This window comes from Puma concolor, chromosome B1 (genome assembly GCF_028749965.1).
Source record: "Puma concolor isolate L17-30 chromosome B1, mPumCon1.1.hap2, whole genome shotgun sequence".
NCBI lineage: Eukaryota > Metazoa > Chordata > Mammalia > Carnivora > Felidae > Puma > Puma concolor.
In genome coordinates, this window is record NC_141670.1 from 94,789,252 (window position 1) to 94,861,340 (window position 72,089).

At 36.8% G+C, this 72,089-nt stretch overlaps 1 pseudogene; it reads right to left on the bottom strand.

Annotated features, from left to right (window-relative positions):
• Positions 1–19,595: 19,595 nt before the first annotated feature.
• Positions 19,596–20,300, bottom strand: LOC112859069 (large ribosomal subunit protein eL19 pseudogene; annotated as a pseudogene).
• Between the last annotated feature and the right edge of the window lie 51,789 nt (positions 20,301–72,089).

Genomic DNA, 72,089 nt, shown 5'->3' on the forward strand with positions numbered 1-72,089 from the left:
TATCTTGGTTTGGGAGACTCATGTTCAGAGAAACATTTTTTTAATTATTTATGTAAAATTAATTAGTTGGAAGTTTATATAAATAAGAAGTTGACAAATTCCTTAGGGGTGGAGGTCGGCAGAGGAGAGGAAGTGAAGAACTCAAAACTTCCCTCAATTGTGCACATACTAAGTTTTTATTAGTCATATATTCTGATAGCTATCCAGGAGGTTCAAATGCCTAACCACTGGAGACAATGTAAATATGCAATACAGCAAAAATTTTCACATAATGAGCATAAATATCCTTTCAAAGAGAAAATCATAATCTAGCCTGCTCTAATCAAGTCTACATTGTTGCATAAAGAATGCTAAGCAGCTGAGTATGAGGAAATGTCTTTGAAAGAAAACCAGAGAGAAATTATTGTGAAATGTTTTTTAAAAAACATGTTAATCCCTTGTTATTCAGCTAAAAGTAATTATAAGTTATAATTTATCATTAGGACAGAGTCTGTATTCTTCCTAATGAAGTTCTGAAATGAGTGAAAATAACTACAAATGTATCTTTTTTTATAAACAGTCAAATCTGAAAAAGACTTTTGTTTGTCATGAGTGAATTTATAACTCTGCACTTCCAAACGTATTAAGTCTGGGTATTTTTAAAATTTAGAATTTGTAATATTAAGTTCTCATTTACACAAAATTAAATATGGGTATTTAATCTGAAGTATACATTTTTTTCCAAAACAAAGTTGGCACTGTAATAATATTTCTTACAGTTGCATATATTTAAAGAAATAGTTTAAATGATCTGAATACCATTTAAAAAAGTGGAAAAACATTATGTGATTCCAGGAGACACTTGGTAAAACTTTATTTGTAAACCTGGCTATTAGATAGAAGAAAAACAGTCCTGCCTGTAGGAAAATCTTCTTCTACTTATTTTCTTTAATGTAAATCAAAATTTGAATTCTGCAGTAGTTGAAGATATATTAGCCTAAACCTTTTTTTCAAATAAGGTTGATACCCGTCTTTCCAAAAGAAATATAATAGAAAATCTCATGGTTTGTTTGTGCCTTGGTTACACTCATATCCTTGTTAAGCATTTTTCAAGGAAATAGATATTGCTAACATTTATTCTGCTTAGTTGATAAGTGAGACACAGGGATTTTTTTTTTTTACATAAAAATATGGAATCTCTGAATTTGGGTCTGCATCTATTTTCAACAAACTGAATAGAAACAGGGGCAGCTGTGTGGCTCAGTTGGTTAAGCATCCAACTTCAGTTCAGGTTATTATCTCATGATTTGTGAGTTTGAGCCCTGCATCTCAGAGCCCACTTTGACCCTGTCTCTCCCTCTCTCTGTCCCTAACCCCGCTCTCATGCATTCTCTCTCTCTCTCTCTCTCACACCCACAAATAAATAAAAAATAAACATTTTTAAATAAATAAATAAGAACAAATGTAAGGACAAAAGACAGAATCAAATGTTAGCAAAATCTACTGTTTTTCTGTTACCTTGGTAATGATCACTCAAATATTCAGTAATATAGCTTCTTTTTAGTGAAATGACTATAAGAATACTAAGTTTTGAAAGTCATGCTTTGTATAATATTGCATTGTCTTTCATAGTGTATTTTTCTAATTTGGCTAACAATATCATATTTCTTAAGATTATTTGCAGAAAAAAATTAAATTAAAGGTGAGATATGCTTGCTATCACTTTGTAAGACTCTATTGTACAATCAGGCACAAAGAAACTATTATTCATTCCTAGACATTATGGTCAGCTAAATAAAGTTGTGTGCCAAATGAAATGCATTCTTGAAGGTAGTGTGAAGGTTGAATAATATGCTGGGTTTTTTCTCCAGATATAAAGAAGTGAAAAAGTCAGTCAATCACTTTTTAAACATTTCCTGTAGAACCAAAGCCTGAAGTAAAATAATGTTATAATCAATTACAGCTATACACACTTTATTTGTATATAAAACAATCTATATAATAGAATAATGCTTAAAGAAGTATCAGTGTGTTGTCAGAAGTGAAGTGCCTGCCTCCTGCTGACTGTCTACTGGCTTTCCTTACACACATTTTGAGAAGACTTCCCTCTTGCTCTTCCTTCTCTCTTGGTCTTTCTAAGATGGAGGGGGCACGTGGGGATTGAGGAGGCTCTACAACTTTGTTCATCAATCCTGATTATGATTTATGTTGATTCTTCTCAAAATGTATCACAGAGTCATGACTACAAACTTTAGGAGATTTTCATAGTGACGGTGTTATTTAAACATGCTTTTATGTTCATCTACCTCTCAGTGCTTTTCTTGTAAAATGTTTTACCATTTTTATTCCAAGCTATATAAAGGTGTTTTTTTTTTTTTCCCCCCACGTAGTGTCCATGGCTTTGAGGAGCACATATAAAATTCATTTATGAGAATCTTTGTCATTTATATTTTGCATAAAGCTTGATTGTGTTCTTCAAGACCAAGAATGTGATTGTGAAAGTAATATGCAATGTCCTGAATAAAGCTGTAAGTGTTACTGAATAAATGAAAATATATTTATCTGCCTTAAGGCTCTTCAGTGTTCATTTAACAAATATGCATGTAGATATCATACAGTATATGTTAGAGGTATTACTGGGGACAAGGCAAACACAGACTGTTTTGAAGATGTCCATAAAACACTTTATTCTTCTACATAAAGATATATATACATTTACATATATGTCCTCAAAGGGGGTTGGTGTGCTTCTCCTAATAAGTCAGAAAGATTTTCCCTCTGGGTAACTGAGTTTGAAAGGTGACAATCAGCAGGTAATCATGCAGGTGGTGGAGGAGGAAGTGCATCCTGAGAACGAAAGGAAATAGGAAACAGAGCAGCGTTGCAGCCACAGGTCAGCTTTGGCAAAAGTAAAGGAATGTTAAGCCGTGGAGGAAATTCAAGAGAATAAGAACAGTTTGGAGTTAGTATCCAAGTATATTGTGGGAAGAAATAAAGTCATAAGATGTGACCAGATAGCCTACTGTGCTGTCCTGGAGTGTGTGAATTTTATTATGTAAACTCTACAAAAAAAATATTAAATTTTTCTCAAGAGTTCAGGACAACTGATTATTATATTTTAGGGAAAAATAGATATATAGTTTTACTGGAATGCAGATATATTTTAGTACCCATATAGGAGACAGAGTGGAAAGTTTAGGGAGACCTCTTTGGAGAATAATACCATTGTTTATGTGAGAAATTATAGCAGATTTAACTAAGACAGTAGTAGTGGAAATACAGAGGGAAGGATAGAATCAAATCATATTTAGTAACTAAAATTGAGAAGATATATTAGTTGATTACACACAAGGAATAAAGGAATGTAATAATTTATGGCATTTGGAATTGAGATATGAGCAATTGGTGTCATTACCAAGGGAAGAAATAGAGGGTGGAAAGCATTTTTTTTTCATGAATTCAAAGAGTGAGCGAAGACAGAGTGCTACATGTCTGTGTGGATGCTTCGATGAATTTTAGTGCTGTGGGAGCACTAGGGAACAAGATTATGCCCACATGTGGCATTGCCTTTGCACGAGTTAGCATCCATAGGGGTTAGGAATTGAAGGATTAGGAGTCTGAGGATGAATTAATTATGAAAATGTTGACTTTGGGATGTTAGTGGAACTTCTAGTTAAGGATCACCAGTTAGTATTTGCTTAAGGGAAGCAATTTACAGTACTGAGTTATGTCAAGAGAATAGGCTTTGTCGTCACCCAAACCTATCCTTGAAGGTAAATTGCTCTTGATGTGACCTAGTTATTTAACCTCTTTGAGCCTCAATTTGCTCATCGCTGAAGAGAAAACAAAGTAGTACCTAGCTCAAAAGGTAATGTAAGGGCCAAATAAGAAAATGAGTTGGAAGTGCTCAGGTGGTATATAGACTTCTAGATCATAGATTTAGACCACAGACGGTTACTAATTCATGAATGGTCATCATCATAACTGTGTTCTGAAGTCAGGAAAGGATATGAAATTATTCAAAGAGAATATGGGTTTACATACCTGCCAAAGGAAACTTAAAAGGACAAAATAAATAGAGTTAGAAGAAAAGTAGTTAAAACATAAGGAACAACAAAAAAGAGAGAGAGAGAGACAGAGAGAGAGAGCAAAGAAAGAAGGAACTAGTAAAGAAACTGCTTCACAGAAAGAAATTTTATAACTGTTCAAATTGCCTGATTCCACACAGCAGGCAAACAATAAGAGTACTGAAAAAAAGGAATTCAGTAAAAGGAATTAAGGGAACACTAGAGTCATTTGCCAGTGGATTGCTTTGAATGGAAATCAGTTTGCTGTGTATTAGAGAGAGAATGGATAAAACAGAATGGGTGATGAGTGGAGTCTCTTTTGTGAAAGGACTAGGTTATAAAAGAGAGAAAAGAGATAGGTGATGACTATAGAGAGGCACAGAAGTGAGATGTGTTTCCACAAGGATTACCTAAAGGAAAGGTTGAAAATACAAGAACGTAGGATGATGGTACTAAGGGAAAAAGAAGGATAGATTAGATAAAGATCACAAGTGGGAGCAATAAACATGAAACTAGCAGGAAGAAGAACTGCTAGGTTGACCTATGATATCTTTATAATTTTGGGAATTTCACTAACATTGACCTCACTTTTTTCCCTCTGAGGCAAATCACCTGCTGAGTTGTGGGTTAGAAGGACAAGAGGCTGAATAAAGTCATTGTTGCTCTGCCAGTCTCAGCTTATATAAATGTACTTTCATATATTCAAACTACCTTATTTTGCTCTTAAAAATCTACAGAATAACCAGGATATCTGAGAATTTCTTATTTTGCAGATTAGCTCTCTTTTCGGATCTTTTTGGATCTTATCCTGAGAAGAGGAAGCCAATGATATGAATCATTTACCATAATTTTGAATTATCCATTTAAGATTTTCCCCCCCAGTTTCATAGAGTAAAAGACTATATTTTTGTTTTCTTTTTTAATGTTTATTTATTTTTGAGAAAGATAGAGTGCAAGTGGGGAAGGAGAAGAGAGAGAGAGAGGGAGACACAGAATCTGAAGCAGGCTGCAAGCTCTGAGGTGTCAACACAGAGCCCGACACGGGGCTGGAACTCATGAACAGTGAGATCATGACCTGAGCTGAAGTCCAGCGCTTAACTGACTGAGCCACCCAGGTGCCCCTAAAAGACTATTTTTTTTTTATTTTCAGTTGGTATTAAATTATATGGTGAACTGAATACATTCAGGAAGCCTAAATTCAACTTTTAATAAAATAGTAATACTCATTTTACAAACATAAGATAATTGATTAATGAATGTCAATGTTTTCCTTGGTACGTATTCTGTAATTGTGAACATATTTTGTGTTTATTCACCTGGAATTTTAAATAACATTTTTCAATGCTTATTTATTTTTCGGAGAAAGAGATAGCGCAAGTAGGGGAGGGACAGAGAGAGAGGGAGACACAGACTCTGAAGCAGGATCCAGGCTCTGCGGTGTCAGCACAGAGCCCGACGCAGGGTTCAAACCCACAAACTGCGAGATCATGACCTGAGCCAAAGTCAGCCGCTTAACCTACTGTGCCACCCAAGTGCCTCAATAACATATTTTAATAAGATCATGTTGATTGAGTTAATAGCTGATCTTATAAACAAAAGTAGAAGAAAGGAGGTATCTTATGTTGAACATCATGTGTTCATTAATATTTCCAAATTTATGTAGGCTAAAGATGAGCATTGAATTATTGAGACATACAGATTGGAGACTTCTCCCCACTGCACTCTAAATAAGTAAAATTATAAAATATGTTGAGCTAAGTAAGCAAAAATGGAACATGGTATCCAGAAAGACTTAAGAGAGAGCATAAAATAAGTTAGAACGGTTACTAGTGTGAAAGGAAGCCTTTTGAACTTCTAATTATAACCTTTTATTTCTATGCAATCCGAATTCTGCCAACAAATCCATTAGATACTTCCCCGATTTATCCTAGGACATGCCCCCAGACTAGAGTATGGCTGTAATCTTCTCTAGCAATTGTAGTACATGTGTTTTTGGAAAGAGTTGTAAATGTCAGCCTAAACTCCTCCATTAAACCAACACTTTCAAAAGCAAATTTGAATTGAAATACTTATCGGACTTGTCAGTTTTTGGCTTTAAGAAAATAAAAAAACTCTGTTTATAGCTACTTGTCTGTAGTTCTCCAGGTATTTTCCATATATCATTTTTTGTATGTCACACCCAGAGATTTATTTTTGTTTGCTATACCTATATATGTTTTGGAAATACATTTCAATGTTCATTGATAATAATAAATAAGATAATTATTTAAAAAATCACTTGAAATGCATTCTTTCTTTGAGGAGTTTAGAATTTATTAAGGTATATAATTAACATCCTAGAAAGCCAATGATACAACATACACAAACACATACAACTACAATAATAGACATTTTTTCAAAAAATTAGTTTATTTTTGAGAGAGAGAGAGAACATGAGTGAGAGAGTGGCAGAGAGAGAGGGAGACACAGAATCCAAAGCAGGCTCCAGCACAGAGCTCTCAGCACAGAACCTCATGTGGGGCTCGAACTCATGGACCATGAGATCATGACCTGAGCCAAAGTCCATGCTTAACTGACTAAGCCACCTAGATGCGCCTACAATAATAGACCTTTTAAACAAATAAATAATAGCTTCCATAGCCTAAGTAAGTAGTAAAGTATAAATTTAAAACGACAAAACTTTACAGTAAATATTAACCCATTGTGCACAATGAAATAGTTTGTGATAAAGTTGGATACTTAATTCTCTTGATAAGGGCAATGAGATATGATTTGAAAATTCAGGAATTATCAGGTAGATTGTATTCGTGATGTCCTTGGCTTTGCTCATTCTAGCAATGACTAAGAAGACACATGGAATGGATATTTAGAACGTAGTAAATATATTTGATTTCCAGGAACAAAGTCGTGGTGGTTTTTCTTCTGCAGTGGTACTACAGCTCACTGTGGATAGATTCGTGTTAAATGGAGATGTAAACATATTTGCTTTCAGCTTTGTATTATTGCTCATTCATGCCCCAATTAAAAAAAATATATATAACATCAATCCATGTGGGTTGTTTTTATAGACTCTCTACCTCATAATATATTAAAAAGCAAATAATTTTTTAGGTCACAAGAAACAAACTTAGTAGTTATACCTTATTTGCTTTGAGCTGAAAGATTTGGGGGCTGGTGCAGGCCGAAAAGCTTTAACCACCAATGAAAATGTTCCTGGTCTGGAAATCCAAACTCCAAGTCATCAGGATGTGAGTTTGATCTGACTCACTTCACTGCACCCACCCACAATGCCATTAACTCACCGCCTAAATGACCGAATTAGAAATATATACCAGTAAAACCTTGGATTGCGAGTAACTTGTTCTGTGAGTGTTCTTCAAGATGAGCAAACATTTCTAATAAATTGTCTTGCTGTACAAGTAGTAAATGACGCTAAATGTCACATAATCACAACTGACCCAATGGTTCTTGAAATTCGCATTGATACTCAAGTGCTTTGGATTACAAACATGTTTCCAGAATGAATTGGGCTCTCAAAGCAAGGTTTTACACTATCTAAACTCTGTGTTTAAAAAGTCTCTTTCCAGACAATCATTTCAATAGATGATACTTGAATTCTCATTTAGAGCTTTAATTTCCCTAACATGTTATGTGACTTCATCAAATCAATAGTCTTTATAAAATTTTCATATGACAAATAGAAATAATTTGGTTTATTTATTTTTTGAATTATATTGAGGCCTATGAAACTTTAAAACTGTGCTTATATTCAATATAGCTGTCACTATATGGCTTTTCTGAAGCTCAGTTCCTGCTCTGCTAAGCTTTTTTTCGGTCCACAAGTGAAAAATATCTCCAAATTCTAGGTTCACATCTGAATTTTCTTCTTTGCAGAATTTTGACCCCTCAATTCCTCACTACATTGGAAATCCTCTGTATGCCTTCCAAAATATATTTCTAATCCATTTTCCAGCTCTTCTGGTTATGCTCTCATTGAGCTGTTTTTAATGTGACACTGATGAACAGTCAGCATACAACTAGCTTCCACTAATCCAGACATACAGTCAACTAAATGTAGGTTGTGGCTCTATTTTATACAATGTCGAAAATTTGGTGACAATAAAGCTACACCAATCAGTCAGAAAAATAATCATGGTATCTAGGGATATTAAATAAGTTATAAATATTTAAGATTGTAGTAGAAGCCATTATCATACACTCTAAAAAATATAATAATTAAAGTTAAGAATCATTGACTATTTTTACAATGAGGAAACTGATGTCTATAGGGGTCAATTGTTTACAAGAACTCACAGACTTAATGTCAATTACTGAACTGAAATCTAAGTTTTTATTTCATTTATTATTTTTATTATATAATAGCACGGCCAAACAAAAATCCACAATATCATGGAGCCTAAAAACCTTTTGGAATAACTCTTTAATTTTACAGATAAGGAAAACAAGACTCTGAGCAGTTCATTTGAGCAAACAAAACTAGAATTTACATTCCCAGTTTCCCATATCAGAGCTTGTTTTTCTGCATCCATAGTACTGAAGAGCAAATATAAATTGGGTTCTCAAGATTTTTTTTTCAATAATAACTTCATGAAAAAAATGTGTTAATCCTAATACAAGTGTCATTTAAAATAATTAAGGAAATTTTATGTGGACCAATTGTAATAAATAAATAACTTGAAAGAGTGAAAAAAAAAAAGAACAAAAAGACAACTTGATAATGAGATAATTGTACACACTGCATGAAAGCCAGTTAATTGAGGGTTTGTCATGACCAGTGAATGCTACTTGTAAATCCTCTTGAGAAAATAATAGCCTGCTAAAAGAAGAAAAATAATTAAGAGGAAGAGATCTCAGAGAAGTATAAATTAGCATATTTTTGATCTATGCATTGTCGAAATATAATGGTCACTCTTAGCTCATAACAGAAGAGAACATATATAAGTGGACTTATTAATTTAATCAAATTTACTACTCCAAAATGTTCTAGGTGTCTCAATCTACCTTTTCCTATGTATATTAGGTCATCTTTTTTTCTAGACAGCTCATCAAGAGTTTCTTTTCAAAATTATACCCCTGTAGAGAATGCCATATCTTCACTTTTCTCGAGAATCCCCCAGAGTTAGTGTTTTTCTGTAACAGCATTCAGTATGTTAGAAAATTTGTTGGAATTCAGGAATATTTACTTAAGTCAGTTTATTTTGTTTTTAGTTTATGTTGAGCACACTTCTTAACATATCATTTTCACTGCATATTAGAGTTTTGCTAGTCATGTCCAATACTGCAGAGGGTTGGATTAGGTAACACTTACTTTGTATTGGACAAAGTAAAGCAAGCATTTATTTTCAAACTTTTATATTTACAACCTTTTATATTTTACATTTCTAATCAAGACTCTAATACTATTATGCAAAAAAGAATTTGTAATTGTTGTTAGTTACATGTCTGCTTCCTACAAATGTCCTCATTTCCTATTAGGATTTATATAGAAATTTTGTGCCCGATTGGATATGGTAGGTTAGAAGGATCTATTTTGGATCCATCTAGGATCACATTGCAGAGCATTTTGTGGGGTAACTTGGATTCAATGAAGAGCTTGTTGCTCTGGGCCACACCTACAGTGGGGATTCTTTGGGTACTGAAATTACGTATGCCATGTACAAATGTAGTAATTAGAGCAATGAATATCTCCTGCTTTCTGAGTTCCACGGAGCTGAGTATGAGATGGACTTTGGTCAAACTCGATTTACTGCCTTTCTCACTGGTGTTGCACAGTGGACTCTGGCAGCTTCAGAAATAAGAGTTAGCTCAGAATCATATCCAAACCTCTAAAAAAGTCAGTATCCATTTCTTTTTTTTTTTCAATACATGAAATTTATTGTCAAATTGGTTTCCATACAAGACCCAATGCTCATCCCAAAAGGCACCCTCCTCAATGCCCATCACCCACCCTCCCCTCCCTCCCACCCCCATCAACCCTCAGTTTGTTCTCAGTTTTTAAGAGTCTCTTATGCTTTGGCTCTCTCCCACTCTAACCTCTTTTTTTTTTTCCTTCCCCTCCTCCATGGGTTTCTGTTAAGTTTCTCAGGATCCACATAAGAGTGAAACCATATGGTATCTGTCTTTCTCTGTATGGCTTATTTCACTTATCATAACACTCTCCAGTTCCATCCACGTTGCTACAAAGGGCCATATTTCATTCTTTCTCATTGCCAAGTAGTACTCCATTGTGTATATAAACCACAATTTCTTTATCCATTCATCAGTTGATGGACATTTAGGCTCTTTCCATAATTTGGCTATTGTTGAGAGTGCTGCTACAAACATTGGGGTACAAGTGCCCCTATGCATCAGTACTCCTGTATCCCTTGGGTCAATTCCTAGCAGTGCTATTGCTGGGTCATAGGGTAGGTCTATTTTTAATTTTCTGAGGAACCTCCACACTGCTTTCCAGAGTGGCTGCACCAATTTGCATTCCCACCAACAGTGCAAGAGGGTTCCCGTTTCTCCACATCCTCTCCAGCATCTATAGTCTCCTGATTTGTTCATTTTGGCCACTCTGACTGGCGTGAAGAGATATCTGAGTGTGGTTTTGATTTGTATTTCCCTGATAAGGAGCGACATTGAGCATCTTTTCATGTGCCTGTTGGCCATCCGGATGTCTTCTTTAGAGAAGTGTCTATTCATGTTTTCTGCCCATTTCTTCACTGGGTTATTTGCTTTTCGGGTGTGGAGTTTGGTGAGCTCTTTATAGATTTTGGATACTAGCCCTTTGTCCGATATGTCATTTGCAAATATCTTTTCCCATTCCGTTGGTTGCCTTTTAGTTTTGTTGGTTGTTTCCTTTGCTGTGCAGAAGCTTTTTATCTTCATAAGGTCCCAGTAATTCACTTTTGCTTTTAATTCCCTTGCCTTTGGGGATGTGTCGAGTAAGAGATTGCTATGGCTGAGGTCAGAGAGGTCTTTTCCTGCTTTCTCCTCTAGGGTTTTGATGGTTTCCTGTCTCACATTCAGGTCCTTTATCCATTTTGAGTTTATTTTTGTGAATGGTGTCAGAAAGTGGTCTAGTTTCAACCTTCTGCATGTTGCTGTCCAGTTCTCCCAGCACCATTTGTTAAAGAGACTGTCTTTTTTCCAGTGGATGTTCTTTCCTGCTTTGTCAAAGATGAGTTGGCCATACATTTGTGGGTCTAGTTCTGGGGTTTCTATTCTCTTCCATTGGTCTATGTGTCTGTTTTTGTGCCAATACCATGCTGTCTTGATGATGACAGCTTTGTAGTAGAGGCTAAAGTCTGGGATTGTGATGCCTCCTGCTTTGGTTTTCTTCTTCAAAATTACTTTGGCTATTCGGGGCCTTTTGTGGTTCCACATGAATTTTAGAATTGCTTGTTCTAGTTTCGAGAAGAATGCTGGTGCAATTTTGATTGGGATTGCATTGAATGTGTAGATAGCTTTGGGTAGTATTGACATTTTGACAATATTTATTCTTCCAATCCATGAACAGGGAATGTCTTTCCATTTCTTTATATCTTCTTCAATTACCTTCATTAGCTTTCTATAGTTTTCAGCATACAGATCTTTTACATCTTTGGTTAGATTTATTCCTAGGTATTTTATGCTTCTTGGTGCAATTGTGAATGGGATCAGTTTCTTTATTTGTCTTTCTGTTGCTTCATTGTTAGTGGATAAGAATGCAACTGATTTCTGTACATTGATTTAGTATCCTACAACTTTGCTGAATTCATGTATCAGTTCTAGCAGACTTTTGGTGGAGTCTATTGGATTTTACATGTATAATATCATGTCATCTGAAAAAGCGAAAGCTTGACTTCATCTTTGCCAATTTTGATGCCTTTGATTTCCTTTTGTTGTCTGATTGCTGATGCTAGCACTTCCAACACTATGTTAAACAACAGTGGTGAGAGTGGACATCCCTGTCATGTTCCTGATCTCAGGGGAAAAGCTCTCAGTTTTTCCCCATGGAGGATGATGTTAGCTGTGGGCTTTTCATAAATGGATTTTATGATGTTTAAGTATGTTCCTTCTATCCCGACTTTCTCAAGGGTTCTTATTAAGAAAGGGTGCTGGATTTTGTCAAAGGCCTTTTCTTCATCGATTGACAGGATCATATGGTTCTTATCTTTTCTTTTATTAATGTGATGTATCACGTTTTTTGATTTGCGAATGTTGAACAAGCCCTGCATCCCAGGAATGAATCCCACTTGATCATGGTGAATCATTCTTTTTATATGCTGTTGAATTCGATTTGCTAGTATCTTATTGAGAATTTTTGCATCCATATTCATCAGGGATATTGGCCTATAGTTCTTTTTTTTACTGGGTCTCTGTCTGGTTTAGGAATCAAAGTAATATTGGCTTCATAGAATGAGTCTGGAAGTTTTCCTTCCCTTTCTATTTCTTGGAATAGCTTGAGAAGGATAGGTATTATCTGTGCTTTAAACGTCTGGTAGAACTCCCCTGGGAAGCCATCTTGTCCTGGACTCTTATTTGTTGGGAGATTTTTGATAACCGATTCAATTTCTTCGCTGGTTATGGGTCTGTTCAAGCTTTCTATTTCCTCCTGATTGAGTTTTGGAAGAGTGTGGGTGTTCAGGAATTTGTCCATTTCTTCCAGGTTGTCCAATTTGTTGGCATATAATTTTCCATAGTATTCCCTGATAATTGTTTGTATCTCTGAGGGATTGGTTGTCATAATTCCATTTTCATTCATGATTTTATCTATTTGGGTCATCTCCCTTTTCTTTTTGAAAAGCCTGGCTAGAGGTTTGTCAATTTTGTTTATTTTTTCAAAAAACCAACTCTTGGTTTCATTGATCTGCTCTACAGTTTTTTTAGATTCTATATTGTTTATTTCTGCTCTGATCTTTATTATTTCTCTTCTTCTGCTGGGTTTAGGCTGCCTTTGCTGTTCGGCTTCTATTGCCTTTAGGTGTGCTGTTAGATTTTGTATTTGGGGTTTTTCATGTTTCTGGAGATAGGCGGGGATTGCAATGTATTTTCCTCTCAAGACTGCCTTCACTGCGTCCCAAAGCGTTTGGATTGTTGTATTTTCATTTTCGTTTGTTTCCATATATTTTTTTAAATTTCTTCTCTAATTGCCTGGTTGACCCATTCATTCTTTAGTAGGGTGTTCTTTTTTTTTTTAAAATTTTTTTTTTTCAACGTTTATTTATTTTTGGGACAGAGAGAGACAGAGCATGAACGGGGGAGGGGCAGAGAGAGAGGGAGACACAGAATCGGAAACAGGCTCCAGGCTCTGAGCCATCAGCCCAGAGCCCGACGCGGGGCTCGAACTCACGGACCGCGAGATCGTGACCTGGCTGAAGTCGGATGCTTAACCGACTGCGCCACCCAGGCGCCCCAGTAGGGTGTTCTTTAACCTCCGTGCTTTTGGAGGTTTTCCAGACTTTTTCCTGTGGTTGATTTCAAGCTTCATAGCATTGTGGTCTGAAAGTATGCATGGTATGATGTCAATTCGTGGATACTTATGAAAGGCTGTTTTGTGACCCAGTATGTGATCTATCTTGGAGAATGTTCCATGTGCACTCGAGAAGAAAGTATATTCTGTTGCTTTGGGATGCAGAGTTCTAAATATATCTGTCAAGTCCATCTGATCCAATGTGTCATTCAGGGCCCTTGTTTCTTTATTGACCGTGTGTCTAGATGATCTATCCATTTCTGTAAGTGGAGTGTTAAAGTCCCCTGCAATTACCACATTGTTATCAATAAGGTTGCTTATGTTTATGAGTAATTGTTTTATATATTTGGGGGCTCCAGTATTCGGCGCATAGACATTTATAATTGTTAGCTCTTCCTGGTGGGTAGACCCTGTAATTATTATATAATGCCCTTCTTCATCTCTTGTTACAGCCTTTAATTTAAAGTCTGGTTTGTCTGATATAAGTATGGCTACTCCAGCTTTCTTTTGGCTTCCAGTAGCATGATAAATAGTTTTCCATCCTCTCACTCTCAATCTGAAGGTGTCCTCAGATCTAAAATGAGTCTCTTGTAGACAGCAAATAGATGGGTCTTGTTTTTTTATCCATTCTGATACCCTATGTCTTTTGGTTGGCACATTTAGTCCATTTACATTCAGTATTATAGAAAGATACGGGTTTAGAGTCATTGTGATGTCTGTATGATTTATGCTTGTAGTGATGTCTCTGGTGCTTTGTCTCACAGGATCCCCCTTAGGATCTCTTGTAGGGCTGGTTTAGTGGGGACGAATTCCTTCAGTTTTTGTTTGGGAAGACCTTTATCTCTCCTTCTATTCTAAATGGCAGACTTGCTGGATAAAGGATTCTCGGCTGCATACTTTTTCTGTTCAGCACATTAAAGATCTCGTGCCAATCCTTTCTGGCCTGCCAAGTTTCAAAAGAGAGATCAGTCACGAGTCTTATAGGTCTCCCTTTATATGTGAGGGCACGTTTACCCCTTGCTGCTTTGAGAATTTTCTCTTTATCCTTGTATTTTGCCAGGTTCACTATGATATGTCGTGCAGAAGATCGATTCAAGTTACGTCTGAAGGGAGTTCTCTGTGCCTCTTGGATTTCAATGCCTTTTTCCTTCCCCAGTTCAGGGAAGTTCTCAGCTATTATTTCTTCAAGTACCCCTTCAGCACCTTTCCCTCTCTCTTCCTCCTCTGGGATACCAATTATGCGTATATTATTTCTTTTTAGTGTATCACTTAGTTCTCTAATTTTCCTCTCATACTCCTGGATTTTTTTATCTCTCTTTTTCTCAGCTTCCTCTTTTTCCATAACTTTATCTTCTAGTTCACCTATTCTCTCCTCTGCCTCTTCAATCTGAGCCGTGGTCGTTTCCATTTTGTTTTGCATTTCGTTTAAAGCATTTTTCACCTCCTCATGACTGTTCCTTAGTCCCTTGATCTCTGTAGCAAGAGATTCTCTGCTGTCCTCTATACTCTTTTCAAGCCCAGCGATTAATTTTATGACTATTATTCTAAATTCACTTTCTGTTATATTATTTAAATCCTTTTTGATCAGTTCATTGGCTGTTGTTATTTCCTGGAGATTCTTCTGAGGGGAATTCTTCCGTTTGGTCATTTTGGATAGTCCCTGGAGTGGTGAGGACCTGCAGGGCACTTCCCCTGTGCTGTGGTGTATAACGGAGTTGGTGTGCGGGGCCACATTCAGACCTGATGTCTGCCCCCAGCCCACCGCTGGGCCACAGTCATATTGGTGTGTGCCTTCTCTTCCCCTCTCCTAGGGGTGGGATTCACTGTGGGGTGGCGTGGCCTGTCTGCGCTACTTGCACACTGCCAGGCTTGTGGTGCTGGAGATCTGGTGTATTAGCTGGGGTGGGAGGCAAGGTGCACGGGGGCAGAAGGGGCAGGCTTAGGTTGCTTCTCCTTAGGTGATCCACTTCAGGAGGGGCCCTGTGGCAGCGGGAGGGAGTCAGACCCGCTGCCGGAGGGTTGGCCCCGCAGAAACACAGCATTGGGTGTTTGTGTGGAGCGAGCAAGCTCCCTGGCAGGGACTGGTTCCCTTTGGGATTTTGGCTGGGGGACGGGCGAGGGAGATGGCGCTGGTGAGTGCCTTTGTTCCCCGCCAAACTGCTCTGTCCTCCCCGGGCTCAGCAACTCTCCCTCCCTTTGTCCTCCAGCCTTCCCGCTTTCCCAGCAGAGCTGTTAACTTATGACCACCCAGATGCTAAGTCACACTTGCTGTAGGAACACACTCAGTCGGGCCCCTCCGCTTTTGCAAGCCAGACTCGGGGGCTCTGCTTGGCTGGTGGGCTGCCCCTCTGCCCCAGCTCCCTCCCGCCAGTCCGTGGAGCAGGCACCGCCTCTCCGCCCTTCCTACCCTCTTCCGTGGGCCTCTCGTCTGCGCTTGGCTCCAGAGACTCCATTCTGCTAGTCTTCTGGTGGTTTTCTGGGTTAATTAGGCAGGTGTAGGTGGAATCTAAGTGATCAGCAGGATGCGCGGTGAGTCCAGCATCCTCCTACACTGCCATCTTCCTGTTTCCAGTATCCATTTCTTGAAGTCTGGAGTTTTTATTTCTTTTTGGTTCGAAAATACCCATTAGATGGGCACCTGAGTGGCTCAGTTAGTTAAGCATCTGACTCTTGATTTAGGTTCAGGTCATGATGTCATGTTTTGTGAGATGGAACTCTGAATCAGGCTCTGTCTGCACTGACAGTGGAGTCGGCTTGGGATTTTCTCTCTACCTCTCTCGCTGCCCCTCCCCTACTCTCTCTCTCTCTTTCAAAATAAATAAACTTTTTTCTTAATTTTTTGATTGTATTTTTTATTTTTAAAATTTATATCCAAATTAGTTAGCATATTGTGCAACAATGATTTCAGGAACAGATTCCTTAATGCCCCTTATCCATTTAGCCCATCCCTCCTCCCATCACCCCTCCAGCAACCCTCAGTTTGTCCTCCATATTCATGAGTCTCTTCTGTTTTGTCCCCCTCCCTGTTTTTATATTATTTTTGTTTCCCTTCCTTTATGTTCATCTGTTTTGTCTCTTAAAGTCCTCATCTGAGTGAAGTCATATGATTTTTGTCTTTCTCTGGCTAATTTCACTTAGCATAATACCCTCCAGTTCCATCCACGTAGTTGCAAATGGCAAGATTTCATTCTTTTTGATTGCTGAGTAATACTCCATGGTATATATATACCATATCTTCTTTATCCGTTCATCCATTGATGGACATTTGGGCTCTTTCCATACTTTGGCTATTTTTGATAGTGCTGCTATAAACATCAACATGAATACATTTAATAAAATACCCTTTTGAATGTCTTCAAGTCACCTCAGAGGAAAACAAAAGGCAGGTTATTGCTCACATTTGTGGTTTTATGTCAGTATACCAGTGTCTTTCCTCAAGCTAATTAAAGTATTTTTTATTTAACGATCCTAAATATAAAAGTTGAATCAGATCTGAGAAATGAATGGATCAAAAATTCTGATTTGGTGATTCTATCTTGCCCCACAAAGGCTTTACATTTCTTCACCTATTTATGCTAAATGATACCTGGCCTTTCAGTGTTTTTATTGAATCTTAAAATTTGAATTTTCACACACACACACACACACACACACTCACATGCATGCACACACACACATATATTATTAAAAAAAAAAAAAACATGGTCCCTCAAGTTAGCATTTTGAAGGCAAAATTTCTGCTAAGTGCCTTCATTTGAATACTGAATAAGTTAAAGTTATGGTAATAAAACACACACACACACATACACACAATCTCATTCCTAATAATATTCTTTAGCACTTTTAAATAATGTAAGTTACCAATTTTCTGAAGTTCTATTTACTTAAAACCTTTACTACATTAGTTGATAAGCTGTTGGAACAAAATAGGGCATCTACCTGGAGTCTAGGTAGCATAAAATGCTTCATTTTATTCAACACTCTGTTAAGAATGAATGCAAACTCTTCTTTTTTCTGTCTTTATTACCAAGACTCAAAATCTTAGTAATGTCTAATTAGTTTAGCTTCAGCCCAAACTCATGATTCAGATAGGAAAAGCCAAGTTCCTTGATTCATAGTCTACGTATATTCATGAATAAAAAATGGGGAAGGAGTAATTCCCCAAAAGTCTCTTTTTGTCTAAGAACATTCACTGGATGCAAGATGCTAAAGTTAAGGAAATTAATTCAGTCCCATATAATTAAATTAAAGAAAACTCCCATTCCCAATTGAACAAAGCTACTTGAATTCATATTAATCCCTTCCTTTAGTCTTCTGATTACCGTAGTAGAGCTTTCTCTCTTCTTACTGAAGGCTAGGCCCTCCTCTTGAGGTCACGGTCACAATCGCCTCACTTCCTGTCTCTCAAAATTTACATCATCAACTCTTCTTTTCCTTTTTTATATATTCAAGCTGTTTCTCAACTTGATTTTTCCCACGCTACTTAAAACACTCAAATTTCACTCCCTTAAAAAATTCTTTTTTTTAATAAAACCTCCTATGAAAGCTACCTACATAATTCTCACCTCTTACACAAGCAGCTACACTTGCTGCTTCATTTCTTCACCTTCACTTGTCCTCAATCTAGTTGAGAAAACAAAAGTAATCAAGGGGAACAGGACAAGAAGAAAACAGAGGCTCCTATTCTATTTAGTACCTCAGTGGAGGTCTGTTGAGCCTTCTGAACTGTTGATTTAAGCAATTAGGATTTACTTAAGTAACAGGATTTTGGTACCCTAGAGTTATTCCTTGTAGACATTGGTATATAGCAACAGGGAAATTAAGAATATTTTAACTGCACCCAAAAGTTCTCCCAACTGTCCCCATAATAACTAAAAAAAAAAAAAAAAAAAAAAGTGATGAAGCTCAGTGAGAAGAGAAGCCGAAAAAAGTGAGAAGGAAATCTGGCAAGGGCAGATAAAACAAGAGGGTTAGCCAGATGTCAGAGACCAGATACTTCCTTTGCACACTTTTGGCTTCTGCAATCTTATTTGCCTTCCACATGCACCAACTGCCTGAGTAGCACCACTGATAAGTGCCCCCTCCCATTTTTCTTTTTTTCCTGTCTAGCCCCTACAATCCCAGCCATAAAAGGAGATCAATGCCAAGATTGAGGGCTCAGCCTTTGGATGTGACTCCACCGGACCGGCAGCGGTACAGAGTAAACAGTCTTTTCTGATTCCCCGAGTGTGTGTGTGTCGTGTGTCTCTTCCTGGGAGCCGAGTATTTGCTGTGACAATAGCACCTGCTGATGTTAGAAAAATTCTGCTTTTAACAAAAACCCTTATGGGTTTACTATGTTACTAACCACGTAATTGAAAAGATAATAATTAACTGAGTCTTATACTGCTTATAATTGGCAAAGTTAAAATTATAAATCAACAATCTAGTTTCAGAGCATTTGTCTTTATCACGACACAAGTTTACTAGTATGGGATTTAAATAAATTTTACTGGGAAATTTTTATGGAAAGATAGGTAACAATGCCAATACAGATAGTTAGGCCAATATTTCAGCAAGGTAGTTTGGCTATATCTATAAAAATTTTTAAATTTTATTTCATTCAAACCATAAATCCTTGTTAATGAATTTATCCTAGTGATACGTGGCAAAGGTACACAAAGATACTTATGTACAGTGATAGCCACAAAACAGCACTTTTATAATAGCAAAAAGGAAAGAAAAGAAAAAAAAATTACATGACCATCATGTAAATTATGGGGCTGGTGAATCTGCATGTGGAATATTAGGCAGTTACTTAAAAAATAAACAATGTTAAAAGAACCACAAAGTGTTGGATATCTTCAAATATAGCAGTTATATATTCTTGACTTTATATTTAATAGATTATATAGATTATGAAATATATAGATACATAGGATACATTAATACTATTGACTATATTTGAAGGTAATAATATTAGGAATTGAGGGTTTCAAGGACAAAGATGATGTCTATTTTTATTTTTGTCAAATTCGACACCCAATCGACTGAGCCACCAAGGTGCCCCTCACCATAATTACTTCAATAATTACTAGTGTACATAAAATATATTTTTTTGACAGATAAAGATTTGTTTTATTGAAGAACTGATCTGTGTTGCTGCCAAAACCACTATGTACAGACAACAGAGAGGAGATTTTATTTCTTGGTCTCTTCCTCCTTGGACAGAGTCTTGATGATTTCCTCCTTCTTGGCCTGGAGCCTCTCTTCACGGCGCTTGCGTGCTTCCTTGGTCTTAGATCTGCGGGCCTCCGCCTGGTCAGCCAGAAGCTTCTTGCGAGCCTTGTCTGCCTTCAGCTTGTGGATGTGTTCCATGAGAATCCGCTTGTTTTTGAACACATTACCCTTCACTTTCAGGTACAAGCTGTGATACATGTGGCGGTCAATCCTCTTAGATTCACGGTATCTTCTAAGCAGCCGGCGCAGAATTCTCATCCTCCTCATCCAGGTTACCTTCTCAGGCATTCGGGCATTGGCAGTACCCTTTCTCTTACCCATGCCCATATGTCTGCCCTTCGGCGGGCCAAAGTGTTTTTCCAGCATCGAGCCCGGGAATGGACAGTCACAGGTTTCCGGATGATCAGCCCATCTTTGATCAGTTTCCGGATCTGCTGACGGGAGTTGGCATTGGCTATTTCACTTGTCTCATTGGAATCCAACCAGACCTGCTTTTTGCCACAGCAGAGGACACTGGAGGCAAGCCTCTTCTGAAGCCTGAGCATACTCATGGCTGCGGCCGCAGCGCTGAAAGGAAAGAACTCTAAAATAATTTTTCTAATTCAAGTTTAAATTTATATTGGAAATGTTTATACCAAATTTGAACTATATGCATAATGAACTTTGAAAAATTTATTTAAACAAAAGCATCTTGAATTACCATAGAAAGCACTTTCTCCAAAAGAAACTGAACCTGGCATAAAGCCCTTAGAAATATTCATATAAGTTTTTGCGTTGGACACCTGTACCACAGATAGCCAAGATACTTTCTTCAAAAGAACCTTGTCGTTTTTATTCTGACATGTAACGATTTAGGAAGTCATTACTCCACCTTCACAACAAGAAACAAAGCTGAAGAAAATGAAAATCAACAATTCTTAGATCCATCAGAGAACAGTGGTCAAAGGGGAAAATCACTGTCCAGAAAACTGGAGAAACAGATGAATACAGCAGCTTACGAGGTACAGAACCCATTGGAACCAGTAACTGGTAAGAGAATACTTAAACTGATGAATGGCTGGAGACTGAGTCTGCACTGGCCCGAGAGTTAACAACACTGGGGGACTCGGTCTGGAGGGGGGCCCTACACTCCAGGAGCCTATGTTTCCTGGTAAAAGTTGGTAAAACTCTCCTTTTTGTTTGGGCAGGTAGACAGATTACCATTTAAAAAATGTGTCCAGGAGAAAAAGATATATGCTTTTGGAAATAATGTCAGGCTACAGGGTTTTGTTCTTAATATCGAAGTCCCGCCTCAAAAATCTACTTTACTTTTCCTGGAGCCTTATCTACCTGCAGTGGGGGCTGGGATCGGGGGCTGGTTGAGGATGGCGGTAGAGGTGGTGGTTAAATGTTAGTGTGCCCTCTAGCCTTTCTGTTACACACAAGGGTTCAAAAAGGCTTAAAAATTCTTTGGAAGGTCACAAGTAAGGGACGTAGACTGAGTTGAAAAGCTCAGATTTAATCACAAGATAATGAAACGCCTCCCGTCCTCACTATCTTACCTCCACGTCGAAACACTGCACTACAATCACAGTGAATTACCACTAGACAACTGCAACACACTTAACTCTATTTAAGTTAGAGTGTCTAGAGAACTCCAAAGATAACGGGGTAGACAAAAATTAGGACGCTACATGAAGCCTAAGCCTCTGACACTTAACAACTACACCAAATGCTTAGTAGAGCCTAACTCCTGAAAAGAGAAAGGGGAAACCCCATATTAAAGGCCACTTCACCTAGGTTTCTATGCAATATATGATGTCCCTGTTTCGATGAAAGTTTACCAGGGCTGCTAAAAGGCAAGGTAAAACATGGACTGAAAAGAAAAAGTAAACATGGGGGACACCTGGGTGGCTCAGTAGATTAAGCACCAGACTCATTATTTGTTATCTTAGATACCACAAGACAGAGACATTCTTTTTTTTTTTTTTTTTTTTTTTAATTTTTTTTTTTTTCAACGTTTATTTATTTTTGGGACAGAGAGAGACAGAGCATGAACGGGGGAGGGGCAGAGAGAGAGGGAGACACAGAATCGGAAACAGGCTCCAGGCTCTGAGCCATCAGCCCAGAGCCTGACGCGGGGCTCGAACTCCCGGACCGCGAGATCGTGACCTGGCTGAAGTCGGACGCTTAACCGACTGCGCCACCCAGGCGCCCCAACAGAGACATTCTTAAAATCAAATCATATGATTAGGAACATCTTAAATTCCCCAATTAATTGTAGGATACATAGTTAACTAGACACTTGAGTCGACTTCATGGCAATTTTGAAGTTATAATTTATTTGTAATTTTTTTGTTTAATGTTTATCTTGCTCTGTAGTGTGCACATGTCATAAGGTTAGGGAGTATTAAAATTCGTTAATAATTCACCAAATAAATATTCATTCATGAATAAATGAATTTTTCTGTCTATTTTCATGAATTCTATAATATGGAAAGGTGTTGCTACTATATAGACATAAGTTCAGACTCATAGATAAAGCATTTTCACTAAACAATCAAACACACTGTAAAATGAGGTTAGTCAGTTAACAGGTCTTCTTAACCTAGGATATTATCCTTAATTCTTGAGCTGTTCACTACAGTTTATTAAATATAAAATTTTTTTCTTTAATGTTTATTTTTCAGACAGAGAGAGAGTGTGAGTGAGGGAGGGGTAGAGAGAGAGGCAGACACACAATGTAAAGCAGGCTCCAGGCTCTGAGCTGTCAGCACAGAGCCCAACCCGGGGCCCGAACCCAGGAACCATGAGATTATAACCTGAGCTGAAGTCTGATGTTTAACCGACTGAGCCACCTAGGCGCCCCTAGTTTATTAACTGTAAGATATCTACAATATCAAATAGCAACCCTGGATAAACTGGTAAGATTCTAGAATTCCTGAGCATTCTCTTTATCTTTAGTAGCAGTTTGGGTGTTCTAAGCACATGAATTTAAAAGCAAATGACTCCTGGGGCGCCTGGGTGGCGCAGTCGGTTAAGCGTCCGACTTCACCCAGGTCACGATCTCACGGTCTGTGAGTTTGAGCCCCGCGTCGGGCTCTGGGCTGATGGCTCAGAGCCTGGAGCCTGTTTCCGATTCTGTGTCTCCCTCTCTTTCTGCCCCTCCCCCATTCATGCTCTGTCTCTCTCTGTCCCAAAAATAAATAAACATTGAAAAAAAAAATAAATAAAATAAAAGCAAATGACTCCTTAAAAAAATAAGAATTTAAATTATTTGGGATGAACTAATGATGGAGTATTAGATTTATTCTCCCTACTTTCTAGATTTTGTATATGAGCACATTTGGTTGAGTTTAAATAGAAAAACATTAAAAATAAAATCATTTCCCACCTCTCTTCTTTCTTTCTAGACAAGGAAAGGACTTATTACCTTTTGTTTTCATAATAATGGGCTAGACCTTTCATCTCTTACCATCACAATGAGTTAACTAAAAGGATGGTTAAAACAAAGGTTCATAAAAGGGACAAATGCATTCATTAAACATTAAACCAAATATATTTGGCACTTGTACATACTAGGTTGACTAATTTCAAAATTCACATCCACTTGGAACCTGTGAATGTGATTATTTAGAAAAAGGGTCCTTTCAGATGTAATCAAGTTAATACAGGGGTGCCTGAGTGGCTCAGTTGGTTAAGCCTCCAACTTCAGCTCACTGGTGATCTGGCTGTTCATGAGTTCAAAAACTGCCTCCAGCTCTGTGCTGATATCTCAGAGCCTGGAGGCTGCTTCAGATTCTGTGTCTCTCTCTTTGTCTCTCTGTCTCTCCCCCACTCACACTCTGTCTCTCTCTCTCTGTCTTAAAAATAAATAAACATTAAAAAAAATTATAGTTGGCATGATTTCTAATAAAAGCAAATCTTTTTTAACCAACTTGTGTTTTTAGTTTCTCAAAAGATTTAGTTTTTAAGTTAATATTCTGAGAACCTACTTTTGAAACTATTTTTTGCACTTTTTTTTTTTTTTAGCAATGAAAAACACACATTGGGTGTGACTGGCATAAATAAGAATTGTAATAAACATCACTGAGTCTAAACATACAAGTAAACTGGTGGGGGGTATATTGTAGAGTAACACATACAACATGGTCTGGGCATCAGTCAGTCTGTTGTACAAAGGAAACATAGAACTTTGATCTTCTTGGGATAAGGTTATGTGGAGGTCAGTTAAAACAGTGACTCCTGTTATCTTCTCGGTAAGTCTCCAAGGCAATAACAGTTGTTCATATGTCTTTATATTTTGTTGGGTGGGAGAGAAAGGAAGAGATTTCTACACTATGAAAATATCATGCCTAGCACAGTGCCTGAAACACAGTACACATTCATTTAAATATTTGGTGAATGGATAAATCAATTATCAATGAATGAATGAACAAAGTGATTTACCTAGAGAAACAATACTAATGATAGTACTTGCTACTTGAAGACAGTTGGTCAGGACAGATTTTTAAATAGGAAGATGTTTTTGCCCTGTAGACATGATGAAGGACACCAGTGCCCATTACGAAACTTTTTTTTTTTTTTTATCTGTATAAGTTACTTAAAATTAAAACTCTTTGTATGGGTGAGAATACATGTCAGAGAAAGACCTCCGTCATAGACTTAGTAAGTAAAACAGATTTCACGGAAATTGAGGGTTTTTTGTATTGGGAAATTAGTAATTAAAACGTATGAAAAAAACAGAAATATTCCAGGAATCACTCTTCAAACTGATAAAGATTACTTCACTAATATTTAGTAAAGTTACGATATAATTTTGATTGCTCAGAATTACTAAAACTAATTATAGAGCTATTACCTTTCTGTTTGCCCTATGTGAGGAATGCTTTTTTATATCTCGAAGTGATAGCTCCAGGGCAGAAACCTTGTCTACTGAAACAAATCACTGTATCTCTTGTTTTTCTTCTCCTATGGTGTTAACACATTATATCTTTATGGCCAGTGTTTATATCTGTAGGAGTATTGTAGCCCTAGCAACCTCAACTTTAGAGGCAACTTGGGCCACCTGAATACAATTCAAACAGTCCATAAAGAACTTGATTTTCCTTAAGGAGTTACCTGATCCATGTATGATTTTATGGAAGAAATTTGAAAAGTTCAGCTTGCTTTCCTCCCTCTAAAGCAGATCCCCTGAAGTGTTGAAAACAGAGATTCCACTCTCACAAATTAAATCCTTGTCTTCTTAGAAAAGACAGATTGATGCTCAAGTATTTTTCAGTAATTTCTTGAAAAATTATTTAAAAGTGCCCTTCAGACTGAGAGGTTATTGATGATTTATTAAAAGTTCACATGCTGTATGTCAAACTAAAATTTCAAGGTCTCACAGTGAAGTGAGAGACTCATACATTAATGTGTCAACAGTGATATCTTTTCCTTCATCCCACAGACCTAACACCAAATTTATACACCTTTAAAAAAAAACGAAAACTGGACCATAAAGTATTTATGGTTTACATATTTTTTCAGCTTCCTTTTTGGAAATAGGTAGCATCCGTGCAATGAAGTATTAAGGAAAATGCAATGAGAAAGCTTCACTGAGATTACCATTTTTAGCATGCTAATAGCTATAATCTTCAACTGTAAAGTAGTTCCCCACGACTCCTAAAGAGTTATGCTGCCATCTATTGACAATGCAGATGTCTTTTACTGGTTATATGGTACAAGAAAACAAATTTTTATTAGAAAATATGTCTTTGGAAAGTCAGTGTTTCTGAAAATACCTACTTTGTATGGCAAATATATGACATGTGAAATTATTTGTAATACATTATTAACTTTTCTTTTTTAATATGCGTAGGGCAGATTAACAAATTATCTTGTACTAGCAACTTTACTGCATGTTGCAGATATTTAAGACTACCACAAATCAGCAATTTGCAGAAGTTAATGTATTAAGTGAATCTGTGTTTATGCATGAGAATATTGTTATGCTATATTTGCTACATTCAACTGAATGGGATTACTATGCGCTGTTAGCAATGTAAAACAACATTTTAAAGAATTAAAAAAGACTTCATTCGGCAAAGAGGCTATTTAGAAAAAGAAAAAAGGTGATCAAGTAACATAGGTAAAAAGCATTTTACCAATTTTCTTTTTATTATCTCATGACATATTACATTAAGATAAAAAGCATCTGTATTTCATGCCTTTTGAAGCAGAAACTTCCCAAAGTGAGCAAGACAGACTGTGATTGGACAGTTAAAATGTAAATCGCTATCTATTTTGAATCTTGACCATACAATGTTGAGGAAAGCCCTTCTGAGAAATTTTCTCTCCTCTTTTCCACGTCAGATATCCAATATGTCAAATATCTGGTACAACAGAATGCAAGATGGAGTGAAAATGCATAAATATACCAGCTGCTTCTACTTCCATAGTTGGAAAAAGCAGGTTTTTTGCTTACAGTTCCCATCGCCTAGGAAAAGTGCTTAATAGAATATTGTGGCTTGAAGGTGTTCTCTGTTTGGGACCTTAAATGTATAGTGTGAGAAGTACCAATGCGAGTAAGGATTCTGGATATCCTTGAAGGAAATAATCAGTATTTCCCACCCTTTATCCGGAGTAAGTTTACTCAAACCAGGGAATTGAATGTGGAAGTCCGGAGTGGAGAACAGACTGGTGAATTAGTGTCAACACACAGGACCTAAGGACTGATGGTAGACAGTTGGTAGCCAGACTTGAAGTCTTTCTGGCTTATGCCACTCTGAATTAGGGTCATATTCCGTTGAGTCACAGTTAAGCATGGAATGTGAATTGAAAGAGCTATGACCTTGCACTCCTGTGTTAATAAAGACGTCATTTATAGCAGCAAAAACATCCAGTAGACTGGGGCAGACTGGGACTCCACAGTGCCGCCTAGTGACAGTAGCTAGACAATTGGAGCTCAAGCGGTAGAGGATTTGAGAGAATATTTCTGTTCCAGCTTTTCATCCTAGCATTTAGAAGTGACCCTGCCTCATCACCTCCCACAACATGAAATGAGAAATCTCTCAAGACTATTCAAAAATTTGGTTAATGAAAACCTAGGGTGAGGAATATTGGACTTTCTAAAGATAAAGGTATTGTTGGGGCTTAGGTGGGAGTTTGAAGGAGATACGGAGGAAGAAGTGCCTGTATTTATATTTCCTACTGGTAAAGCAATTCATTTTATGTTCTGTAATGATGGAAAAATACAAATAACAAATGATGAATAGCGTATGGTGTGTAAAATATAAATCAAGGGCAAATGAAACCCAAGATGTCTGCATACCACTGCTGCATGATGATGCTGAAATTATACAGCATCGCTGGAAAATTTTACCCAACATTAACTGGTGTTACAATGTAGAGGGGTTCTGGGACAAGTGCATCTGCTTTGAGGGCTCTGTCCCCTAAAATAGAAAATAAAATGTTTACTACTCTGTTCTTTGTTTTCTTCTCCTCACCGCCGCCCCCCCTCAGTATTTAGTTTCCTGCTTGTGACCTTTATCTTGACTTCTTCATAAATTCATTATACCAAATAATTACACTTACACTCATTTTCTGTTAAGTTGACATTGTTTAACCATCATTTCTTTTTTTTTTTTTTTTAAATTTTTTTTTTTTTTTCAACGTTTATTTATTTTTGGGACAGAGAGAGACAGAGCATGAACGGGGGAGGGGCAGAGAGAGAGGGAGACACAGAATCTGAAACAGGCTCCAGGCTCTGAGCCATCAGCCCAGAGCCTGACGCGGGGCTCGAACTCCCGGACCGCGAGATCGTGACCTGGCTGAAGTCGGACGCTCAACCGACTGCGCCACCCAGGCGCCCCAAACAAAGTACAGTAATATGTTCATTATTCCATTAATATTTACATCTATATCAAAAGCAAGTCTCTGATATGACTTTCCAGGGAGTATTTGATTTTCTATTCTGTATAAACATTGAAGTCATCATGAGAAATGAGCTTATCTAATCCAACTAAATTTATTTATTTATTTATTTATTTATTTATTTATTTATTTATTTAACAACCGCCATATACTTCACTCTAAAGTACTGGAAATAAAGCAATAACCTATTGTTAAACATTTTTGGCTTGACTAATGGTAAATGTATATGTATCTGAAATGCAATGTTGATGTTTACACTATAACTTGGGGAGATAGATGGTAAATACGACAGATGGTTTTGGGCAAACTCTCAGTGCTCGTACTTACAAAAACATTGGTGTTGTAATACTAGACTGCTTTTATTCTCATGGAGAATTTGGGGTGAAACGCTATAGAATTTATCTCAAAGAGAAATAAAGCAGAAATGTTAAGATACTGATTCACGTGGTAAAACTTCTACTGTTTTTATTTGACCTATCGTCAGCTTCCAGTGGAAAGAAAGTGACTGTGACCAGTGAAGTTGACAGCATTTTTAAAAATACTATGGCCGGGGCGCCTGGGTGGCTCAGTAGGTTAAGCGTCCGACTTCAGCCAGGTCACGATCTCGCGGTCCGGGAGTTCGAGCCCCGCGTCAGGCTCTGGGCTGACGGCTCAGAGCCTGGAGCCTGTTTCAGATTCTGTGTCTCCCTCTCTCTCTGCCCCTCCCCCGTTCATGCTCTGTCTCTCTCTGTCCCAAAAATAAATAAACGTTGAAAAAAAAAATTTAAAAAAAAAAACACTATGGCCTTCATGGTCTATGTTCTATTTTTCCAATTGCACATGCACACTAGAAGAATAAGTATATTCCACTTTTTGTATTGAATTTATTCTGAAAAGAAAGATTTAAGTAAGACATGCCTGAACATTTCTTTGTTTTCTACGAGATGATATGGTTATAAACTTAGAACTGAAAGATTTCAGTCAAAAATACCTTAATCTAATCCCCCAATAATTATCATTATAATCACTATGATTTAATAGTATTATGAAGTCAAATATTCTAGGTTCTTGGCTATAATGTAGGTGAAATTAACACACTTTTGAAAGTTTTTGCCAGTTTAACAGGTTTCTGTGATACTGTCAAAAGCAATTTGTCCTAGTAGAAAAATTACGAACTTTGGATTCAGTCCAAGATTGATCCAAATCCCAGCTCATCCATTTACTAGTTGAATGAGCTTCATCAAGTTCAAAAATCCCTGAACTTCAACTTTGTCATCTCTATAATTGTTCTGAGAGTTCAAGATAATATATATGATCTGATGTGTAGTAGAGGGTTAATAATTGGAAGCCGTGATTATTTGAATGCAGAGTGACTCAATTTTATTCCTTATCCAAAATCATTGTTTTGGAGTTCTAAATCCTGGCAATGACAATTATTTTCCTGAAAAATCTGAGCAATAAGCACGACTGACTTGAAGGCTTCTGTTTGTACAGGATGAGAAAGAGAGTTCTGGTTCATATGAGACTCTTTAATGCAGTTTTAAGAAAAAAAATCACAATCAACTTGTATGTTCTCCAGGTGGAACAAAACTTCTATTTTTTTCTTAAAATGATTTTTTTTTTAAGTTTATTTATTTATTTTGAGAGAGAAATAGAGACAGAGAGAGAGAGAGAAAGAGGGAGATCGAATGGGGAAGGGTCAGAGAGAGAGGGAGAGAGAGAGAATTCCATACAGGCTCTGGACTGTCAGCACAGAGCTCGACATGAGTCTTGAACCCACAAACCATGAGACCAAAACCAAGTGCCAGTTGCCTAACCAACTGAGCCCCACGGGTGCACCATGAAATGAAAATTTTAAATGCAAACAGTAGCATTGCTTTTATAAAGCAATACTTTTTTGAGAATCTGCATAGCCTAAAGAATAAGTGCTCAGATGCCAGAACCAGGTTATCTGAGTTTGACTTTTGTATTATTCTGGATTCTCCAGAGACACAGGACCAGTAAGAAATTATCTATCTATAATGTATCTTTCTATCTACATATCTATCTATCTATCTATCTATCTAAAGACTTTGTTTATAAAGCATTGACTCATATGATTATATAGTCTGGGAAATCGGACAGTATGGCTTCTACAAGCTGTAGACCCAGGAAAGCCTGCTGTGTAGTTTGAAGGCTTTAGAACTGGTGAGCCAAAAATGTAGATTCCAGTCTAAGTTCCAAGGCCTGCAAATAGGAGCATCAGGGGCAGGGGACTATGATGTCCCAGCTCAAACAGTCATGCAAAAAGAATGTAAATTCTTTCTTCCTCCAACTTTGTGTTCTATTCAGGACCTCAGTGGCTTAGATGATGGCACCTGCATTGGGTAGGGCAATCTACTTTCATCAACCTATCCATCCAATGCTAATCTCTGCCAGAAACATCCTCACAGACACTCCCAGAAATAATGTTTAACCAAATATCTGGCCGTCTCATAAGCCAGTCAAGTTGACACACAAAAGTAATTATCACAACTTCTAAACCTAACCCTTCTTAGCTTTGTGCTCTGTAACTCCAACCATTTACTTAAGTATTCTGGGCTTCAGTTTCTTCATCTGTGAAACAGACAAAATTAAATAGTGTGAGGAATAAATCAGTTACTATTACAAATTGTTACAGTAATATTTATCCTATACTTGATAATAGTAAATGCTCAATAAATGCCAGCTACTATCAGATTTTATATTTTTTTTCTTCTATATTTCAGTCTGTTCCCTCCCAGTAGTCAGGGATATAGGAAATACAGAAAAAAACTAGAATGTTAGTGACTATAGACACACAGTTTCTATGGGGATGCCTGGGTGGCTCAGTTGTTTCAGCATCCATCTCTCTGTTTCGGCTCAGGTTATGATCCCAGGGTCATGAGATCGAGCCCTGTATCAGGCTCCATGCCTGCTCCAGGAGCATGGAGTCTGCTTGAGATTTTTTCTGTCTCTCCCTCTTCCCCTCCCCCCTGCTCTCTCTCTCTCTCTAACATAAACACATAAATATTAAAAAGAACACAGCTTCCAGTGCATTGATTTGTACACAGAATTTATGACAGAAATGACCATTTATGAATTTATTCACTGTTTTTCCTTTATTAATGAAAATATGAAATTTAGAATCTTTTTAAAAACCAGAGTAACATTTTATTCCATTGTCACTGTAATCTTATAGGGAAGTCTTATGCTCATTTCTTAAATTTACCAAATTTGAGAATGGCATGAAGACACAGAAGAAAGTTACCAAGAGAAGGGAAGATGGGTACTGGGTGCTGAGAGAGAGCCATCACCTCGTTCTTGGATGGTTCTGTTGCTGTTTTCCATGTATTTGTCCATGTATTGACAAATCACTGAGAGACCTCCTTCTAAGTCCCATTGCCAATTGACCAATGCTCCATTCTTATTAAAATGTAACTTGGTGTATATAATAACTTTAAGATCAGAATCATCTGATACTGCTTGGGATTCTCTCTCCCTCTCTCTCTACCTCTCCCCCACTTGTACCCACTCTTTCTCTCTCTCTCTCAAAATAAATAAACTTAAAAAAAATCATACTTCATACTGAAGATAATAAGTGTAGTAAGCTTAATGGTATCCCCCATCCTTCCAAAGATAAATCATACTTATGATTTATGAAGATAAAATCATACTTCATATCTTCATACTGAAGATAATAAGTATAGTAAGCTTAATGGTATCCCCCCTCCTTACAAAGATAAATCCATGTCCTAATCTCTGGAAACTGTGAATACCACCTTGTATAGCAAAAGACATGATTAAATTGAAAGTTTTGCAAAGAAGAATGTTTCTTAGATTATCCTGGTCAGCCCTAAATCTAATGAGAAATGTTCTTATAAGAGTGAGGCAGAGGGAGATTTGGGAGAAAGAAGAGGAGGAGGTAATGTGACCATGAAGTCAGAGATTGGAGATACACGGCTACAGCTCAAGGAATTCCAACAGCCACTGGAAGCTGGAGACAGAACAGCTTCTTCTCTAGATTCTTCAGAGGGTGGCCTTATTGACACCTTGACCCCAGACATCAGGCTTCCCCAGAAGTGTGAGAGAGTAAATTGTAATTGTTTTAAGTCAAGATTGTAAGGGATTAGTTATGTAGTCACAAGACACTAATATTCATGACAGGATGATCGAAGAACTTTGCTAAGACCATGAGAAAAGGTGAATTGATGAATCCATACACTTCTTTCACAAGAAGTCGTTATTAAATGAACTTTTTTGATACAATAATATTGAACCCATTGATTGCATCTGTGGTATATTTACGAAACTAATAGACCAAAACATATACAAAAGTATTAGGCATCAGGGGATATTTGAAGGCAGAGTGTGTACCTGTGTGTGTGCATCAGTGTGTTTTAGGGAGAAAGGTGGATGGCATGGATGTAGGGGTGTCTGTAATCCTGAATTCACACCAGTCCAAGAACCACTGTTTCACTTACCTAGCAAGCACAGTTGTGACAACAGTTTTCAAGTTTACTTTAACGGAAATGATGGTTACACTGCTTTGAACACTCGTACAATGTTGAGAATATAAACATAACTTAAATTGAAATTTGGGGAAAATTTCCATGACCACAAGATTATTGATTTTTTATTACTTTCCAAACATTTTGGAACTATCATGAATAAACAAACACTTAGTATATAAACACCCACTTGCATTAGTGGCAAAAAGCCCCAGAGCTGTTAGGGATATGTGCAAAACTAGGTAAATAGACAGAGTGCAATGCTTTTACATGTTTAGAATCTAAATAGAACATCTTTGGAGGAAAATATGTAACGGCTCATTTAAGAAATCCCAATTACAATAGAGTATATATACATCAGTGGAACATAGGTTTAATTGAAATATCCTGTGGCTTGCAGAGGAGCAATATGTTCAGGAAAAATCAAACAGGGCCAAAGCAATAGCCATCTTCCTATTATTTTAAAAAAGCATGATGAGGAGTTTAGAAAGACTTAGAGGTTAAGAAGAGTGATCACGATGATCTTAGAATACTGTTTTAAGGAAATGATCAAGGTAAAATATATACACATATCCATATATATGGATATACATTGCAAAAATAATTCCAATGATCACTTGAGTGAATTCTATGAACAAGAATAATTATTCATGTATTCATATTTGATAATGAATAAGACTTCTCTCCCCACAACTCCACTGTGAAATATATATTTTTTTAAATTCACCAGTGGCCTCCATGTGACTAAATTCAACAGTATTTCTTTGAATGCATCTGACTTTAGACTTTTGAAAATATTCAACATGGGTGCTCATTCCATCTTCTTAAAAGATTCTCTATTCTTGGACTTGTCATGACACACACCTGGTTTTCCACTTCATTTATTTATTTTTATTTTTTTAATGTTTATTCATTTTTGAGAGAGAGAGAGCAGGAGCAGGGGAGAGGCAGAGAGAGAGGAGGGGACACAGAATCTGAAGCAGGCTCCAGGCTCTGAGCTGTCAGCACAGAGCCCTACACAGGGCTTGAACTCACTAACTGTGAGATCATGACCAGAGCTGAAGTCGGATGGACGCTTAACAGACTCCAGGCGCCCCTCCACTTCATTCAAATGACTCCATCTTCCTTGTTAGCTTCTCCTCCATTGATTGATGTGTAAATTCACTCTGCAACTCCCCTCACATCATTTCTTTCATGGTTTTAAATAACATAAATAATGTTATGTAAAATTTATTAATATTTTCAATCCCAATCCATTCCCTGAATTCTAGACTATTTACATAGTATCTCAATCTAATATGCCCTAATTAATGAGTATGTCAAAATTAACATATACAAAATGATCTCAGGGTGCCTGGGTGGCTCAGTCAAGTAAGCGTCCCACTTTGGCTCAGGTCATGATCTCAAGGCTCCTAAGTTCAAGTCCCACATGGGGCTCTGTGCTGACAGCTCAGAGCCTGGAGCCTGCTTCAGATTCTGTGTCTCTGTCTCTCTCTCTTCCCCCACTTGCACTCCGTATCTCTCTCTCTCTCTTTGTCTCTCCATCTCTCTGTCTCTCTCAAAAATAAATAAACATTAAAAAAAATAAACTCTTGCTATATCTATCCATACCCTAGCACTGACCCACTTCTCAATAGAAGACACTGGATTTAGCCAGATGCTCCTGACAAAAACCTTTCATTCAACCCCCAATTCCCAATATCATGCAAATATTTAAGAAGCTTGGAGATATTTTGAAAATGCTCACAAGAATTCACAGAGCATTCTCAGGTAAGACTTTTAATGATGACAAAGAAAGTGCAAACATTGAAGGTCTGAGAGTCATCCAGGCACAAATTCCCTGGGGTTCTCATTCCCACAAGGATACACTTTTTTCTCTGGATCGAAGGGTCAAGATTTATCTGACAAATTATAGTTTCCAGACAGTTCAAGGAGGGAGTTCTCAGCAGGGTTATTTATGCCTTTTTGGTCATAGTGCTGAACTAGGCTGTTTAACTGATCAGTCAGGTGAAAGCCACTAATAGAGAAAACTTGGCCTGGGTGCTCTTAGGGAATTCCAGACTATAAAAGGGACATCATAAATCATTTGTTAGTTATTTAGATAATTTCTTTTAAACTTGCCAGTGTTAAAGCCAGACATCAAGGTATCCCTGGAGATAAGCACAGACCTGCATATTTGAGCTGTAAAATAACTCTCAGACCTACCCAACCTACAGGGAATTCTGTGGACTCTCTATACAAGATATATCCCCATTTTTCTTGCTAATGTCTTGGCCCAAAACACCAACTTTTAAAATTTGGGTACCCTGAAATACCATGTAACTTATCCCATTGTACATCTTTTTTCTTCTATTCCTCACATGCATTCCTCAGAAAGCAGTGAATGTAAATATTTAAAAATAAAATCATTTCTCTTCACCCATTAAAATATTCTAATGTCTCTTTACTTCACAAAGTGGACATTTCACTTAAGTTCTTTACACATTTTAAAATATTTTGCTATTATTACAATCTTGTAAGGAAACTACAGTAAAACCTTGGATTTCAAGTAACTTGTTCTGTGAGCGTTCCACAAGATGAGCAAAAATTTCTAATAAATTTTAACTTGATAAACGAGCGATATGTTGCAATACCAGTATTACGTGATGCCAAATGTCACAAGATCACAACTGAGCCTCTCTCTCTCTCTTTCTCTCTCTCTCCCCCTCCCTGTGTGATTGTGGGTGATCGTCTCCTATGTTCCTATGCTCAGTCTCAGGCACTAGTGTATTTTTTGGTCACTTCAAAGCACCTATGGACCGTCCTTTGCTTTCTCATACAAGAGTAAGCTTGGGAATGCTTTGCTTCATTCTAAGTCAGGCTGCCTGCAGATATAGACCTTTTCCTCTGTTGCTTTATTGACAGTTACAATAAATACAGTACATGACAAGAGTTTATTAATACTGTGCTGCAGTCAACATCCGTTAGTGAGTGAAAGTCGCCATACACAATAACCTTCCTCTCTTTTCCTTCACACCAGCCACGAAGGTTTTCAAAGCAAAGTCAGATTAATTTGTTTATTTTTCTTTATATTGTGCATTTTCCTTATTATTTGTGTTATATTACAGTATCGTAATCATTTTTATGTGAATATTTTTGGGTGGGGAACAAATCCTCTGAGTTTCCATTATTTCTTAAGAGGAAATTGGCTTTGACATACAAGTGCTTTGGATTACAAGTATGTTTCCGGAGTAAATTATGCTCACAAACCAAGGTGTAATGTATTCTTATCTTCCCTATTCAGTATCAAGAAAAGTAAGACACATAGAGGTTTAGGAATTTATGCAAAGTCACATAGATTGTAAGCATTGGAGCAAGAAGGTGAATTCTAGAAGTCTGTCTCAGAAGACCATACTAATAAGCATTAGACTATGTTTTCTCTTGATTATTTGATTGCATTAATATAAAGCAAAGCCTTTGTACATTCTTCATCTGCAGTAATGTGAAATACTAGTTTGAATTCTTAAAGGAAAGCTAAGGATACTGTGCCTTCTTTTCTCCCTACTTGACATTATCTAGTGAGATTTTATGTCTTAATCAAGTTGGGTCTCATAGGCAGAATAATGTCTGAATTTCACATTTATTAGATAAATTGGAGCCTCATTTTAAGTTCAATCCCCTTCAGAAGCAAATGATAGGTGATAGTTTTGTATTTTTAAAAGCTTATGCTATTTGAGTGCCACTACTGTTCATCACTATGGCTAAAGCATGGTTAAGCAGATACCTTGTCGCAGTTGAAATATACGATTGTCCTTTTTTTTTTTTTTTCCTTTACGTACTTCTGCATCTTAGTTTCATTGCATCCAATTTCCAGGTTATATCTTTCCATAGAATCATTCACCATTCTTGTCTTTGGTTCTTTAGGTGAGGTGACAACCAAGACCCTAATATTGTAAAAGTCAGTCATGGAAGAAAGTGTAGGAAAGTTCAATAAGACTTTTAAATAAAATGAGATATTCTTGAAACTAAGTGAGGCAAAGGTTTTTTTAAAGCCTTTTTTTTTTTTTTTTTTTTTTTTTTTTTTGCCCTTTAAAGTGTTCACATTGTGATTTAACCACATTATTACCAGGCGAGATAGGGGAATCTCATTTGATACACTTCATTGTATGTTATATTAAAATTCAGGGATTCTGAGGCTTTTAATGCATAGAAATGTAGCAAAATTTACATCTTCTACTTTAGTAATCAGCCATGTTATTGTCTGTTACCCTTTGCTGATTCCAATGTCAGAAACAATACTTCTATCTATGTCTCAAACTGAATTCATATATAAGTTAAGGTACAAGTGAAATTTTGCACAATCTTACTTTAGCAGGTATAAAATAAATAGAACTCAATCAGCAAAGCAATTAATTAAATATAATGTAATAGTACCAGCAACATATCTCCCCGAAATATTGACATATATTTCATTATGGCAAAAAAATCATATTGTTTGTAGATGTATATAACAAACAATTAGGATAAAGCTTTCTTCAAAAAAAAATCAGTGTATTTTATAGTTGAAAATATTCATTTATGGGAACAACGTGGATACTTTTAGTACTAATTTTCATTGAATTTGAAAAATAAAAACACTTTAAGTCCAGAAATCTGTACTTACGAGTAAATTCTACTCTGATTTGTCAATATTAAAGAATCTCACAGAATAGGATGAGGATTTTCAGATGGGATCATTGGGGGAAAGCAAATACACACATTGTTAATCTTTATCTCTATTTGTTTTGGAAGAGTAAATAATTTGAACACTATGCTATGATTTTAATGTGGTTTAAAAAGTTGATTCAAAAAGACTGTTTAAAAACATAATTGGCCAACTACTTTGAAAAATAACAACGTTATTTTCCCTACATGATATCAAAACACTATAAATCAGAAACAATTAAAACAGGATGGTATTGGCTTAGAGATATAGAGCTATATCGATGAACAAAATAGATAATACAAAACTAAGTCTAAATAGTGAAGCTGGCATATGAATATTTGATATTCCAAATATAGAAAAAGATAGACAATTTAGTAAATATATGAAGGCTATTATTGTATCCATTTGGGGTAAAAAATATTTCTCTCTGAGAGACTCAAACTGAGTTAAATGCACTTCTAAGGTAAATGTTTAAAGACACTTTCAAATAAGTACACAAAAATTAGGAGAAAATTTAAAAAATCATTTATGATGTTGCAGATTCTGTGAAAATTTTGCAAGACCAAGGGAAAATGCCAGTATTTATAAAGAAAAGATTACATATTTAAGTACATAGAATATGAAACCGGTAAAACAAAAGATACTATAATCTTATTTGAAGCAGCATTAGTTAATCACTAAGGTCCTTATATATGTTTGGAATTAGCCCTCAAATCTGTATCCATATTTCTTTTCTAGATATATATAAGTATTTGTTATCTCTTTAATTATTTTAGGCTTAAATATTACATTTTTCTCTATATCAGTGTTCTCTGCTTTTAGAAAATACTCAGTAGGTAATGACTAAAAGTTTTTATTTGCAATCTTTCTCTTCCTGTTCTTGTTCTTCTTGTTCCTATTCTTAATCTTCTTCTTCCTCTTTCTCTGCTTCTTCTTCTCCTTCTCCTCCTCTTCTTCCTCCTCTTCCTTCTCATTCTTCTTCTTTCTCCTCTTTAGTTTCTCCTCCAAGTAAATCTCCCAAACACATTACCTGTCTTTTTGCTGCATCCATTTTGTCTAAATTTATGTATGTTCTCATGTGCCCCCCTTTTCATATGCCTCAATGCCAGAATACTTAATGTTTTGAGAAAGCACACATTTGATATTTCCCAATCAGTAGTTTAATGAGCATTAGAACTACCACTGTGTGATTCAATCTCACGTCTTTGGTGATTTCCTTGTACAGTGGAAGTGACCCTTACCTTCATTTTGTGTAACTAATATTCACTTCCATCCATTATGGTAGTTCTATGATGTATATTACCATTTCCTGATAGGATAAAAATGGTGCATAGTGAGCATATTCTTAAACTGTTACCAGCATCTAGAAGTTTAAAATCATAGAATTTTAAAGTGTAGTTGAATTTATCATTGTGTCTGAATATAAATCTTCATTGTTTTGTAAAATTATCTGTATCTTTAGTGTGAGCAGTACTTTTTGTTAAGGAAAATGACATAATGAATAAGATTTTTAAAGAACTGGGGGAGGAGGGGCCAACATGGTGGAGAAGCAGGGGGATCCATACATCCCCATGACTCTCAATCAAAAAAGTGCAGAAGCCAAAGGACTTTGAACACCAGAGTCTGGGAGGAAAAGAAACTGAATCTATTAGGAAGAAAATGGGGAAACTGGAAAGAAGATACATGGGTAACTGCGAACTGGGGGAGATAAAAAAACAGCAGCGTGGGCACAGAGGGGAGGGACCTCCTTCTACGGAGAAAAAGGAAAGAAAAAAGTGGCTAGGGAAGTGCAGGACCATATCTGGACAGGAGAAAGACCTTGGCCTGAGAATTAAAGGGATCCTATCTCTAACTGCAGGGCTTTCTTAGGACTGGAGCTGGCTCCCTGTTCGAGCGCCTGGGGAGGAGGGGATGTTGAGTGCAGTGGTAGGTCAGGGGCTCAGTCCACACTTGCAGGAAGTGGTTCCCTCCCTGGAGGACTGCGCGATAGTACAGAACCTGTGTCTTCCATCCCCAGGAGCAGTGGCTGGACAAAGGGCGAAGTCTGAAGGAGGAAAACAAGGCTGTTTCCCTGGAGTGCTATGGGAAAAGACAAAGGCTGCCTGTATCCTCCACCCCAGGGGCTCGCAGCAGGGCAGCTCCTTACGTAGTAGCGGAAGTCAGTCCTCTCTGAATTGCAGCAGCACAAAGCCAGCCAGGACCACATATCAGGCTGGGCCGCACAGAGAGACACTTCCCCAGCGCCAGAGCGCATGGAGCGGGACTCTGAATCCTAGCCAAGAGCAGGGTCAAGGGAGTTGGCAGAGCAAGAAGGACAACCCTGCTTGCACCTGTGCCTGCGCCACAGTGAGGATGACTCAAATGGAGCCCACTGGGTCCGGCTCCATGGAGAAGGGACTGGGGGATCACCATTCCCCCACCACCACCACCAAGGCGGGGCCTCAGGGATCAGTCCCGGGGCCCATACTGGAGGTGGGTCCAGATAACACTAAATCATGCCCCTTAGCACTAGGTAACTGCTTATCTACCTGAGCGGCACAGACCCTGCAAACAGCTACTGCTGACAAGCAATGCAGCATTGCCTGGATTAACTCTAGGTCAATTCTGGATATATAGATATATTCTCCACCACCACCACCCCCACCTCACCCCACCCCCACCACCACTCCCACCCCCCCCCACCCCCCACCCCACCCCCCCCCCCCGCCATTTCTCCTCCTTATCTCTTCCCTCCCCTAGGCTGGTTACTCTGGTTATTGGTCTGTCTAAACAGGCATATTTAATCCATTGTCTTGATACATGTTCTACACCTCCTTCTTTACACTCTTTTCTCTTTCTCTGGAATAATCAAGCCATAGAGTTTCTCTGTCTGGGTAACTTTATCTTCCTTTCGTTTTCCCCGCCTCCTCCTTTATTTATTTTCTCTCTCTCTGGATTAAGCCTTTTAGTCTCTCTGCCTAGTTAATGTTTATTTTTTCTTCACCCGGTCGCCCCTGCTCCTGTCAATTCTCTCTTTGTATGTGCTCTTCTAGCAACACTGCCTCCACTCTCTTCTTTACTTGTAGTTGGTGTTTTGGGGTTTTTTGTTTTAGTCCTTAGGTTTTTGTTTTTGTTTATATGTTTGTTTCTGTTATTTGTGTGTTTGTGTGTTTTTGTCTCCTATTTGTCTATCTGTTTGCCTTTACAGGGCTACTCCAAGGAACAAATCAAAGCACACCTGATGGAAGGTCCAAAATATCATTACAAGTAGGGTAATAAAATAACCAAAGTTACAACAACAGAGAGCAAGTAACAATCCCCGAAAAAACACCTCCTGAAGGGGCAGGCCCTGGAAAGTGTATAAACCTCCTTTAATATAGCAGTGCTCACAGGTGCAGAGACCACAACAAGCTTTTAAAACACATAAGGAGCAGAAAACTAGCCAAAATGACAAAACGGAAGAATTCTCCTCAAAAGAAATTCCAGGAAGTACCGACAGCTAACAAATTGATTAAAACTGATTTAAGCAATATAACTGAACAAGAATTTACAATAATAGTCATAAAATTAATTGCTGGGCTTGAAAAAAGCATAGAGGACAGCAGAGCATCTATTGCTACAGAGACCAAAGGACTAAAAAAATGGTCATGATGAATTAAAAAATGCTATAAATAGGTGCAAAATAAAATGGAGGCAGCCACAGTGTGGATTGAAGAGGCAGAGGGGAGAATAGGTGAGTTAGAAGATAAAATTATGAAAAAACAGGAAGTTGAGGAAAAAAGAGATAAAAAAATCCAGGAGTCTGAGGGGAGAATTAGAGAACTAAGTGATACAATCAAACACAACAATAACTGTATTATAGGAATTCCAAAACAAGAAGAGAGAGAGAAAGGGACTGAAGGTGTACTTGAACAAATCATAGCTGAGAACTTCCCCAATCTGGGGAAGGAAACAGGCATTGAAATCCAAGAGGCACAGAGAACTCCCTTCAGATGTAACTTGAATTGATCTTCTGTGTAACATATCATAGTGAAAGTGGCAAAATACAAGAATAAAGAGAGAATTCTGAAAGCAGCTAGGGATAAACGGGTCTCAACATACAGAGGTAGACACATAAGGGTAGTAGCAGACCCATCTACTGAAACGTGGCAGGCCAGAAAGGAATAGCAGAAAATCTTCAAAGTGATGAACAGAAAAATATGCAGCCAAGAATCCTTTGTCCAACAAGTCTGTCATTCAGAATAGAAGGAGAGATCAAGGTTTTCCCAAACAAAAACTGAAAGAATTCATCACCAGTAAAACAGCCCTACAAGAGATCCTAAGGGGGACTCTGTGAGTGAAATGTTGCAAGGACCACAAAGTACCAGAGACATCACTACAAGCATGAAACCTACAGATATCACAATGACTCTAAACCCATATCTTTAAATACTTAACACTGAATGTAAATTGACTAAATGCTCCAACCAAAAGACATAAGGTATCAGAATGGATAACAAAAAAACAAGACCCATCTATTTGCTATCTACAAGAGATTCATTTTAGACCTGAGGACACCGTTAGATTGAAAGTGAGAGGATGGAGGACTATCTATCATGCTACTGGAAGTCGGAAGAAAGCTGGAGTAGCCATACTTATGTCAAACTAGACTTTAAATTAAAGGCTGTAACAAGAGATGAAGAAGGGCATTATATAATAATTATAAGGTCTATCCATCAGGAAGTGCTAACAATTATAAATGTCTATGCACCGAATACGAGACCCCCCAAATATACAAAACAATTAATCACAAGCATAAGCAACCTTATTGATAAGAATGTGGTAACTGCAGGAGACTTTAATACTCCACTTACAACAATGGACAGATCATCTAGGCAGAAAATCAATAAAGAAACAAGGGCCTTGAATGATACATTGGATCAGATGGACTTGACAGATATATTTAGAACTCTGCATCTCAAAGCAACAGAATATACTTTCTTCTAGAGTGTACATGGAACATTGTCCAAGATAGATCACATACTGGGTCACAAAACAGCCCTTAATAAGTATAAAAGAACTGAAATCATACCATGCACACTTTCAGACCACAATGCTATGAAACTTGAAATCCACCACAGGAAAAAGTCTGGAAAACCTCCAAAAGCATGGAGGTTAAAGAACACCCTACTAAGGAATGAATGGGTCAACCAGGCAATTAGAGAAGAAATTTAAAAATATATGGAAACAAATGAAAAATGAAAATACAACAATCCAAACACTTTGGGAAGCAGTGAAGGCAGTCCTGAGAGGAAAATACATTGCAATCCAGGCCTATCTCAAGAAACAAGAAAAATCCCAAATACAAAATTTAACAGCACACCTAAAGGAAGTAGAAGCAGAACAGCAAAGATACCCCAAACCCAGAGGAAGAAGAGAAATAGTAAAGATCAGAGCAGAAATAAGTAATATAAAATCTAAAAAAACAGCAGAGCATATCAATGAAACAAAGAGTTGGTTTTTTGAAAAAATAAACAAAATTGATAAACCTCTAGCCAGGCTTCTCAAAAAGAAAAGGGAGAAGACCCAAATAGATAAAATAATGAATTAAAATGGAATCATTACAAACAACCCCTCAGAAAAACAAGCAATTATCAGGGAATACTATGAAAAATTATATGCCAACAAACTGGACAGCCTGGAAGAAATGGACAAATTCCTAAGCACCCACACACTTCCAAAATTCAAACAGGAAGAAATAGAAAATTTGAATAGACCCATAAGCACTGAAGAAATTGAATCAGTTAATCAAAAATCTCCCAACAAATAAGAGTCCAGGACCAGATGGCTCCCCTGGGGAATTCTACCAGACATTTAAAGCAGAGATAATACCTATCCTCCTCAAGCTGTTCCAAAAAATAGAAAGGGAAGGAAAACTTGCAGACTCATTCTATGAAGCCAGCATTACTTTGATTCCCAAACCAAAGACCCAGCAAAAAAAGAGAAGTACAGGCAAATATCCGTGATGAATATGGATGCAAAAATTCTCAACAAGATACTAGCAACTAAAATTCAACAGCATATAAAAAGAAATATTCACCATGATCAAGTAGGATTCATTCCTGGGCTGCAGGGCTGGTTACATATTCGCAAATCAACCAATGCGATACATCACATTAATAAAAGAAAAGATAAGAACCATATGATCCTGTCAATCGATGCAGAAAAAGCTTTTGACAAATTCAGCATCCTTTCTTAATAAAGACCTTCGACAGAGTCTGGATAGAAGGAACATACTTAACATCATAAAAGCCATTTATGAAAAGCCTACAGCTAATATCAACCTCAAAGGGAAAAAAACTGAGAGTTTTTCCGCTGAGATCAGGAACACAACAGGGATGTCCACTCTCACCGCTGTTGTTTAACATAGTGTTGGAAGTGCAAGCATCAGCAATCAGACAACAAAAGGAAATAAAAGGCATCAAAATTCGCAAAGATGAAGTCAAGCTTTCACTTTTTGCAGATGACATGATATTCTACATGGAAAACCCGACAGTCTCCATCAAAAGTCTGCTAGAACTGATACATGAATTCAGCAAAGTTGTAGGATACAAAATCAATGTACAGAAATCAGTTATGTTTTTATACACCAATAATGAAGCAACAAAAAGACAAATAAATAAATTGATCCCATTCACAACTTCACCAAGAATCATAAAATACCTAGGAATAAGCCTAACCAAAGATGTAAAAGATCTGTGTGCTGAAACCTATAGAAATCTTATGAAGGAAACTGAAGAAGATAAAAAGAAATGGAAAAACATTCCATGCTCATGGATTGGAAGAATAAATATTGTTAAAATGTCAATACTACCCAAAGCTATCTACACATTCAATGTAATCCCAATCAAAATTGCACCAGCATTCTTCTCAAAGCTAGAACAAGCAATCATAAAATTTGTATGGAACCACAAAAGACCCCAAAAAGCCAAAGTAATATTGAAGAAGAAGACCAAAGCGGGAGGCCTCACAATCCTAGACTTGAGCCTCTACTACAAAGCGTCATCATCAAGACAGCATGGTATTGGCACAAAAACAGACACATAGACCAATGGAATAGAATAGAGGCTCCAGAATTGGACGCAAAATTGTGTGGCCAACTAATTGTTGACAAAGCAGAAAAGAATATCCAATGGAAAAAAAAGACAGTCTCTTTAACAAACGGTGCTGGGAGAGCTGGACAGCAACATGCAGAAGAATGAAACTAGACTGCTTTCTCACACCATTCACAAAAATAAACTCAAAAGGGATAATGGACCTGAATGTGAGACAGGAAACCATCAAAACCCTAGAGGAGAAAGCAGGAAAAGACCTCTATGACCTCAGCCGCAGAAATTTCTTACTTAACACATCCCCAAAGGCAAGGGAATTAAAAGCAAAAATGAACTATTGGGACCTCATGAAGATAAAAAGCTTCTTCACTGCAAAGGAAACAATCAAGAAAACTAAAAGGCAACCGACAGAATGGGAAAAGATATTTGCAAATGACATATTGGATAAAGGGTTATTGTCCAAAATCTTTAAAGAACTTATCAAACTCAACTTCCAAAAAACAAATGATCCAGTGAAGAAATAGACATAAGACATGAATAGACATTTTTCCAAAGAAAACATCCAGTTGGCAAACAGACACATGAAAAGATGCTCAACACCACTCCTCATCAGGGAAATACAAATCAAAACCACACTGAGATACCACCTCACGCCAGTCAGAGTGGCTAATATGAATAAATCAGGAGACTGTAGATGTTGGCAAAGATATGGAGAAACGGGAACCCTCTTGCACTGTTGGTGGGAATGCAAACTGGTGTAGCTGCTCTAGAAAACAGTGTGGAGGTTCCTCAAAAAATTAAAAATAGACCTACCCTATGACCCAGCAATAGCACTGCTAGGAATTTACCCAAGAGATACAGGAGTGTTGATGCATAGGGGCACTTGTACCACAATGTTTATAGCAACACTTTCAACAATAGTCAAATTATGGAAATAGCCTAAATGTCCATCAACCGATGAATGGATAAAGAAGATGTGGTTTATATATACAATGGAATACTACTTGGCAATGAGAAAAATGAAATTTGGCCATTTGTAGCAACATGAATGGAACTGGAGAGTATTAGGTTAAGTGAAATGAGTCAGGCAGAGAAAGACAGATACCATATGGTTTCACTCTTATGTGGATCCTGAGAAATTTAGAGGACCAAGGGGGAGGGAATGGGGGGGGAAGTTACAGAGAGGGAAGGAGGCAAACCATAAGAGACTCTTGAATACTGAGAACAAACTGAGGGTCGATGGGGGGTGGGGGAGAGGGGAAAGTGGATGATGGGCATTGAGGAGGGCACCAGTTGGGATGAGCACAGGGTGTTGTATGGAAACCAATTTGACTTTATATATATATATATATATATATATATAGAGAGAGAGAGAGAGAGAGAGAGAGAGAGAGGAGAAAGAATCTGAATCACCAACACTGGCGCTGATGCTAGAAATTGCCAGTTCCAGCATGGCTTCTTCGATGGCAAGCTTGCTTCTACCACTGAACTGTGTAGTCGGAAAGCTATGTCAAAGCTTCTTAATCTCTAATTTTTGGAGTTAAGATGTCATTTTCTTTGTTTCCCCATGTGATGAATCTTCAAAAGAAGACAAAGTCACAGCACACTTCAACAATAATTTTTGAAAGCTTACTAGATTCAAGGCCAGAGGAAGATGTTTTTTGCTTTCAAAGCAGACTTATTAATGAAACCTTTAAGACCTTTTTAACTGCAAAGATATTTCAAAAGAAGCTACACTTGGGGGTACAGAATCCAACTTCAGAATAAAGATGGAAATGTTTTTCCCCCCCTAAAGAAAAAGAAGGATATATGGCAACTTCTAAACTCTTTGCATGCAGAATTGGAAATTTTTGCATTGATTTTTACCATGAAAATTGATGTCAGCAGAATGGATTTTGAAATCATGTGCATGCTAGAAAACACTCATCACTTTAGATATTGTTCAGGGAGGATGAGATGTCTGGAGCTTCTATGATCATTATGCAAAACTGAAAGAAAAATTAAAAGGTAAAGGCCAAACTCTGAAGTTAGCAAACCAAAAATAAAAGTAAAAAATAAAATAAAATAAGGTAATAAAATGCTATATGAAGGTGAAACATAAATGAAAATTTTTTTAAGAAATTCAATTGAAAAAATAATGCAAAAAATAGATTCTTAAATCTAAAAAAATTAATAAACTGTTAAATTTAAAACAGTTTTAGATTTATGGAAAAAATGTGAAGATAGTACAGAGAGTTTCAATATACCCCACACTCATTTTCCCCTATTATTAACATCTTACACTAGTATGGTACATTTGTTATGATTAATGAACCAATTTTGATACTTTATTATTTAAGCCCCCACTATATTCAGAAAAAAAGGAAATGACTAATATATTTACTTTGCAATACATTTGAATTTGTTATTATCTCTATTATCTCTTATTAAGAAAACCTGAAGCGTGCAAAAATTAGAACAGAAGGCAGAAAAACCATTCTAAGGATATTTTAATTCTCATCTCTCTAGCCCTTCAGTATTTTCCTTCCTGGCTTTTTTCATCCTCTGAAACACACTAAAAAACTATCTATCTATCTATCATCTTTCTAACTATATACTGTGTGTGTGTGTGTGTGTGTGTGTGTGTGTGTGTACAATTGTATAATTTCAAAATACATCAAATTACAGGAAACTAATTGAACCATTAAGTCAGTTTCCATTTAATGTTCTTTAACTGACTTAGAAATTGTAGTATTAGAACAAACATTAAGTTTTGCACTCCTTCATTTTCTTTGTGTGCATCCCCTCTGAATATTCTTCAACTACTCTCAGTTTAGAATGGTGCAATGAAAGATATTGGACTGCGAAGTCAACATAGGTAAAGTTTATAGTTTAATCCTGACTCTGCTAGCTGTGTGATACTAAGTTATTTAAGTTGGCTGATCCTCAATTACTCCTTTTTCTAAAAACAATCATTATATTACATGACAAAATACACGATTTTAGCATATGGTAAAATAAAAGTTGATTTCCCTTCTCTAGTTATATATTTAGTTAGCTTTTTATAACTAGTAATATAAGACATTTCCTCCATATATCAGAGTGGCTGAAGAAAAGTATGAAGGAGAGCTAAGGAAGTTTTAAGGGATTATACCAAATTTATACGAATTTATATGTTGATGTATGTATTCATTCATCCATTTATTTAGACAAGAACTGAGTATTGAGTGTGAATTTCACTGTGTTGATAACCATAAATACAAGATAGGCACAGTTCTTTTCTTCTTTCATCTGACATGAAGGCAGACACTGAGTACCAGTCTTTGAAGATAACTAAGTTACTTCAAAGTTGTAATGAACAATACATGATAACTTAAATTGTTATCATTTTACACATAAAAATATTAGAAACTAAATAAGTCTATAGTATCCTTTGCCATTATTAAAATATAACTGCATTATGTGTTTAATCTCCTTTTGCAATAGTTTCAGAAAACAAAGGAATTAAATTTTAAACCACCACCAAATATTTGTATTTATTATTTTTGATAGAGAAATAGATAAGTCGTTATTTACCAAACTAATTGATACAGATAAAGTTTTCAAGTAACTTCATGAATTTGTAATCTCTAGATTTGTATTAGGTCATTTAAAAAAATGTATAATCAAAGGGAAGGAGTTAGGATGATGGAGTAGCATGGAGACCCTGAGCTTGTCTCTCCTTGAAATGCAGCCAGACCAGCACCAAATCATTTTAAACACCTAAGAAATTGATCTGGGGATTAAAACAACAATCTGCATAATTTAAGCCACAGAATTTGGTTGTAGTTTCATGGTGCAGAGTGGTGAACTAGAGGAGAGAAAAGCCACAGAAAGTAGGGAGCTGTTTTTGCAGAGAGAGGACAGAGAAAGAGACAGGGGAGAGTGTCATACAAGAAAAACACTCCCCCAAAAGTGGAGCTGTTTTTGCAGAGAGAAGACAGAGAAAGAGACAGGGGAGACAGGATCATACAAGAAAAACACTCCCCCAAAAGTAGCTAGAGAGAAAGAGTGAAAATGCTCTCAGGGACTGAACAAGAAATCTGTTCCCCAAAACCATCAATGGAAAGAAAGGAGAGGGTTTCAATACCACCAGGATTTTGTAAACAGTGGAGCACAGAGTCTGAAGTCTCAGAGCTCAGTGCTGGGAGGTGTTCTGGTGAGAAAGCAGGGCAAATCCCCAGGAGCAGGCTGCAGGGTCTGAGGCAAGAAGTAGTTTCCCCACTTGGAGTGCATTTTATAGATGCCATATGGCCTCCCCACAGGCAAAGGTCCCAGTGGACCTTGGAGAGCATCCACATTTGCTGATATTGGGACAAAGATGCCAGAGTGCGGTGAAACCAGGTGCTGGTTGTGTGTTGTGATTTTCCATAATCTGTGAAACTCTGCCACTGCACAAATACACCAACATTTTCTGGGGCAAGCTAGCACTTGGCCATTGCTCAGTAAGACCCTATCTCAGAGAGTCAGCACAAATCCAGGAGGCAGGTGTGTCTGAAGTGTGGGTTTTTTTTTTTTTTTTTTTATTTTTTATTTTTGGGACAGAGAGAGACAGAGCATGAACGGGGGAGGGGCAGAGAGAGAGGGAGACACAGAATCGGAAACAGGCTCCAGGCTCCGAGCCATCAGCCCAGAGCCTGACGCGGGGCTCGAACTCACGGACCGCGAGATCGTGACCTGGCTGAAGTCGGACGCTTAACCGACTGCGCCACCCAGGCGCCCCATGAAGTGTGGGGTTTTGAAACACAACCCCATCTGAGATAAAAATTCAGAGTGAGGTGCCGCCTGGCAGGCAGACAGCTTGGACATGGAAAGGGTAGAGGCAGGGAGTGGACAGAGGCCTGGGGCAAAGGAGGGAAGCTTACTTACGGGTTGGTGAGAATGCAGAAGTTCCTGTGTCAAAGACTAGGGAGCTGGGTGAAGCCATTTCCACATCTCCTGCACACACATACCACACTGATCCATTCCAATAAGCTAAGCAGTGCCACCAAATGGAGAATGAAGCTTCCCTGCCCAACTGCACCATCCAAGCACATACCCCAGAAGACCAGCACAAATTCCTCTGCTTGTTTAGTGTACAGACTATAGAAGGATTCATAGTTTCAGTTCTAGGGGAAAACTGGATGTAACTTCATTCAACTTCATTTTGTTTGCTGGTTTATTTATTTGTTCATTTTCTTTGCTTCTGTTTTTGCTTAAATTGTTTTCTTTTTCTTTTTTTCTTTTCTTTCTTTTTATTTGGTAAAGAAAGATAAAAATTTATTTTTTACTTTATTTTTAATTTTTTTATTCTATTTCATTTTATTTATTTAATTTTTCTATTATATAATTTTTTAACTTTTAAATTTTTTCTTACCTTTAACCTTTTCTTTCCATTTTTTTCTCTATTCTATTAAGCTTCTTTCAAAAAGCAGACCAAACTACACCCAGGATCTAGCTTTCTTTATGTGATATTTTGTTTTGTTTTTAATTTTTTTAATTTTTGATTTTTATTTTATTAATATTTTTCTTCCTCCAAAATGACAAAACAAAGGAATTCATCCCAAAATAAAGTAGAGAAAGAAATAACAGCCAAGAGCTTAACACAGAGAGAAGCAAGGTGCCTGAACTAGAATTTAGAACCATGATAAAAAGAATACTACCTGGCATTGCAAAAAGCATAGGATCACTTTCTGTGAAGACAAAAGAAATAAAATGTGAAGATAAAAGAAATAAAATTTATTCTGGACACAACTAAAAATACTATAACTGAGATGCAATCTCGAATGAATGCCACAATGGCAAGAATGGATGAAACAGAGCAGCGAATCAGTGACTTAGAAGATAAAATTATGGAGTATAATGATGCAGAAAAAAGAGGAAAAATAAGGCAAAACAGCACAATCCAAGACTTAGAGAAATCAGTAACTTAGTAAAAAGGAGTAACATCTGAATCATAGGAGGCCCAGAAGATGAAGAGAGAGAAAAAGGAGTAGAAATTTTATGTGAGAAAATTATAGGAGAAAACTTTCCTAATCTGGGGAAGGACACAGACATCAAAATCCAAGAAGCACAGAGAATTCCTAATAGATTTAAAAAAAAACCGACCATCACCAAGGCATATCATAGTCAAATTCAAAAAATACACAGACAAGGAAAAAATTATGAAAGCAGAAAGGGAAAAAAAAAACAAAGGACCCAAATAAATAAAAACACGAATGAAAGAGGAGAGATTACAGTCAATACTGCAGCAATACAAACAATAATGAGACTATTATGAGCAATTATATACCAACAAATTGGGCAATCTGGAAAAAAAATGGACAAATTCTTAGAACTATATAAACTACCAAAACTGAAACAGGAAAAAATAGAAAATTTGAACAGACTCATAACCAGTAAAGAGATTGAATCAGCAATCAAATATCTCCCAACAAACAAGAGTCCAGAGCTATGAGGCCAGCATTAGCTTGATTCCAAAACCAAAGAGAACTACAGACCAATTTCCCTGATGAACATGCATGCAAAAATTATCAACAAGATACTAGCTAACTGGATCCAACAATACATTAAAAGGATTATTTACCACAAACAAGTGGGATTTATTCCTGAAATGCAGGGTTGGCTCAATATCCACAAATGAATCAGTGTGATACATCACATTAATAAAAGAAAGGATAAGAACCACATAATCTTCTCAATAGATGCTGAAAAAGAATTTGACATAATACAGCATCCTTTCTTGATTAAAACCTTCAAGAAAGTAAGGATAAAATCATCATACCTCAAGATTATAAAGGCTGTATATGAAAGACCCACCACTAATATCATCCTCAATGGGGAAAAACTGAGAACTTTCCCCCCAAGGTCAGGAACACAACAAGGATATCCACTCTCCGTATTTGATATTATATCCTGTGACTTCACTGAATTCATGTATCAATTCTAGCAGTTTTTTGGTGGAGTAGTTTGGTTGAATTTCTTTTTTTTTATTTTTTAAAACTTACATCCAAATTAGTTAGCATATAGTGCAACAATGATTTCAAGAATAGATTCCTGAGTGCCCCTTATCCATTTAGCCCATCCCTCCTCCCAAAACCCCTCCAGTAACCTTCAGTTTGTTCTCCACATTTATGAGTCTCTTCTGTTTTTCCCCCTCCCTGTTTTTATATTATTTTTGTTTCCCTTCCCTTATATTCATATGTTTTGTCTCTTAAAGTCCTCATATGAGTGAAGTAATATGATTTTTGTCTTTCTCTGACTAATTTCACTTAGAACAATACCCTCCAGTTCCATCCACATAGTTGCAAATGGCAAGATTTTATTCTTTTTGATTGCCGAGTAATACTCCATGGTGTGTGTGTGTGTGTGTGTGTGTGTGTGTGTGTGTGTGTGTGTGTATATATATATATATCACATTTTCTTTATCCATTCATCCATCGATGGACATTTGGGCTTTTTCCATACTTTGGCTATTGTTAATAGTGCTGGTATAAACATGGGGATGCATGTGTCCCTTCAAAACAGTACACCTATATCCCGCTGATAAAAGGCTAGTAGTGCAATTGCTGGGTTGTAGGGTAGTTCTATTGTTAGTTTTTTGAGGAACCTACATACTGTTTTCCAGAGTGGCTGCACTGGGTTGCATTTCTGTACACCAATAAGGATGTAACAGAAAGAGAAATCAAGGAATTGGTCCCATTTATAATTGCACCAAAAACTACAAAATACTTAAGACTGAACCTAACCAAAAAGGTAAAAAATCTGTACACTGAAAACTATAGAAAGCTTATGAAAGAAATTGAAGATGACACAAAGAAATGGGAAAACATCCCATGCTCATGGATAGGAAAAACAAATGTTGTTAAAATACCCATACTACCCAAAGCAATTTACATATTCAATGCAATCCCTATCAAAATAACACCAGCATTCTTCACAGAGCTAGAAGAAACAATCCTAAAATTTGTATGGAACAACAAAAGACCCAGAATAGCCAAAGCAACCTTGAAAAAGAAAACCAAAGTTGGAGGCATCACAATTCTGGACTTCAAGCTGTATCTCAAAGCTGTAATCAAGACAGTATGGTGCTGGCACATGAACAGACACATAGATCAATGGAACAGAATAGATAACCCAGAAATCATCCCATAAACGTATGGCCAACTAATCTTTGACAAAGCAGAAAAGAATATCCAATACAACAAAGACAGTCTTTTCAGAAAATGATGTTGGGAAAAGGAGGGATATGTAGAAGAATGAATCTGGAACACTTTATTACATCATACACAAAAATAAAGTCAAAATGGATGAAAGACCTAAGCATAGAACAGGAGGCCATCAAAGTCCTAGAGGAGAAAACAGGCAACAAACCTCTTTGACTTTGGCCGTGGCTACATCTTACTTCACACGGCTCCAGAGGCAAGAGAAACAAAAGCAAAAATGAACTATTGGGACCTCATTAAAATAGAAACCTTCTGGACAGCAAAAGAAACAATCAACAAAACTAAAAGGCAACCGACATAACGGGAGAAGATAATTTCAAATGATACATCAGATACAGGTTAGTATCCAAAATCTATAAAGAATTTATCATTTCAACACCCAAAAAACAATTAATCCAGTGAAGAAATGGGCAAAAGACATGAATAGACACTTTTCCAAAGAAGACATTCAGATAGCTAATAGACACATGAAAAACTCAACATAACCCATCATCAGGGAAATACAAATCAAAACCACAATGAGATACCACCTCAAACCTGTCACAGTGGCTAACATTAACAACTCAGGCAACAACAGCTGTTGGTGAGGATACAGAGAAAAAGGAAAACTTTTACACTGTTGGTGCGAATGCAATATGATGCAGTCACTCTGGAAAACAGTGTGGAGGGTCCTCAAAATATTAAAAATAGAACTACCCTATGACCCAGCAATGCCACTACTAGGTGGAGACAAGAGGGCTACTCTAGGAGACAAGAGAGCTACTAGGAGACAATAGTGCTGATTGAAAGGGGCACATGCACCCCAATGTTTATAGCAGGACTATTGACAATAGCCAAAGTATAGAAAGAGCTCAAATGTCCATCAACAGATGAACTGACAAAGATGTGGTATATATATATATATATATATATATATATACATATACATATATATATATATATATATATATATATACAATGAAATATTCCTCAGCAATCAAAAAGAATGAAATCTTGCAATTTGAAACTCCGTAGATGGAACCAGATTGTATTATGCTAAGTGAAATACGTCAGTCAGAGAAAGACAAATATCATATGATTTCACTTATATGTTGAATTTAAGATACAAAATAGATCAACATAAGGGAGACGAAGCAAAAATAATATAAAAACCAGGGAGGGAGACAATCCATAAGAGACTCCTAAATGCAGAGAATAAATTGAGAGTTGCTGGAGGGGTGTTGGGTGTGGGGAAAGGCTAAAGGACTGAGGAGTATTAAGGAGGACACGTGTTGGGATGAGAACTGGGTGTTATGTCTAAGTGATGAGTAACTAAATTCTATTCCTGAAATTATTAAACAATGCATAAACTAGCTGGATTTAAATTAAGAAAATAAATAAAAAGTAATAAAAATATATAATCAATAATATACATTCACCCCAATGTTTATAGTAGTATTACCTCCAATAACCATATATGGAAAGAGCCCAGGTATCCATTGATTGATGAATAGATGAAGATTGCGGTGTGTGTTTGTATGTGTGTTTGTATGTATCATTTTTTATTTGTCTTTCTCTGACTGACTCATTTCACTTAGCATAATACATTCTAGCTCCATGCACATTGTTGTTAATGTCAAGATTTCATTCTTTCTTATGACTGAGTAATATTCCATTATATATATATATATATATATATATATATATATATATATACCACACCACTTCTCTTTGGGAGTACAAACTCAGATAAAATTCAATATTGTCAACTTCCTCTTTTATTAAGATGAATAAATATTATTTGTCCCTGAATAAGTAAGAGGCAAAATTAAACCTCTGGAGTAGAGTGAAGCAGAATCTAAGGCACAGTTTGTGGAGGATTCTTTTTGGAGTTTTTCCCTTAAAACTAGTTGGACTATCTTTGTATGGTGGTGGGTTTTTTTAGGGTCTTGGAACTGAGACATCTGAAAGAGGGATGACTAAAATGAGAAGAAATAAAATAAATAGGGGCACCTGGTAGCTCAGTCGGTTAAATGTCCAACTCTCGATTTTGGCTCAGGTCATGATTTCAGGTTCATGAGTTTGAGTCCTACAATGGGATCAGTGCTGATAGTGTGGAGTTTTCTTAGGATTCTCTCTTTCCCTCTCTCTCTGCTCCTCCCTCCCCAAAATAAATCAACTTAAAAACAAAAACAAAAACAAAAAAGAAATAGGAACATAAGAGGTTGTGTTAAAGTTCCAGAGTTAACTCTGACAATACCAGTATTCTGGATTTAAAGAGGCCTATAAAGAAAAATCTTTCAGTTATGCAGAACCACTGCTAGAGTTTCTCAAAGTTCTCAAGGTAGGATGCCAAGTTCTTGGTGGTGTTGTCCAAGACTTGTTTACCTCTTTTGTAAGAGCCTATATGATCCAAATGTTTCATCAGACTTCATTAGTGGCCACACAGGAGATTGTCCATGGAAAAACTAGACCATCCATGGCTTGCTGTTGTAGAGAGTTCTGCTGTAGAACCTTATACCAAAGTCATTGAGCTTCATTCAATTCAGAGTTTAAGACCCATAGGATAAAAGGGCCAACTGCACAGCAACCTATGTCCAAATGAGGATCTGAGCAGTCAGTTTTTATTTCTCAGTGATGCTCAGTCAGGCAGGAGGAAGAACATTTGGAAAAGTTAGATTAGAGAACTATAGCTGAGGAATTGAAACTTTGGAAAGTATTGACACTTTGGGCAAGATCCAGTACTGTTGTCTTATAATAAGTTAACAAATTTGGTTTTTTGAGGGAAGGAGAGAATGAGTCAATTAAATTTTGTCCACATAACACACACACACACACACACACACACACACACACACACACACACATACATTTCTTTCCTCCTTGATGATTCTAAAATACCCTAAGATTCCTGGGCCTGCCCAAAATTATCTTTACTTATATGAAAGACCAGGAACTTTGTAAGCCAGATACCAGTCTAGTTTTCTCAAGGGAACTTTGCAAGCATTGGCTCCACAGAGGTCAATTTAGTTTCTAAAAAGTATTTGGTCATATGCGATGATATTAGCATTGTTCTCAAATGTGGCATTACAGGGAAGGACTTAGTTATATAATCAATGTTTTCAATTATAACCTGGTAAAAAGGATAACAGATTCTTCTTATGGAACATATGTAAATAATTGTATTGCCATAAAAATAAGAATATTGAATAAGAGTTTCCAAATTCTAGAGGGTCATACAGGGAGAAAAAAACATATAACTTATCAACCTTCATTTTTTTAAATTTTTTTAAATCATGGTCTACTTAAATATTATGATTTATAGATTGTTTAAGAGAAAATAAAGTGTTTCTTATATGTCCAGAAAATAAAACATGAAAACATTAATAGTATACCAAACAAAAACCATAATCGTATGTCATTAGTTAATTCAAAATTATTGTATATGTCACTAAGATAGTCAGTATGCATTTTTTTTTTAAGTTTTTTTTTTTTTTTTAATGTTTATTTATTTTTGAGACAGAGAGAGACAGAGCATGAACGGGGGAGGAGCAGAGAGAGAGGGAGACACAGAATCGGAAGCAGGCTCCAGGCTCTGAGCCATCAGCCCAGAGCCCAATGCGGGGCTCAAACTCCCGGATCGTGAGATCGTGACCTGAGCCGAAGTCAGACGCTTAACCGACTGAGCCACCCAGGCGCCCCCAGTATGCATTTTTTGATCTATTTGTTGCTTCATTTTGGTTTCCCATATTCTGATTTCAGGCATGAATAGCACAAAAAGTATTTTACTAATGCCTGAGTAATCCATTTGCTCATGTTATATTAATTTAAAGTTCAGTAGTATAATAAATGATAAGCATGATATAATAAATATAATATAATAATATAATAAATCTAATAATAAATATTAGCATGATAAGCATATTGGTATTGTTTGCAGACTACAGTGCAACTTACCTAAGACAATAAGAACTTCAAGGGGAAAAAATACTACACATAATGGTTTTAATTGGCAGCTTCTATGTATTTGAATTCCAGAGGCTATTTTTAATGTTTTAACTTACATAACTTCATGTGAATTCCATGCTCAAAAAGGCAAATAATGTACAACCTCAGAGAACACGCATGGAAACTAAATTAGCAGTTGTATAATTCAACCTCTTGGTAATAGACTATCATTAGAGTTTCAATAGCACCTCATCATTTTATCCCCTTAGAACTACTTCCAGTTGTCAGATACTAGTGCCCTGGTACCCATACCTGTTTACATTCCACACCTTCTAAAAGAATTTCTGCACTGTAAGATCTAAGAGTATTCAAAACTTCTCACAGAGATACTGATGACCAGAGATATCGACTTACATGTTTGTTGTAGCTTATGCTCTTCCAACTTACAAATCTTTGATGTATTTTTTTGATATTCCTTTTATAACATTACAAGTGCATGTTTATGTTGACCTCTGTATTCCTATACTGTCAGTTCTCACCCTTTTTCAACCACTGTGTGACTACCCACTCATTAAGAAACATTCTGATTTGGTCCATGAGTCACTAAGTAATATGGAGTGCTTATTTTATATTATTACCAGTTCTAAATTTTTAGAGGTGATTTAATTCTTGCTTAATAAAATTTTATTAGAAGTTTATTTATTTATTTATTTATTTATTTATTTATTTATTTTAGAGATGATGAAAGTGAAATGGAAAGAAGTTAAATAACTCAGGACACCTGGGTGGCTGATTTGGTTAAGCATCCTACTCTTGATTTCTTCTCAGGTCATGATGTCACGATTGGTGGGATCGATCCCCACACTATCAACACAAAGCCTATTTGGGATTCTCTCTCTCTGCCCCTCCCCTGTTCTCCATCTTTTTCTCAAAATAAATTAACATTAAAAAAAGAAGAAGAAGTTAAATAACTTGCCCAAGATCAGATAGCTAGTAACTAATGAAGATAGGGTAGAATTTAATTACTACTAGATACTGTCTTTCAAAATCTGCACCCATTCACCCCTGGGCAAATGGGGAATGACTGTCTTCTGCTTAGGTATTAATTTCCGACTCAATTAGTGGGGTGCAGGATGGCAGTATCATCTGGGAAACACATGGAGACTTTTCATAAATTATAGAGAATCGTTTCCTCAGAGGATTTAGTATATCAAAACAATTCAAATACTGTATGCAGTCTATCCCCAATATTTGATATATCAGTTCCTATTCTTTCTCTCTTTCATTCTACCCTCTTCATTCTCTCCCCCATCTCTAACTTTGTGTCTGTCTTATTTTAACACTCTAGTCAGCAACATCCCCACTATACATTATTTAAGTAAAGTCATGTTTTATAATATGATAATTAATGGCAGATAATGGTAGTTTCTTCCTCTTTTACTTTAAATTTGAACAATACTGAGGACAAAGGAACTAATTAAAATTTGCAAACTGTCATTATAATGACTATAATATAATGACATAAAGTCCAGTATCATGCTGTAATTGAGAATCATAGAACTCTTTAGAATTGCTATACTGCAAATAGCTCCAAGTAAGAAATATATATATATATATATATATATATATATATATATATATATTAGAAGGAGTTTTAGACTTTAACAGATAAGGCAGACAAAAAATGACTTGCTTACATTTTGTGTGAACATATATTATTGGGTTATTCTGCATTTGCCACTTTTTAAAAATCCCAACTCTTATTGTACAAATGTGTGAATTAATAGCTGGCATTTAATGTTAAAAAGAAGTGTAATTTGTCACATTTGGATATACTCTAAATGTATATTTGTGTTGCACCATATCATAAGCCAATGAGATATTCTCTAGTTTGACACATCAGAAATGCAATTTACTTCTGTCGAAAGAATTACTGGGAAGCAATAGCTATTTTTGGCTTCACAGTATGAACGTATAGAAGTTAGTTTTTCAGTTGTTTAAGTCAAATAATTTTATTAACTGAGAGCATGAAATGAGAAAAAAAAAACAGTGTGAATTCTTTTACTTTTCCAACACTCTATGCTATTTGCCTGTAATCTTCAATGAGATTGTTCTTCAGAGTAAAAAAGTTTACACTTCTACAGAGAAAACAAAATTAGCAAATTCACAAGTGCGAATTAACATGGTCTCAAATGTTCCATGATGTCATTGAATTAATTAAGACACAAACAAGTAAGTATCATGTAATAGTATTATATGATTATTTTTAAAAAAGACTAAAATATATATCATAAATTTCCATTTCTGGATTTTGAAGTCTAAAAAGAGTTTTTATTGAAGTCTTGTCATTACTGCTGTTCTACTAAAGCTGATCTTGCTGGGTAAGCTATTTCCTGGAGCCTTTAGAGGTAGAAGTAAAACATCCAAGGAAATCCCTTCTGTGCATAATTATAGTTTACAGTTTTATTCCAACCTTGAGAGTGATATTTTGAGAGATCTGTGTTTGTCCCATGTCATAGACCCGTGAGATTGGTTTCAGTGGACCAATTATGTGCTGCTATGATATAGTAGTTTCCTGTTACACTTATGCATCCTCTCAGAATTTCTTCTTTGTAACTGTTTGAAATTTGACATAGTTCCTGGCATAGTTGGTATTCAATATGTATTTATAAATAAATGACTGGATCTGTGAAAATTGTAAATATTTTGTCTATCTAACTAAACTATGACTCTACGGTGAGTTGTACTTTGTCCTTATTGATTTATTATTCATATATCATTGAAGTTTAAGTGGAAGCTTGTACAATATGAGAACTGAATTAATCCATTTATTCTATAATGGGCAATTTTCTGTTGATTTATCTAGTGAACTACCACTCATTTATGTTCTGATATGTTTAGGACTCTTAACTTTGATAAGTTAATTAAAAATGTGTATCCTTGACATATTTCTATGTCATCTGGCATTAACAATATTGTTTCTTTAAAATCTTTTTGTTTTGTTTTGTTTGTGTGTTCTGTTTTATTTTAGGAGAATGGAGCAGGAATTTCATCATTTGAAGTGAGCCTGTTTCAATTTAGTCTATGAAATCTACACTGGCTTTAAATTACATAGGAAAAGTAAGAACTTTTAAATAATCCATGTTTTCTAATTACTTATTATTTGAATTATTTTCAGAATTAATCTTTAGTTGTTTCCATTGATCATTTAAAAAAAATGAACCATGTTTGTGAGAGTGAGCATTATATCAACAAATAAACCAAAATTTTAAAGACCTACAGCTCTTTACATGCCTGTTGAGTCAGGATAGTTCACACAGAAGATTATCTAAAGATACTAAAAGGATATTTGGATGAGTAGATTATAGAACAGAACAGTAGAGAACATGTAAGGAGATACATGTAGGTGTAATTTGAATAGATCATAATTTTAAGGGTTTATTGAGAGAGGCAAACAATTTTCGTTAGCTGAGTTGGTATCTCTAAGTATGCTTTAGGTCACTACTATTATGTCTGTCTTCCATTCCTATTAAAATTCTCAAGCTTGCTTTTTCTTTGAACATACTAGTGCAAAAAACACCTAAATATACCAATGATCATTTGTGTCCTACTGCAGTGTGGATCTGAAATGAATTCATGAAAGGAGTCAAAATCAGATATCTAAGGACCAGGAGACAACTCAAATTCTACAATGTTGTTGTTTTTAATATTTTTATTAATTTATTAATTTTGAGAGAGAGAGATAGCGAGAAAGAGTATGTGCACGCGAGTGGGGAGGGGAAGAGAGAAAGGGAAAGAGAATCCCAGGCAGGCTCAGCACAGTCAACACAGAACCTGACAAGGCAGGGTTCAAACTCACAAACCATGAGATCATAACCTGAGATGAAATCAAGAGTCAGACACTTACCCGACTGAGCCACCCAGGCACCCCTTACAATGTTTTTTGTTTGGTTGTTTTTGGTTGTTTTTTTTTTTTTTTTTTTTTTTTAATAGAACACAAAGTTATATTGTAAATCTCATGTCCCAGATACCAATACTTCAAGCAAACACGTAAAAGCAAAATCTTCTTAGATTTTAGACTTGGAGTTAGGGCTATAATTTTTCATGTAGCATGCCATTCCAATTATTTGTGTGTTGATCTCCCAGTTTGACACTCACTCACCTTTCTAAAGTAATTTTTTTTTTCAACGTTTATTTATTTTTGGGACAGAGAGAGACAGAGCATGAACGGGCGAGGGGCAGAGAGAAAGGGAGACACAGAATCGGAAACAGGCTCCAGGCTCTGAGCCAGCAGCCCAGAGCCCAACGCGGGGCTCGAACTCACGGACCGCGAGATCGTGACCTGGCTGAAGTCGGACGCTTAACCGACTGCGCCACTCAGGCGCCCCACACTCACCTTTCTAAATCCTGCTGTGTATCATTGGGCTGGGGGTGTACAATATCTCTTTCTCCAGTTCAGTTGCCAGCTGGCTTCCTGTTAGGTGCTCCATTAAGAGGCACTGGTGGAAGATCACATTATAGAAGAACAAGAGAAAATTCTGCCTCTAAACCCAACAGTTGGAATTTGCTGGAAGTGGCTGAAACAGCAGTGAGACAAGATGATTAAGTGAAGAAGACGATGATTAGGGAGAAACAGTATTTGCTGCTGCTGCTGCTGCTATTTTTGTTGCTGTAAATTCAGAAGGAAGTGCAAGAGCATTTCCGATCATGTTTTAGCAAGTGCAAGTGCATGGCTCCAGCTTGGTGAATTAATATCTTGTATATGCTGAATATCGCCTCTTTTTTCTTTATGTTCCAGACCTGAATCCATTTTGGTTTTGCACCTCTAGTACTTCCATCCCTTCTTGGTTCTTGAAGCCAACTCCCTACAGTAAATATCCAGTGTTTGAAATATTTAGAGTGGTTTCATTTTTTTTTTAATTTGATATCCCTCGTTCAGATTCTTAAAAATCACATGGCAGGGATACTTCCATTTCTTTTTTTTTTTAAATTTTTTTAACTTTTATTTATTTTTAAGAGAGAGAGACAGAGCACAAGCAGGAGAGGGGCATAGAGAGAAGGAGACACAGAATCTGAAGCAGGCTCCAGGCTCTGAGCTGTCAGCACAGAGCCCGAGGCAGGGCTGGAACTCACAAACTGCGAGATCATGACCTGAGCCAAAGCCAAATGCTTAACCAACTGAGCCACCCAGGTGCCCTGGGATATGTTCATTTCTAATTTATGTTGGATCTTGAATAACTCTGATCCTAAAAACTGTATTTTTTTCCAAGTTACTCTAGTGGCATATACCTTTTTCCTTCTTCTCAAGACTCTTATTCATACATACATATTATTATAAGATGTTATATTATAATTCAATTATCAGATCCCAGTGCTAGTGAGACCTAGTCTCTAGCCCTTCATTTTACAAGATACTAAGGCTTCATACCATACGTAATTTCCAAACATTAAAAAATAAATAAAACCATGCTATTAATCACAATCACTTACATAGAGAAATGGAATATTTAACATTCTCATTTTGAATCATGAATATGCATTTGCTTATGTACTACACTTTATTTTTCCCCTATGAAATTTATGATTACCTGCCATCTACAAACTGGAGGGCATTGTCCAAATGGTTAGGAAGAAAAGCTCTGGGATCTAAATGGCTGTTTTTGATCTCTCGACCCCTCAGTCACCACCACTATGACCCCAGTCCAACTACTGGCCTCTGCCTAACTGCAGTTCCCAATCTGTGAAGCAGGTAACACCACTAGCATCACAGGGTGGTTGTGGTGATTAAATAAAAAAAAAAATATATATATAAGAGACACTTGGACCAGTGTATGGCTCCTATTAAGCCCTCATCATTGTTAGTTGACATTATTATTATTGTTATTATTCTTTCCTCCGAAAATGGCAGAAAACTGTTTCAAGTGAACCACAATGGAGGAAATTTCTCACGGATTATCATTCTGAATCATAGCATATAATTTGTTGAAAACAATTTTAAAAAGTCAAAGTACAGGGGCGCCTGGGTGGCGCAGTCGGTTAAGCGTCCGACTTCAGCCAGGTCACGATCTCGCGCTCCGTGAGTTCGAGCCCCGCGTCGGGCTCTGGGCTGATGGCTCAGAGCCTGGAGCCTGTTTCCGATTCTGTGTCTCCCTCTCTCTCTGCCCCTCCCCTGTTCATGCTCTGTCTCTCTCTGTCCCCAAAATAAATAAAAACGTTGAAAAAAAAATTAAAAAAAAAAAAAAAGAGTCAAAGTACAGATTATTATTCTTGCAATTAAAATGTCATTTAAGAGTGCATTTATAGTAGCTATTTCAAACATAATTGGCAAATGCTGCCATATGTAATTTATTTTTGATTGCACAAGTATTAAATGCTTGTTTTGATTATTTGATGCATGATATTATATTGGGTTTAGATTTTACTAAAATATTTCAAAGCTTTCAGTAATACTAATATATCGGGCTTCATCTTTGTGCTACATCATAGCTAGGATCCACAATAAAAGGTAAATTAAAAATGGGGATATGGCCCATTCCTTCTCAGAAATCATGACATGCATGGGCTAGACAGAAATACAGAGAAATAATTATAAGGTTACATGATAAACAGTATACCAGAAATGTCCCCAAAACCTCATGCGAGCATTACAAAAAATGACAAAAGCAATCATATCTGGTATGCATAGGGATTCTAAGGAGACTTGAATGAAGTGGTAATTTTTGAGTTCACAAACATAAAAGAGAAATAAGATTTCCAGTAAAGATTGATGTAGAAAATGTACAAAGGTATTCAAACACATGGAACTTTTTCAGTAATCTTTAAGCAGTATGATAGATAGGATTCAGAGGTAAAATAATGAGAACCCTGCTATGACTTCAAAAAAGTGAAAGACAGGAAACAAAAGAGAGACAGAGAGAGAGATTGATTCAATCCATTGCATGAAATTCTAACCAATCCAGAGGTAAATGAATTCCATTTTATCAAATTTTAACTAGTTTTCCTTCATAGTAAGTTGTAAAACTTTCTTTGATGACTATTATCTATCAGAAAAAAATTAATGCTTAGAGGTTTGAAAAATAAAATCATTTTATTTTCTCATTTATATCTCTAAATTTTATTCATCATATAAGATTTATTTAAAACGTATGTATTAAGAGCTCTAGTTATATGGATTCCAGTTACCCTCAAATGAGAAGCTATTTGGGAACATTTCATGTAGTCTTTACCTTTAATTTTACATGGGGAACTTAGAAAGCGAAGTTGGACTTTGAGCTTAGGTGAGTTAAGAGCAATAGATTTCTGCTTCTGGGTTTGTTATTTGTTCTGGACAGGTGTGCTATTAACGAACAACTCCAACCTACTCCTAAACAGACATTCCTCCCCAGGGCCTCTTATGAAGTGTATGATCACTATTTACTCTCCTGACAAAACCTGGTACTGTTAATGAACATCAGGGTTAACCTATAGCTGTGCAACTCCCTGGCTTGTCTTTTTGAGATGAAAGTTCCATCGCGTCATGAAAAACACTCTTGTCTCTCCTAACTAATGAGAAACAAACCTACTGCTTGGGCAAAGATAGTGCAGAGAATGTGCCTCAGAGGGATCACTGAAACTATCTAGAAAACTATATTAAAGATCATTATAGATCTCAGTATAGCATTTTTCATATCGTTACTTGAAAAGAGCATAAAATAGAATTGGAAAGCACATGGTGGGGACTCAAATCATTTACTCTAATGCAGATCATTATTTATCTAAAAAAATATTTCACATAGCTATTTAATTTCAAATCTCATAAAGCATCTGGATTATTTGCTCCATTTGGTTTTCCAGGCACAGACTGCAGATTAGATCCCTAGACCGAGCAACGAGCTCAATGCAGAAAGGGACCTAATAACAGGACGATTCATTTGGGCTAGGATTCCAAGTTGGACAGCAAGGGAATAAATACCTACTTTTGAAATACAGAGCCCTAGACCGTAAGTAGAATTTGCCCTTTGACTTGATTCACTAACTGCAGGGAACATTAAATGGTATTTCTATGTTGTCTTGTTCTCCAATTCACTCCCTATGTTTTATTTAAAAAGAATTTTCTAGGAGTCAATTCTAAGAACTTTTCATAAAAGTTGCTAGAAAAGTCATAGTCAGAAATGTGACCTCCCTGAAAACCACCTCCTCCCCCATAACCAACTATAATGAACCAAAGCAAACATAAAATACCACAAACTGTAATATATATGACTTACTCAGTATGATTTTGAACAATTTGGAAGAGAAGAGCAGAAGTCGGCATATAAATCCTTTTCGAGAGCCCAGCATGTGATCTGGCAAGTAAGTGGAACAGTTCTGAAAGGGTCACAATGATATAGCCCAATATATCAGGTCTGTATTCGGAAGCCCTTTGATACACCTGTCTTTCAAAATTCAGAATATTTCCAGTGTAAATAGGCCATACCTTCATGTACCGTATATTGTATAGCACCCTAGTAAGATTTGGGATAGTAACTATAGGAAAAATAGAGATAGTGTAAATTGCCTCATGGAAATTCAGGTCTATATGAGATATACAAATAAGTTACCCCCAAGAAATTATTCATAAAATATGAATGGATTTTAAAAATGCAGATAAAGCACAGTGGACCTATAAAAATAAAAATAAAAAATTAAAAAAAGTGAAATTCTGGAAAAACAATTGGAACTATTGGGAATATCCATTTCTAAGCCTGTCTACCTCAGGAGATGAGTAATAACATCAAAACTAAAGAAAAGATCTTGCAGCCACATACCGAACATTTTTTTCATAAACATTTTATCCTAACAGGAAAGATAAAGAAATAGGGATAAAAGTAATTATTAGAAGCAGGAGAGGCAAGGAAAACAGAACTTTTGTAGGGAAAACTGACCATATTAATTTGTAATTTAAGCAATTGTAACTTGATCATCAGAGATAATACAAGCTGGGAGTTTCCGTCTTATGCAATATTTCCTCCTTCACCCTGGCTTTCTCAGAATTGGGAGAGCAAACTGAAATCTGAAATCTGAGCAGTACACATGCACTGGGCAGGGTATACTCTGCAGGACTCAGGAATATTCCCCCATGACTTTTAAGATTTTCCCTTCACTGTTACACAAAAATAAATTCAAGTGGAAACATTCAACTATATAAATTTAAAAGCAGACAAAAGTATTAGAAAAGGGTAACTTGATGGTTTTATTTTCTTTGATGGCTATAGTATGGGTAAATTTTTGCTCATAAAGTCAGGTAGGCAACTATGAAATCGTTTGTGAATAATTTTGTTATTTCAAACTCCGTATTTGCAGTTTTCCTGGAAATATAATTCCAGTCAACTTGAGGTCCTTCTCCTATGTGGTAAATTGGGAGTGGAGTATTTGAGTGGTGTCATGGAGCTCAGGTCTTTTCCTTGATGTCACATGATTACAGAGGCTCCTACTGAGCATTGACCACTTACCTAGTGCTAAGTTAGTGGTCGTCAAAGTTGACCTCAGACTTGACGTTCCTTCTTGTTTCGTGGACACTACAAGCATGGAAAGCATTTCTTCTATTTTCATGTTACCTTTGATATATTACAATGGTCCCACTACAGCCTCTACCAAGGTTGAGAATTAAACTTAACAGACTGTGAAACTTTTTAAGCCCTTTCCTGGTTATATACACCAGGCATCATATCATTTTTTAGTTTATCCCAACTTTTCTTAGACTCTATTTGGATAATCGGTCATATAGCTTTTCTGCATTCAGGTCTGGTTCACCAAAGTAATTCCGAATGTTTGCCAAATCCCAAGCCTACAACAGAAGGTATAGAGTTCTTCCCCTAAACTTTCATCATCTCTTGTATCAATCCTGCAAACCTCCAAAGTAGAGGTTAACCTCTCTTATTAGGGGCAGAGGTGGGAAAAAAACCTACTTTGCTTATGATGTTTCATTCAAGACTTTGACTTTTACATTACCTTAATGGCCTAGGTCTCTTAATTATGAAAGTCAGAGAATACACTTTTATTCTATTTTTCATTATGCAACATCTCTTAAGTCTGGGCCCAGAAAAGCCTATCTGTATGAATACAGTGAAAAAAATGCTTTGCAGAAAGGGAAAAATTAAACTAAACAAAAATAATCTGTTTATAATGGCAAAACTTTGTATAAGAATAATATATAAGGCTTGGAAAGTATAAAGGAAAAGGTGAGTTGGGTCACGTGGATGGTTCAGTTGGTTAAGTATCCAACTCTTGGTTTTGGCTCAGGTCATGATCTCACAGTTCATGGGTTTGAACTCCATGTTGGTCTCTGTTCTGACAGAGTGGAGTCTGCTTGGAATTCTCTCTATCTTCCTCTTTCTCTGTCCCTCCCCATGTGTGTTCTCTTTCAAAAATAAATAAATAAACATGAAAAAAAAAGAAAAGGTGAATTGTTTGGACCCTGATGACTAGAAAATTGTATATAAAAATATAAAGTCATAGTCAATTAAAAAACTGGAAAAAAATTTTGTTACTTTGAAAAAAACAGCTATTCATGTAACATTAAATATGGCATAAATATTCATATATAATGTAAACATTTGCTTATAAATATATCAAGAAAAACAAAAAGAAGCAATGGAAAATTGAGTGAAAGCCATAAATATTCAATTCAAAACTAAAAGAAATTCTCAATAAACGTGTCAATAAAATATGTTTGAGTATATTAGTCATCAGACTTGACTTAAATATAGATAACTTTATTTATCTATCAGTTTGGCAAAGACTGAAAATAACTTGATACCTGAAGAAGTCAAGAATATGGAAAACAGATCTACTCATACAGTTCAGGATACATATGAAAAGTGTTCTGCTATTTTGAAAATAATTTAATAATGCATATTAAAACATTATATATGCATACACTGTTCTTCAATTTTACTTTAGGCACATAAGATTATCTAACCTATTAACTTATAGCTGTTCAATCTAGATATATGTCACATAATTAAAATTACCTAACTTATCTGCAATAGGGAGTTTATTAAAGAAATTTTGATAATTGTATAAAATGAAAGACTTCTCTGACATTAAAAACTATGATATAAATCTGCATTATGTCTGGGTGTATAAGTATATATACATATATATATATATATATATATATATATAAAGAATTTTAAGTAAATTATTAAGTGATTAAAAAGAAAGTACTTGTAGAGAGAGTATGATCATACTAATGCAAATGTGTTTGTTCCACAAATATTTTTCTAGCACTAGTGTGTATTAGAACCTGTGTTAGGAACTGGGAAGAAAATTTTAGACACAGTAATTGTAATCTTTTCCTCATTCAGTTTTCGGTCTAATAAAGAATAAAGGGGAGCACCTGGCTGGCTAGGTCAGAAGAGCATGTGACTCTCAGTCTCAGGGCTGTGAGTTCCAGCCCTACATTGGGTGTAGACATTACTAAAAAAAAAAAAAAAAAAAAAAAAAAAGAATAAAGTCAATCCTTAATAAATAGTCATAGAACTTCTATCATGGTTTCTCTTTATCTCATTTCTATCTAATTAAATTAACATATTTATATTAACCTACTTCTACTCTATATTTTATATATTAATTCAGTATATATTCTTCAAGGCACTGAAATTGTAGCAGTGGACAAAGTTTACATGTTATTACCCTGTACATAAGTAAAAATACAATAAAGGTCCACTGGAGATTGTGATTATAAATGTTTGAAGGCCATATATGCATTGATTCCATTCACTTCTAGCACATCTTATTCCTTATTATGCATGTCTGAAATAGCTCATTACAATAAAGACTGAAACTCAAGACCTTTAAAAACTCAATGTGTGGAAGATGGCAGCATAGGAGGACGCTGGGCTCACCGCGCGTCCTGCTGATCACTTATATTGTACTTAAACCTGCCTAACTAACCCAGAAAACCACCAGAAGACTAGCAGAACGGAGTCTCCAGAGCCAAGCGCAGACGAGAGGCCCACGGAAGAGGGTAGGAAGGGCGGAGAGGCGGTGCGCGCTGCACGGACTGGCAGGAGGGAGCCGGGGCGGAGGGGCGGCCCGCCAGACAAGCAGAGCCCCCGAGTCTGGCTGGCAAAAGCGGAGGGTCCGGACAGAGTGTGTTCCGACAGCAAGCAGGACTTAGCAATGGGGAGGTCATAAGTTAACAGCTCTTCTCGGAAAGCGGGAAGGCTGCAGGACAAAGGGAGGGAGAGTTGCTGAGCCCCAGGGGGACAGAGCTCAGCTTGGCGGGGAACAAAGGCGCTCGCCAGCGCCATCTCCCTCGCCCATCCCCCAGCCAAAATCCCAAAGGGAACCGGTCCCTGACAGGGAACTTGCTTGCACCATGCAAACACCTAAAGCTGTGCTTCTGTGGATACATCCCTCCAGAGGGTCTGACTCCCTCCTGGTGCCGCAGGGCACCTCCCGAAGTGGATCTCCGAAGGAAAAGCGAGCTGAGCCTGTCCCTGCTGCCCCTGTGCACCCTGCCGATCCAGCCCAGCTAATAAGCCAGATCCCCAGCACCACAAGCCTGGCAGTGTGCAAGTAGCCCAGACGGGCCACGCCACCCCACAGTGAATCCCGCCCCTAGGAGAGGGGAAGAGAAGGCACACACCAGTCTGACTGTGGCCCCAGCGGTGGGCTGAGGGCAGACATCAGGTCTGACTGTGGCCCCGCCCACCAACGCAAGTTATTCAAGACAGCACAGGGGAACTGCCCTGCAGTCCCACACCACTCCAGGGACTATCCAATATGAGGACACGGAAGAATTCCCCTCAGAAAAATGTCCAGGAAATAACAAAAGCTAACGAACTGATCAAAAATGATTTAAACAATATAACAGAAAGTGAATTTAGAATAACAGTCATAAAATTAATCGCTGGGCTTGAAAACAGTATAGAGGACAGCAGAGAATCTCTTGCTACAGAGATCAAGGGACTAAGGAATAGTCAGGAGGAGCTAAACAATGCTATTAACGAGTTACAAAATAAAATGGAGACAACTACGGCTTGGATTGAAGAGGCAGAGGAGAGAATAGGTGAACTAGAAGATAAAATTATGAAAAAAGAAGCTGAGAAAAAGAGAAAAAAATCCAGGAGTATGAGGGGAAAATTAGAGAACTAAGTGATGCACTAAGGAGAAATCATCTACACATAATTGGTATTCCAGAGGAGGAAGAGAGAGGGAAAGGTGCTGAAGGTGTGCTTAAAGAAATAATAGCTGAGAACTTCCCGGATCTGGGGAAGGAAAAAGGCATTGAAATCCAAGAGGCACACAGAACTCCCTTCAGACGTAACTTGAATCGATCTTCTGCAGGACATATCATAGTGAACCTGGCAAAATACAAGGATAAAGAGAAAATTCTGAGAGCAGCTAGAGATAAACGTGCTCTAACATATAAAGGGAGACCTATAAGACTTGGGACTGATCTCTCTTTTGAAACTTGGCAGGCCAGAAAGGAATGGCAGGAGATCTTCAATGTGATCAACAGAAAAAATATGCAGCTGAGAATTCTTTATCCAGCCAGTCTGTCATTTAGAATAGAAGGAGAGATTAAGGTCTTCCCAAACAAACAAAAACTGAAGGAATTCGTCCCCACTAAACCAGCCCTACAAGAGATCCTAAGGGGGATCCTGTGAGACAAAGTACCAGAGACATCGCTACAAGCATGAAACCTACGGACATCACAATGACTCTACACCCATATCTTTCTATAATACTGAATGTAAATGGACTAAATCTGCCAACCAAAAGACATAGGGTATCAGAATGGATAAAAAAACAAGACCCATCTATTTGCTGTCTACAAGAGACACATTTCAGACCTGAGGACACCTTCAGATTGAGAGTGAGGGGATGGAGAACTATTTATCATGCCATGGGAAGTCAAAAGAAAGCTGGAGTAGCCATACTTATATCAGACAAACTAGACTTTAAATTAAAGGCTGTATCAAGAGATGAAGAAGGGCATTATATAATAATCACAGGGTCTATCCATCAGAAAGAGCTAACAATTATAAACGTCTATGCGTCGAATACAGGAGCCCCCAAATATATAAAACAATTAATCACAAACAACCTTATTGATAAGAATGTGGTAATTGCAGGGGAATTTAACACTCCACTTACAGAAATGGATAGATCATCTAGACACATGGTCAATAAAGAAACAAGGGCGCTGTATGATACATTGGATCAGATGGACTTGACAGATATATTTAGAACTCTGCATCCCAAAGCAACAGAATATACTTTCTCCTTGAGTGCACATGGAACGTTCTCCAAGATAGATCACATACTGGGTCACAAAACAGCCCTTCATAAGTATCCAAGAATTGACATCATACCATGCATACTTTCAGACCACAATGCTATGAAGCTTGAAATCAACCACAGGAAAAAGTCTGGAAAACCTCCAAAAGCATGGAGGTTAAAGAACACCCTACTAAAGAATGAATGGGTCAACCAGGCAATTGGAGAAGAAATTAAAAAATATATGGAAACAAATGAAAATGAAAATACAATCCAAATGCTTTCAGATGCAGCGAAGGCAGTCCTGAGAGGAAAATACATTGCAATCCAGGCCTATCTCAAGAAACAAGAAAAATCCCAAATACAAAATCTAACAGCACACCTAAAGGAAATAGAAGGTGAACAGCAAAGACAGCCTAAACCCAGCAGAAGAAGACAAATGATAAAGATCAGAGCAGAAATAAACAATATAGAATCTAAAAAAACTGTAGAGCAGATCAACGAAACCAAGAGTTGGTTTTTTGAAAAAATAAATAAAATTGATAAACCTCTAGCCAGGCTTCTCAAAAGAAAAGGGAGATGACCCAAATAGATAAAATCATGAATGAAAATGGAATTATTACAACCAATCCCTCAGAGATACAAACAATTATCAGGGAATACTATGAAAAATTATATGCCAACAAACTGGACAACCTGGAAGAAATGGACAAATTCCTAAACACCCACACGCTTCCAAAACTCAATCAGGAGGAAATAGAAAGCTTGAACAGACCCATAACCAGCGAAGAAATTGAATCAGTCATCCATCAAAAATCTCCCAACAAATAAGAGTCCAGGACCAGATGGCTTCCCAGGGGAGTTCTACCAGACGTTTAAAGCAGAGATAATACCTATCCTTCTCAAGCTATTCCAAGAAATAGAAAGGGAAGGAAAACTTCCAGACTCATTCTATGAAGCCAATATTACTTTGATTCCTAAACCAGATAGAGACCCAGTAAAAAAAAAAGAGAACTACAGGCCAATATCCCTGATGAATATGGATGCAAAAATTCTCAATAAGATACTAGCAAATCGAATTCAACAGCATATAAAAAGAATTATTCACCGTGATCAAGTGGGATTCATTCCTGGGATGCAGGGCTGGTTCAACATTCGCAAATCAAAATACGTGATACATCACATTAATAAAAGAAAAGATAAGAACCATATGATCCTGTCAATCGATGAAGAAAAGGCCTTTGACAAAATCCAGCACCCTTTCTTAATAAAAACCCTTAAGAAAGTCGGGATAGAAGGAACATACTTAAACATCATAAAATCCATTTATGAAAAGCCCACAGCTAACATCATCCTCAATGGGGAAAAACTGAGAGCTTTTCCCCTGAGATCAGGAACACGACAGCGATGTCCACCCTCACCGCTGTTGTTTAACATAGTGTTGGAATTTCTAGCATCAGCAATCAGACAACAAAAGGAAATCAAAGGCATCAAAATTGGCAAAGATGAAGTCAAGCTTTCGCTTTTTGCAGATGACATGATACTATACATGGAAAATCTGATAGACTCGATCAAAAGTCTGCTAGAACTGATACATGAATTCAGCAAAGTTGTAGGATACTAAATCAATGTACAGAAGTCAGTTGCATTCTTATCCACTAATAATGAAGCAACAGAAAGACAAATAAAGAAACTGATCCCATTCACAATTACACCAAGAAGCATAAAATACCTAGGGATAAATCTAACCAAAGATGTAAAGGATCTGTATGCTGAAAACTATAGAAAGCTTATGAAGGAAATTGAAGAAGATATACAGAAATGGACAAACATT